General features: G+C 42.4%; 4 protein-coding genes across 4 annotated transcripts; all 4 read left to right on the top strand.

Moving 5' to 3' along the window:
* Positions 1-31082: 31082 nt before the first annotated feature.
* LOC120914422 (olfactory receptor 150-like) lies at positions 31083-32604 on the top strand. Its single transcript, XM_040325116.1, has one exon. The coding sequence runs from the start codon at positions 31309-31311 to the stop codon at positions 32284-32286; it is 978 nt and encodes a 325-aa protein (XP_040181050.1). The 5' UTR covers positions 31083-31308; the 3' UTR covers positions 32287-32604.
* Positions 32605-51428: 18824 nt separating this feature from the next.
* Positions 51429-51826, top strand: LOC120914421 (non-histone chromosomal protein HMG-17-like). Its single transcript, XM_040325115.1, has one exon. The coding sequence runs from the start codon at positions 51458-51460 to the stop codon at positions 51731-51733; it is 276 nt and encodes a 91-aa protein (XP_040181049.1). The 5' UTR covers positions 51429-51457; the 3' UTR covers positions 51734-51826.
* A 2915-nt stretch (positions 51827-54741) lies between these two features.
* LOC120914529 (olfactory receptor 150-like) lies at positions 54742-56031 on the top strand. Its single transcript, XM_040325206.1, has 2 exons — positions 54742-55197; positions 55537-56031. The coding sequence occupies exons 1-2, from the start codon at positions 54742-54744 to the stop codon at positions 56029-56031; spliced, it is 951 nt and encodes a 316-aa protein (XP_040181140.1).
* An 8105-nt stretch (positions 56032-64136) lies between these two features.
* On the top strand, positions 64137-65511 carry LOC120914419 (olfactory receptor 5V1-like). The gene has a single exon (XM_040325114.1). The coding sequence runs from the start codon at positions 64139-64141 to the stop codon at positions 65090-65092; it is 954 nt and encodes a 317-aa protein (XP_040181048.1). The 5' UTR covers positions 64137-64138; the 3' UTR covers positions 65093-65511.
* The last annotated feature ends 6578 nt before the right edge of the window (positions 65512-72089 follow it).

The raw sequence follows: 72089 nt of genomic DNA, 5'->3' as shown, positions 1-72089 counted from the left end.
CAATGGTTACCTCACAGTGTACTGAGGTATGCAAAGATCCTGCAGGCGGTAGGTCTTGTTCAAACATCTGTCTTATTAGAGCTTATCCAATGGGTCACAGAAACAAAGCTGTCAAGATGTATGCACTCTTAGATGACCAAAGCAACCACTCTATGACTAAATCCACATTCTTTGACACCTTCAGTGTTAAGGGTCCAAGCTCCTCTTAGGCCCCGTACACACGACCAGTTTCCTCGGCAGAATTCAGCTTCCGACCGAGTTTCTGGCTGAATTCTGCCGAGAAACCCGGCCGTGTGTACACTTTCGGCCGAGGAAGCCGACGAGGAGCTTGACGAGGAAATAGAGAACATGTTCTCTATTTCCTCGTTGTTCTATGGGAGCTCTCGGCCCGCCGAGCTCCTCGGCGGCTTCAGTGCTGAACTGGCCGAGGAACTCGATGTGTTTGGCACGTCGAGTTCCTCGGCCGTGTGTACGGGGCCTAACTCTCTAAAGACTTGTGTAGGTACTGTTAAACCGGCGGGGAGAGGAGCCACCGCCTTCTGTGTAGAGTCCATAGATGGTCGGACTCGTCTACCTTTACCCACCATAATAGAGTGCAACCAGATTCCAGATAACCGCTCAAAAATCCCTACACCTGTTGCAGCAAAACACCAGCCTCATCTAAAATGCATGGCCCATCTCCTACCAGAATACGACGAGCAGGCTCAGTTAATGCTGCTCCTGGGAAGAGACATTTTGCAGGTTCATAAAGTAAGGGCACAGATTAATGGTCCCCACAATGCTCCCTTTGCCCAAAGACTTGACCTGGGGTGGGTCATCGTAGGGGACGTCTGCCTAAAGTCTGTGCACAGACCTGCCACGGTCATTAGCATGTTCACTAACGTACTTGAGAAAGGACGCCCTTCCTCCTTGCAACCATGTCACAACAGCTTCATCACAAAGGAACTTCGAGGTAGTACTCACATACTTTGCTCCTCTGTAGACCCAGACACAGTTGACAATGCTTGTGACAGTGACCCAGACCACCTTGGGTGTACAGTCTTTCACAGAACAAAGGAAGACTAGCAGGTAGCAATGTCCTTTGAAGATAGACTTTTCTTGCAAATAATGGAAAGGGAGACAGCCAAGGAAGAGACAAACAATTGGGTCGCGCCTCTCCCATTTAGACCCCATAGACAGCGTCTACCTAACAACAAGTCCTTAAACGCTTTGCCTCCCTTAAACGTAATTTCCAGAGACAACCAGACATGAGAGATCACTTCTTTACCTTCATGGGTAAGATATTTGAGAATAATCACGCAGAGTTAGCTCCTGCCCTTAAAGACAACGAGGAGTGTTGGTACTTACCTATATTTGGAGTTTACCATCCCAAGAAACCAGGTCAGATTAGAGTGGTTTTTGACTATAGCTCTAGAAAAAAAGGTGTGTCATTAAATGACGTTCTCCTCTCAGGACCGGATCTGAACAACAGACTCATTGGGGTCCTCCTCCGTTTCCGCAAAGATGGCGGACATCCAGCTGATGTTCCACTGTTTTCTCGTTAAAAAAGAACACAGGAACTTTTTGAGATTTTTCTGGTTTAAAGATAACAACCCTTTCAACTAAATCGTAGAGTATCGCATAAAGGTCCACATATTTGGGAACAGCCCTTCCCCCGCAGTTGCCATTTACAGGCTTAGATGCTCCGCTCGCGAAGGTGAATCCATCTATGGGCCTGATGTGAAACACTTGGTAGAAAAGGACTTTTATGTAGATGATTGCTTAAAATCCCTACCCACCGCTGAAGCAGCTATCAGTCTCCTCAAGAGGGCGCAGGAGATGCTAGCCTGTTCTAACTTGAAGCTCCACAAGATCGCCTCTAACAGCGTAGAACTGATGAAGGCCTTCCCCTCCCAAGACCACTCTGGTGAGTTCAGAGACTTAGGCCGAGTACTCACGGCAGGACATGTCCGATGAAAACGGTCTGCAGACCGTTTCCATCGGACATGTCTGGCCGGGGACTGCCCGGGGACTTCTGTTCGATGGCTATACACACCATCGAACAGAAGCCCGCGCGTAAACATTACGCGGGGCGTGTCCGCGGTGTCGCCGCGTCGATGACGCGGTGTCGCCGCGACAATGACGCGGCGACGTGGGCGGGCCGCCTTAAAAATGCTTCCACGCATGCGTCAAAGTCATTCGACGCATGCGAGGGATGCGGGCGGCAGGACATGTACGGTAGGTCTGTACAGACGACCGTACATGTCCGGGCGGACAGGTTTCCAGCGGACTGTTTTAAAACAAGTCCGGGAAACAGTTGTCCGCTGGAAACCTGTCTGATCCGTCCCAAAATGGTCCGCTCGGGCCAACACACGGCCAAACATGTCTGCTGAAACTGGTCTGCGGACCAGTTTCAGCAGACATGTTTGGTCGTGAGTACGGGGCCTTAGACTTAGGTTCTGACTCTCTGCCAACGCAACGTAGCCTTGGACTACTTTGGGACTTAAGGTCAGACACCTTCACCTTCCAGGTTAGTCAAGAAGAAAAGCCCTTAACACGCAGAGGCGTTCTGTCAACCATAAACTGTCTGTATGACCCTCTTGGGTTTGTAGCTCCAGTCACCATTGAGGGTAAAGCACTTCTCAGAGACCTGACTCAAGAGACAGTGAACTGGGATGACCCACTTCCCCCCGAGAAAAGAGATCAGTGGACAAATTGTGGAAAAATTCCTTGACAACCTTGTCTAACTTAAAGGTCCCTCAACCATATGCTCCTGTACCGTCGACAGAAGTCCAAGACCAAAGACTTTGGCCCAGATTCACATTACGCAGCCATAGAGTAGCCAATGTAGCCAATGCAGCGCAGAGAGGCAAGCAATGCATTCAGAAAGCCAGTGCTCCCAACGATGCGTCAGCGTGGAGTGGAATTCGAAGGCGTACGCTGGCGTAGGTGAAAGTGGGCGTGACCCATGCAAATGAGGCGTTACCCCACGCTTCTACGTCTACATCAGTAATCGAGTGTTGAGGATTAGGAGATCCACACACCCAAAACAGTGGCACTTCGTTCCAACTAAACACAATCCCGCAGACCTAGCAACCAGAGCTGTCCCAGCCAACTGTCTTAAGGACACAACATGGTTTACAGGCCCTGCATTCCTGTACAATTCAGAACACAACACTTCTGAATCAGAGACCTTTAGCTTGATAGACGCAGTCAAAGATGCAGAAGTTTGTCAACAAGTGTCTGCATTAGTCACGGTGGCTTCACAAAACCGACTCAAATATCATCGGTTCTCTAGGTTTTCCACATGGAAATCACTCATTAGAGCTGTTACTTCCTTATCCCACATAGCCCGTTCCTTTGGGAAAAAGACTAATTGCAAAGGCTGTCACCGCTGTAAAAATACCTACTCAGTGACTGACCTAGAGCAATCAAAACATCTGATCATCTACACTGTGCAACAAGAGACCTTTGCTAGAGAAATTTACTGCATTCGCAACAAAAAACAATCCCTAAAGACAGCATCTTAAGGAAACTCGATCCATTCCTCGACAGCAGCGACCTGTTGAAAATAGGAGGTCGCCTTAAAGAAGCTACCTTGGAGCACCACGAGAAGCATCCTCTCATTCTCCCAGCTCAGCACCATTTTACTGCCCTGCTTGTACAGCACTATCACAGTCAAGTCAAACACCAAGGCCGGCTATTCACTGAAGGAGCTTTGAGGACTGCTGGACTGTGGATAATAGGAGCAAAAATATGTGTGAGCAAGTGTATCTTTAATTGTGTCACCTGCCACAAACTTCATAACCTCTTACAAACCCAAAAGATGGCTGACCTTCCATCTGACAGACTTAACTCAGACCTTCCCTTTACAAATGTGGGCCTTGACGTATTCGGTCCTTGGTCTGTTACTACTCACCAAACCAGGGAAGGTCACGCCAGCAGCAAACGCTGGGCAGTTATGTTTACTTGTATGACTGTTCGAGCTGTTCACATAGAGTTGATTGAATCAATGGACACTTCCATCTTTATCAACGCTCTCAGGCGCTTCATTGCCATTAGAAGTCCTGTTAAGCACATCCACTCTGATAGGGGCACCAACTTTGTTGGAGCAGTCAAGGAACTTTAAATCTTTTCCAATCTAGACAACAACAGCGTGGAAAGGTATCTCAACCAACAGGAATTTACCTGGACGTTTAACCCTCCTCACTCTTCTCATATGGGTGGTGTGTGGGAAAGAATGATAAGCGTAGCCCGCAAGATCCTCAATTCTATTTTCCTTCAAATGGGGAATGCCAGACTCACGCATGAATGCCTGTCTACCTTTATGGCTGAAGTCTCAGCCATCATAAATGCTAGACCTCTGATCCCAGTTACTAACGATCCAGAGGAACCCATGCTGCTGACGCCAGCAACTCTACTCACTAAAAAAACCCAACCCGGTCAGTGCTTCAAGTCGAGAGTTTACAGATAAAGACCTTTTCAGACGTCAATAGAGACAGGTGCAATGCCTAGCCAACACTTTCTGGGACAGATGGAGGAGATATTACATCCAAACCCTACAACCCAAAAATAAGTGGCAAGTTAACAAACCAGACCTGAAGTCAGGAGATGTGGTGCTCGTTAAAGACTGCCAAGCACACAGGAATGACTGGCCTTTGGGACTTATCACACGGACATTCCCAAGCAAAGATGGACATGTCAGAAAGGTTGAAGTTAAGACTTCCAAACAGGGCGAAGTAAAGTAATTTTTCAGACCCATATCGGACTTGATTTTACTTGTGTCTAATGACGCTGGTAGTGGCGTTGGTTAACGCCAGACGGGGAGTGTTATGTCTCCAGGATACCTTTCAGGTTCAAAAAAGACAATTCACTGTGATGTTTAATGTGTACAATGTGTTATTACATTAGTAAGCCAGAATTATGTTTATCTCAGGTTAGCTGTTACGCTTGCGCCATCTACTGGCCAAATATGGATGTAAATATTCCTATTTAGCTCTTAAAGGATGTGACATCAAAATCGTCATATCCTCTTTAGTCAGGAAGTGAAGGTCCTTTAGTATCTCCATTTTCAAGACTTAGTAAAACGACGTTACCAGACGGAAAAAGCCGACGCGGACCCAACGCCATACTTAACATGACATACAGTGGACTGGCGTAAGGTTACCCCTCATGGAGGGCCAGATTCTCAAAAGAGTTACACCGGTGTATCTACAGATACACCGGCGTAATTCGAAATTCCCGCCGGCGTATCATTGTTTTGTATTCGCAAAACAAGATACGCCGGAATTAGGCTAGGATCCGACTGGTGTAAGTCACTTACACCGTCGGATCCTAAATGCAATACACCGCAATTATTTAAATTGGATGTAAACCCCATTCATTAAATATGACCTGGGCTCATATATCTGTAGTGTTTACTTATCACTCTCCAAAGCCTTAAGTCTTGTGTCTTTCTGAAGCTTTCTTCTTTCTTCTGTTATTAGCCTGATAACTTCTGACAAGCTCTCTGACACAGGAGATAAAAGCAGTTTGAATTTTTTTTCGGGGAGGGAATGTCGAGACAGATAAGCAAAGAGCTGGTCTATTGTGGAGGGAGTGTGTGCCTTTCCTCCAATCAGCTCACACACAGTGTATGCCCAGACTCCCCTCCGACTGCTGAAACAGGAAGAACATTTTCTTTACAAAACTTATCTAGGCAGATTTGTTTCATCTCTGTAAATAATCTGAGGCTGTTCACTTCACTGGGCATATGTGAGAGTTTACATCCACTTTAAATGTAAAGATTTGCTTTGGAAGGTCAGTGTTGGTCCACTGTATTTTATCAAGTTCAAAGTCAGCGCAGCCCTCTACCAGGAAATTCTAGAGCACTTCATGCTTCCCTCTGCTGATCAGTTTTATGGAGATGCTGATTTCCAGCAGGACTTGGCACCTACCCACATTGCCAATACCTGGTTTAATGATCATGGTATCACTGTGCTTGATTGGCAAGCAAACTCGCCGGACCTAAACCCCATTGAGAATCTGTGGGGTATTGTCAAGAAGAAGATGAGAGACACCAGACCCAACAATGCAGACGAGCTAAAGGTGGATATCAAAGCAACCTGGGCTTCCATAACACCTCAGCAGTGCCACAGGCTGATCGCCTCCATGCCATGCCGCATTGATGCAATAATTCATGCAAAAGGAGCCCCGCCCAAGTATTAGTATAGTGCATACTATACTGTACATGAACATATTTTTCAGTAAGCCAACATTTCTGTATTAAAAATCTTTTTTTAATGTAATATTCAAATGTTTTATTATTTCTAATGCTTTAAATAGATCACTCTGTGTGTAACACATCTATATAAAATGTATGAGTTTCACTATTTGAATTAAATTACTGAAATAAATGAACTTTTTGATGATATTCAAATTTTTTGAGATGCACCTGTAGATCATGAGACACCAATAAATCATCAAATATACCTAGTTATTCCGACAGGAGTGTTTTGGTGTTGTAGTGTGGCCGATGCCTAATGCCCAAATAGCCACTTTAAGAAGTGCTGGTTGCCTATTTAGACACTATGGCCCGGATTCACAAAGCACTTGCACCGACGTATCTCGAGATACGCCGCGTAAGTGCAAATATGCGTCGTCGTATCTGTGCGCCGTGCCCACAAAACTAAGATACGCCTAAAAACAGGCTTCATTCCACCGATGTAACTTGCCTACGCATGCTACGACTGGTGCATGTACCCGACGCATGCTACGACTGGTGCACGTAAGTTGTACGTACGGCGTAAAGTTAAGCCCCATAAAGGAGGTGTAACCCAGCAGCATCCATGCAAAGGGCTACACCAGGGAACAAAAGCCGACGTATTTTACGTAGTTTACGTTGTACGTGAAAATGGCTGGGCGTAGGATACGTTCACGCCATAGGCAGTGATCCGATGTATCTTAGGGAGTCGTTCCGACATGATTCTGAGCATGCGCACTGGGATGCGTCCACAGGACCGCACATGCGCCGTTCGTTATACGCATCTGTCTGGCGCTCGGCCCATCATTTGCATGGGGTCACGCCTCATTACCATAGCTCACGCCCACTTCCACTTACGCCGACTTACGCCTTGGAAACCCAGTGCAGTTTTGGCAGCATTGGCTTTGTGAATTCAATGCTTGCCTCTCTGCGCTGCGTCGGCGTAGCGTAAAGGAGATATGCTACGGCGGCATAAATATGCACCGATGTCTGTGAATCCGGGCCAATGGGGTTGATTTACTAAAAGCAAATAGACTGTGCACTTTGCAATGTGCATTTGCACTCTGCAAGTGCAGTTGCTCCAGAACTTAGTAAATGAGCAGAAGCTCTGCTGACTTATATTATCCAATCATGTAAAAGCAAAAATTCATATTTTTTTTCTATTTCCATGCACGTGATTGGGTATTCTTTGCAAAGTGAAGCCTTACCTAATTTACTAAGGTCTGGAGCAACTACACTTACAGAGGGAAAATGCACTTTGCAAAGTGCACAGTCTATTTGCCTTTAGTAAATCAACCCCTATCTCTGCATCTAACTTTAGTAAGACTTAGGCCCCGTACACACGGGCGGATAATCCTCTGAAAACGGTCCGCCGGACCGTTTTCAGCGGACATGTCCGCCCGGAGATTTCTGTCTGATGGTTGTACACACCATCAGACAGAAATCCGCGCGTAAACAATACGCGGGGCGTGGCTGCGCCGCGTCGATGACACGGCGACGTGGGCGGCCCTGGAAGTTCGAAGCTTCCAGGCATGCGTCGAATCAGTACGACGCATGCGAGGGATGGCGGTCGGTCGGACGTGTCCGGTGAGTCTGTACAGACGACTGAACACGTCCGAGGGACAGGTTTCCAGCGGATAGATTTCTTAGCATGCTAAGAAATTTTTATCCGCTTGAAAAACGGTTGGCTGGACAAATGTCCGCCGAAAACTGTCCGCTAGGCCGCACACACGACCGGATTTGTCTGCTGGAACTGATCCGTGGATAAATCCCAGCGGACAGATCCGGTCGTGTGTACGGGGCCTTAAAGCCATATTAATCTAAAACAAAGAAAATGTAATGATTGCTTACCAATCTTTAGATGTGGTGACTGAAGTCACAATTTTTTTGGGGACTTTTTTACTTTATTTTATTTCACCAGGTGATTTAGGTAGTTACACACTTTAGGGTTGGTTTACTAAAACTGCAAAATCTGGTGCAGTTCTGCATAAAAACCAATCAGCTTCCAGGTTTTATTGTTAATGAATCAAGCTGAAGTTAGAAGCTGATTAGCTACTATGCACAGCTTTACCAGATTTTGTACTTTTCAGTTTTAGTAAATTGACCCCACTCTCTCTTAGGGTGTCTACATTCTGGATGGAGTAGTACTGTCTGGGTCACCAGATGAAATAACGGAAAAAAAGCCTTTAAGCCTAGGTTCACACTGCTGCGAATTCAAAATCGCGGTAAAATGCGATTTTACGGCGATTTTGCCGCGATTTCGGCCGCAATTTAATGTAAATCGCGGCCCGAAATCGCAAAAAGTAGTACAGGAACTACTTTTTGAAATCGCAGATGCGGCGTCGCACTGATTAGGACAGTGCCATTGCCGACAATTGCCGCTGATTTGAGATGCGATTTGACATGTCAAATCGCATCTCAAATCGTTCCAAATTGTACCCAGTGTGAACCAGGGCTTAAAGGAAAACAAACGCAGCCACTACATCTAATGCCCTGTACACACGATCAGTTTGTCTGATGAAAACAGACCGATGGTCCGTTTTCATCGGATGAACCGATCGTTTGTGGGCCCCATCAGTTTTTTTCCCATCGGTGAAAAAAAATAGAACCTGTTTTAAATTTTACTTATGGTTAAAAAAACGATAGAAAAAAACGATTGTCTGCATGGTCAAAAATCCATGCATGCTCAGAATCAAGTCGACGCATGCTCGGAAGCATTGAACTTCATTTTTCTCAGCACTTTGTTGTGTTTTACGTCACCGCGTTGGACACGATCGGATCTTTAACCGATGGTGTGTAGGCAAGACTGATGAAAGTCAGCTTCATCGGATATCTGATGAAAAAATCCATTGGTTCGTTTTCATCAGACGAACCGATCGTGTGTACAGGGCATCACAATTGGTAAGCTGAAATTTAAAATAAAGGAATTAATTTTTTTGCACATTTATACTTACCCAGGTGGATGCAGCATTGTTATAATATCTGGCTAAACTGAGAACAGAAAGATCGAACACCGCCGATCACTCGATTTTCAGAGCTCCGTGAGCAGAGAGCTATAGACTGTCAGTCACAGCTCTCTTCTCTGCTCCCTCTTTGTGGGTATCCTGAGACAGGTTTCAGTCCAGGCACCAGTTTTGTTGTGAAAAACACAATTCCCTTTATATTATCTATACTGTATATGTTACAGGTGTAGTGCTACCCCCACAGCAGCTGTTGGATTTTATTGAATCTTTCTGCCACTCTCAGCATTGAATGGGCCCTAATTTGGACCCAACAATTTTTCTGACACATCAGTAGTGATAGGATGGGCTTTATTTAAAACAAAACTCCTGGCCGATATAAAAGACACAAATGAATGCAGCTCAGTCATTATTACTGTACCAGTAAAATATTTTTAAAACACAAACAGTGTAAGTATCTATATTAGACCTATAGTTTGTACAGCAGGCCTGGTGTTTGAAAGAAAGAAGAAAAAGCAATTAGTTCATGTGCTGATATGGTGATTGGAAGAGAAAGCAAAGTGACTGAGAGATGAGCTCATCACTATGATGCTTTTTTTTTCACTGTCCATTCACAGACTGCCAGCCAGGGCTAAACAAGCATATAGGCACATTTTCTTCCAGATTCCTACCTTTTTTTTGTTGCTTTGGAAAATTTTCATCATGTCACCTTAAGGATAATCCTTCATGATAACCACCTGCGCAAACCTTGGTATTCTAATGAGTAAATCTGTGGCATTTCCATTTCCTTAGAAATAGGAAATCCTTAGGGAATACTTCACCAAATGCCCAAACTTTGTCATATCTTAGTCCAGACTTCTGGAAAAACAAGTGAGCCAATCAAACAAATAACAAGTGACTCATATTGGATATTTCATACACCAGTAGTGTACCTAACTGACTGAGAGGCAGTGAGAGCAGCTTACTTTCAGTGCAAGCCTGCCAGGGGACGCACGTGACTGGCTCGGGCTGAGCGCTGGCTGCCTGCAACTTGAAGTTGTCATCACTCCCCAGGAGGCCATGCAAGGACCTGCTGAGCTGCCATTGGCATCGCTGAGGTGGGAAACCTAGACACCCTCAGCTGACCCCCACATCCCATGTCCCCCCATCTAGCCTGCCTGAGTGCAGTAACCTCAGATTAGGAAATAGCCCTCAACACTGTCTGGCTGTCAGGTCCTGTGCTGACCATGGCCTGTTCCTGCTGGCTATGGCCTGTGGGGCCTGCTGGCCATGGAATTGTGGGTCCTGCTGGCCATGGCCTGTGGGTCCTGCTGGCCATGGCCTGTGGGTCCTGCTGGCCATGGCCTGTTGGTCCTGCTGGCCATGGCCTGTGGGTCTTGCTGGCCATGGCCTGTGGGTCCTGCTGGCCATGGCCTGTGGGTCTTACTGGCCATGGCCTGTGGGTCCTGCTGGCCATGGCCTGTGGGTCTTACTGCCCATGGCCTGTGGGTCTTGCTGGTTATGGCCTGTGGGTCTTGCTGGCCATGGCCTGTTGGTCCTGCTGGCCATGGCCTGTGGGTCTTACTGGCCAGGGCCTGTGGGTCTTGCTGGCCAGGGCCTGTGGATCCTGCTGGCCATTGCCTGTGAGGCCGTTGGGCATTTTTATTTTGGGGGGGATCTTGGGTGAGTTCCCTCACTTTTTTCCTAGGACTTGACCCCTGTAAAGTTGTAAGCCATAATACGTAACGTATTCCTCACTCTCCTGGCCACTGATGTTCTCCTCATATCTCCAATGTTCTGGGTTGTGGGTGGGCCCTTGGCATTCTCGCATGCAATGTAGGACTGCTGGTCATGCATTGTAACTGATGATGCCAGAGTCTGACTACCGATGGAAAGTGTTAAAGACACATGGCTTTTGGGGGCCTGTTGCACAGCGTGATGGAAGTCTGCCTCTAACCTTAGACTTAGGGTTCATTTACACCAGATGCAGTGAGACTACGTTGGGTGACTATTCCAGCACAGTCCCACTGCAAGACAATGCAAAATGCTTTGTCTTCTATATGCGGTTTCAGTGCAGTTCAATGCAGTGGAAGCCAATCCATTGCCTCACACCGTACAGCTGCCAATAGAACTTATTGAAATATCACTGTGTGACATTTCAATAAAGTTTGTTAAATAAAAGTGAACAGTGGAATGCTTTAAATCCAGGAAATCAGCACTGCAGTTATCCAGCCAGATCGCACTGCATACCAGCCACTGCATTCTAAAAATGTAACCCTAGAAGAGCAGGGAGGCCCCATTGCACGGGTAGTTGTTTTCCTTCTGATCCAAATAGGGCTTCAAAAGAGAGTTACTATACTAAGCATAGCTGCACAAGATTTTGTAGTGTTAGGCCTCGTACACACGACCGAGTTTCTCGGCAAAAACCAGCAAGAACCTTGCTGGGAGATATTTTTTTGACGAGGAAAACGGTCGTGTGTCCATTTTCGTCGAGGAAACTGTCGAGAACCTCGACGAGCCAAAAAGAGAGTAAGTTCTCTATTTTCTCGAGGGGAGTCTGATTTGGCTCGTTGAGGATCTCGACGAGCTGGTTTTCAACGAGAAACTCGGACGTCTGTATGCTAAGAAACCCGCGCTTGCTCAGATTAAACTATGAGACGGGAGTAAAAGTAGCATTTATAATGGAGATAACACATTTTTAAAGCTGTAACAGACTGAAAAGTGTAAATCGTCTCTTACCAAACTTTTATTTAACACGCAAACACATGAAATTAGCAAAAGCAGCCCCAAGAGTTTAGCCAGTGGAATCGAACTTCCCCTGCCATTGTATGTGTTGTATGTCACCGCGTTTGAGAACGAGGAGATTTTGGCTTGACTGTGTGTACGCAAAGCAAGCTTGTCGAGTTCCTCGACAAGCCTAACAAGGAACTAGAAGAGGAACTCGATGTGTTTCGCCCATCGAGTTTCTCAGTCGTGTGTACGAGGCCTTAGAAGCATATGCCTATGTCAAATTTGATTACTTTGTCCAGATTATATTATAAAATGGGAAGCTGTTGAAATCTACTAAATACAACCAGCACACCATTTGTAGCTACTTTGCCTGTAAAAAATGAATTTCTCATAATTTGTAAAATAATTTCTTATGGTATTTTGATCGCCTAAAATGCATCAATACTGATGTCTACACCCTATACTACATCACATTAGCTGACAGCATAGCTTATACAAAGTTTACCATTAAACTCCACATAATTGTAGTTAATCGCCTGACATGCTCATGTGGTTTGTGTATGTGCCAACACCCTCTACTACAATACAATGATTGACATCAAAGCTTGCCCCGAGAAAATCATCAAAGGAGCCAAGTTTTTTCCTGGCTTAAATTCCTCTATGACACGCCAAGGAACACCGACCAATAGCAATACAGGACAAAAAGTGTTCAGATTTCTCCATGCGAGTTCTGACAGTAAGGGGTTTAGGGGCATCATATAAAGCTAGTTGTTTCAGTCAGTAAGGAATGTTGTTTTCCTACAATTCTTCTATAGTTAGTTCACAATGAGACAATTTATATACAAACAATGGAAATTGACAATTCTCTAATTTGTCTATGGGAGTTTGCTGATCTACTGGTTTTGGAGCTTTTAAAAATCACTGACCTGGAACAATTATAAAGTTTGGGAGCTCTGACTTCACTGTGATGTTTTATGTAATCTGCAAGTTTACTCTGGGTCTGCAACTCTAACATGATTCAAACCATTGGATCAACACAACAGCCAGGCAACTAACATTTTCTGTAGAAGATTAGCAAAAGTAGCCTACATTTTTTGGCAGCACAGATATTCTTTCAGTCAGATAATTAGATATTTGCTGTAAAGCTAATTGTACACGTATACTGCTAGCAAATAGCTTATCTTTGCATTTAATTTTCTTATACATGGTATTATTTTTTCATGAATTATTACATAGAGGGTTATTTACTAAAGGCAAATCCACTTTGATTTACAAGTGCAAACTACAGGTGCACTTGAAATTGGACTGAAAGCGCACTTGGAAGGGCAATCGCTGTAGATCCGAGTAGGACATGCAAACAAAATAAAAGACAGCATTTTAGCTTGCACATGATTGGATAATAAAATCAGCAGAAATTCCCCTCGTTTCAGATCTACCGCTCAGATTTACAGCGACTGCACTTTCAAGTGCATTTTCAGTGCAATTTCAAGTGCATTTTGCTTGTAGTGCAAAGTGGATTTGCCTTTCGTAAATAACCCCCATTGTGTCTTATTATGCTTTTCTTTAAATATAATTAGCATACAATTGATACATAATTGTGTGTGATTAATTTGGAAAGGCCTGGTTTACACCTATACATTTTTTAGTGCGTTTTCAGTGTTGAAGAAACACACTACAGCCCACTAACATGGTTTCCTATGGATGTAGTTCACATCTGTGCATTTTATGGAAAGGTCAGAGACTTGTCTCTGGTTTTTGGTATAGACTTCAGACTTCAATGGATCAAAAATGTGTATAGAAAAATGCAAACTGCACCTGGAATATGCAAATTGCAACCTGAATAGGTGTGAATTACACCTTAGGATCGCAAGCTGTGTATGTATAGCACTAGACTTGCAGAATATACAAATCATTTAAAAGCTCATTATTCAACCTCAGATGTATGCTTACCTACATATCTCACAGATACATCTACACTCTTTCATTGAGCATCATGCACACATCATTTCAGAAACTCGGATTCCTCTTAATGTATTATACAATATCAACTGTTCTGAACTTGTGATCATTAATGCTGCCAGTCAGACAAATGCAATACAATATTGTGATTCTCCAACCAAAAATAAAGGGTTAAGCCTCGTAAGCCCCATACACATTATCAGTTTTCCTGCAGGTTTTTCTCTTCAGGTTTACCAAAACCATCTAAATATTTTGATAAGTCCAGTCTTCTTTTCAGGGCCTTCTCAAGCCAATCAATTCTCTTCAGTCTCTTCTGAACAGGAAGATGAGGACGACCTTTGTGCAGATTTGTAAGGTTGGTGAAATGCCGTTAAATAGAAGTGAAGCTTTGGAGGTATTTTAAGTACCTCCAGAAGATAGCTTGACAATGGCCTTATGTTGGAGGGATCAAGTGCTCGTTCTACAAGATTGGAGTATATTGTCACAGCAGGATGTAATAGTGGTCAGTTTGGCTTCCTGCCTCAAGATGAAAGTCTGCTGAGTTAAAGAAGACTGAAAAACTCAAGAGTCAGTTTCCATGCTCACTCTCACGCCAGAAAGCTTAGCTTCTGCATTTCTGTCTGGGAGTCCAGGAAAAATGGGGAAGCCAATGCATCAACCAAGACAAAGGCATAATGAGCTAGTATGCATAGCATACTAGCTAATTATGTATGACTTACCTCAGATCGAAGCCCCCGCTGGGAAACTACAGGTACAAAAAACAACAAAGAGAACTAGGGGAAGAGACTAAAAGTCACAGGTGGATAACCATAACTAGAATGGTAGATGAAATGAACTTACCCAAAGGGATAAACTTAGGTGATGGATCCACTAGGCAGAGAGGGGGAGATAAACCTCTCCCACTGTCCAGGTGAGTCCTGACAGAGGATTGCGGCCAAATCCGCGGTCTTAAGTACCCACCATTGTGCCATAATGCGGATGACACAGGCAGCCCAGTGCACGTGCGTGGACTCCAAAGCACTACAAGTGACGCTGGACACCCAGGACCCGGCGGTGTGTGGCCCTGCCAATGTCTGGTGACGTCAAGCGGCGCCTCGTCACCCCGTCATCACAGGTAACGCACAGCGCCATCTTGGATAAGGGAATGTGGCCAGCCAGATGGTAAGGGCAAGCAAAAGGACACCAAAAATTATGGGGGAAATGGAAGAACCCCCCAAGGCTGGTTTGAAATGATCAAAACAGCAAGGTGAACTAAAATTAATCAGGGAGAAAGCACTAGGCACTAAACTGACTTTATAAAGGGTGCAGAGGAGAGCAGAAACCCGTCTCAAGATCCCGCCACTCCTGCACCCTGGGCATCCGTGCAGCTCTAAAGTGGATCAGAAAACTTAAACGGTGGGTAAAGAATCAAAAGGGAACCTGCCCCGCAAATAATTAAAGGGCAATATAACATCGCCAAATCTGAATTTCATCGTAAAACAGCACTTAAAAACTCAATATTGAAATTGCAAAAATCAATTAGATATATAAATCTAAAACCCTTTAAGGTGATGAAAACAAATGCGACAAACTAATCCAAAAAATTATTTGTGGCGAGAGTGGATTTTCCAATGCGCTGTGATCAAACAATCTGTATTAAAGAAAAACATCAGAACACAATGTGTATACAAGTATCAAATAATAGATCGACAATCAATGTTAAACAAGAAAAAATTAAAAATAAAAATATAGACAAGGAAAAACAAGAGAAAAAAAAGAGAAAAGGATAAAGAAGGAAATATATATATATATATATATAAATAAACAAAAAGATTGGGTAAAAAATTTGGAAATAGAAAGGCGTTGGAGATAAGGATATTCCTATCATAAGAATGGCTTAAAACTAAAGGCATCGTTCAGGCCGGGATGTTTTAAAGCAGATAATTTGTGAATCCATCTTGCCTCTTTTTGGAGGAGTTTTATCAAAATCCCCTCCCCTGTCACCCAGAGGGACATATTCAAGAGCTGATTACGGTAGGTATTTAAATTCAATTTTCTGTTTTCCTGATGGCTCCATGTCAGCACAGCTGGAAACTAACTTGCCAAAACAGTGGAGGGAGAATGCTACACACTCCTCAATTTTGACTAAAACAGTAACAGAAGTGCCCACGTAGCTGCCTTGCAGATAGTTTCAGACACTTGGCCTGCTGCCACTCTCAAGGTCCAGACCCTTCTAGTGAAAAGTGTTGTGATTCCCCTGGCAAAGTCAAGCCTTTCAACTTACAGGCCAAGGAGATGAGCTTACCAACCAAGAGGCAATAATCTTGCTGAAGGCCATAAAATTATTATGTGTTCCACCTGAAAATGAGAAACAGATGCAGAGGCTGTAGGTGGGCTCAAATTGATATGAGTTAAGTCCTGTAGGCATGGGGGGGCTGAGCCTATACACCCTCCATCTACAGCCCTGATTTACCAGCTGGTTAATGAGTCCTGCAAGGGATCAGGACATAATGAAAATGTTTGTTCAGAACAGCAACAAAAAGGTAGGAATGTGCAACATAATTACAATAATCTTCTGCCAAGGAAATTGTAGACATCATAAACATGCTTCTCCCTTTTATTTTTTTGTGAAAAACTGAAGAGCACATAGAAACATAACAAGGATATCCCATATCTCAACAGGCCATCCAGTAGACATCCACAGGTGACTCCTCTACCTTCGCTGGAAATTCTGGTGTTTTGAGGGGGTTGGCACAATGGCACAATAGTAAAGCAAACATGAGAAGCCACCAACAGGTTGTTGCCATGTGTGAACAAAGTGTTACATTGTGAACCTGTTATGCAGAGTACTCCCTGTGGAGGAGCTCAGGCTATGCATAGTTGCTGCAAGTATCAAGGCACAACAATACCCAGCAATACAGCATTCATTTGGATACAAAGCATTTTACAAATTTAGCTCACCCAACCTCCGTCATCTGACCGTAAACACCGGCACAGCGCGGGTGCGTGTGCATAGGCGAGACTCTGCCAACACTGCTGGCCAATTTGTTTGGACCCAGCGGATCCCAGACATGGCTGTTAGCCATGATAAAAGCTGCCTTAAGGACCAGCAGCAGGGCTCCCTGGACTATGGGTCATTTAGACAAGACACCAGGGACTGCGTTCAGCTTAATCCACACGCATGGACAGACGGCCAGTCCTTTAGACCAGACAGGTAGAGGAGCACACCTATGTCCTGTGCATAGGAGGAAAAAAGAAGAACGCTGAGGCTGTAGGTGGGCTCAAATTTGTATGAGTTATGTCCTGTAGGCCTATACCCAGCTGTGCTGACATGGAGCTGTCAGGAAAAAGCAATGACAAAAGTACTGGACAGGGGCTTCTCTTAACATCCATTCTTCTGTTTTTGTAATTAGTTCATTGCTCTCCCTAGAAGCCTGCACAGAGCTCAAGGTCAAATAACAAGCATTCCCAGAAAACCTGTTAGATTTTCAGTTTAACCACTTAACAACTGCGTCATAGTCGAATGATGGCTACAGCGCGGCACGATAACTCTGGGAGGGTGTACTATGACGTCCTCCCAGAATCACGTTTCCACGCGCTCCCACATGCCTCTTGGGGCGCGCACACGGGAGTAGACGTGATCCAGAGGACCCGGCGCATCACGTTAATAGCTGCTGCTTGAAACAATACATCGGTAGGACTAAACGCCCGATGTGGTAAGGATCAGAGAGCATATTCACAAAATTCGTATGGGTTTACTAAGCATAGCATCCCTAGACATTTTTCTCAATTTCATTCACAGGATCCTTAAGTATAGAAATTTTGGGCAAGATATAAACCTCACTAGAGAGGGCACAATAGGGTTAACTCATTGAGTAGATGTAAATCGAAATGGTGTATATTTTTGGGGGATATTTATTAAATATACACTAACAAATGGGACACTTAGGAGTCGAAAGGACTGTCAATCTGATCAGAGAAAGATTATTTTGGCCACATCTGAGGGGGAGATGCTGAGCAATAAATTAATCACCAGTGCACTTGTCTGAAAGACAAACGCCCACATAAGCCTACTAGAGCTCTTTTGAACAATATTGCCACCACTTACCCTTTTGAATTGGTCTCCATCGACTTTCTCCATCTCGAGACTTTCAAAGGAGGTTATGAGTACATATTAGTGGTAATCGACCATTTCACCAGGTTTGCTCAGGCCTACGCAACCAAAAACAAGTCAGCAAAGACTGTTGCCAACAAGATATTCAGTGACTTTGAGAGACAGGGTATTCTCCATTCTTTCTACTGTTCGGAAGGTCTCCAAGATTACCCATAGATAGTATGTTTGACACTCCAGTAACAGAAAAATACAAGACTCACTCTGAGTATGTGAAAACGTGGACAGATAGGATGACTGAGGCATATCAGGTTGCTTCAAAGGTAGCTACTCAAGCTGCACAAAGAGGGAAAGAACACTATGACAAAAAGACTCATGGAGTTGATCTTTCACCTGGCAGCAGAGTTCTTGTAAGAAATCCTACTGAAAGAGGAGGACCAGGAAAACTGAGATTGTTCTGGGAAGATGCTGTACATGTTGTTCTTAGAAAAAGGTGAGGATAGTCCAGTGTATGAGGTCAAGCCAGAAACTGGAAAAGGCCGAACCAGGATTCTATACCTCAATTTGTTATTGCCATCTGATTACCTACCCATCAACCAAAGTCAGAAGATAACTGACAGACCCAGTGCCAGAAAACAAGACAAAGTTCCAAAGACTACTCAACCATCTACACAGATATCTGAGGGAGTATCAGAAGATGAATCTAAACAAGATCAATGCAGATATTTCATTCCTGTAGCTCAGAGAGACCACACAATGGAAGACACAAAGTTGAATCCAGAAGCAGCAGAGTTCTACACTTGTGAGATTGAAAATAGTGCGGAAAGTACAGAAGAAGCTACAGTGGAAGTTATAGAAGAAGCTACAAAAGAAGTTACAGAGGAAACTACAGAGGAAGATACAGAATACGCGCCTTTGGGTCAACCTGAACAAACGACATGTTCACCAGGGGATATAGAAGAAAATCCTTCACCAGGAAAGTCAACAGAGACAGTTGAAAGTGACGAAGGTGAGCATGAGGACGTTTCAGATGCCTTTCCTCTATGCAGGATCCAGCCTAGCATGAACAGGAGACAACCAAATGTTATGACTTATGACACTTTGGGTCAACCCAGTAGTGTTGTCAGAAATGCAGCTGTACAGGTCATAGACTGTATTCATACACCACCTGTTTGCCCTAGCTGGTATTTAAGCCCAGAATGTTTCGCTGAGGACTCTAAAAGCTGGTAAAATGTAGTCATGTCTATTATGCTACGGTCTAATAATGGTAACTATGTTAAAATTGTTTACTTTTTTCAAAGATGTTAGGTGTTATTTTCTGTAGTTAACAAAGGGAAATGTCTTACACTCTCACTGCAGAGATTCCAGGTCAATCAAAAATAGCTTCAAGTGATGGGACTAGGTAGTTAAAGTAAAGTCCGCCGACAACAAAAAGGTAGAGAGTATTAGGTGGTTATGCTATACTGTATTGGTAATGTACCATGGGTATTCCACCTTATTGGAAAAAGGACAGAAGTAATAAGGTTTCCCCATCAAACCTCATCTTCTCAATAACATACACAAACCTGTGTTGTAGAGGTTTACTAATTAGTTGGCTATAGGCAACAATATCTCACCAGGTAGAGTAGATGTCGCAGGCAGGACAGTTCCTCCAGTAATTGGATTACTACTTAACTATGGCTCCCTATGGTTATTGTGAGATGGGGAAAGGAATGTTTCTTATACTAAAATCTGCGTATGTCTGGGACGACATAAAATTTTGTGGAGGAGAGTGTAAGGGATGTCAAAATCAGGTACCCTATTTCTGCTAATGGACAAAGTAAAACTCATGGCATTTCTATTAAATCACCAGTAGATGGCAGCATAGAGTGAAAAGTCTGAATGACATAGAGCACATTCTAATGGGACCATTGCTAATAGCAGGGGAACCAAAAGACTGACCTTAGTTAATGGTGCTACCCAGTCTATCAGTCTGAAGGACATATGTTTGTGTCATTGCAGGTAAGAGGGAGCATATTTAAGGCTATAAACAGGGTGAAATATAGATGTGTATTATTATGTATTAACTAAGTATTAACACAATAGCAGTTGCTACCAAGTCTATCAGTCTCAAGGACATGTGTTTGTGTCATTGCAGAAACATTTCAATAAAAACACTTCTGGTTTCACCTGGACCGCTCCCTTCGCACATTGGAATTATCGACCATACTTTCAGCATATGTGCAACATGTGCATGTGTTATAAAGGTAATATTAGAGGGCAACAGAGCCACCTGGGAGGCAGACTGAAGTTCTGCTTGAATAATTAGTAGAGATGGTAGGCTATGCAGAGAACAGACATTGAGAAAAAAAAGATCCACAACAGGGTTCCGGAAACAGTGTTCATTCAGATCCATGCACCCACTCCTGCACAGATGTGATACAAGGCTGTGTCTGCACAGCCACTGCATTGGCATCCAGTTCCATAGGCTGCCTGCGTGCAGCTCCAATATTGATTCAGTCACAACCAGTGCCCATCTAAAAGGAGCCCTTATAGATGCTTGTTTCGATTTCACATATATGCCCTCTTTCATACCTTTTGCCAATCAGTTGTCCTTTCTGACCCTAAAGTGGTTGAAACCCTAAAAAAAATCCTGTTTTTTTAAAGAAGGATATACAGCATAGTGCTTGGGCAGTGTCATTTATCCCTCTCTATGCTGTAACATACCCGGTCGATCCTGCCTGCTTCTATGTCCCCCTTAGTATGCTGACCACGGTAATCATGGCTGCTGATCAATGATACTGTGGTCAGTTCATGTGCCTCCATCAGCCTGCAATCTCTCCCTCTCCCCCTCCCTGCCTGTCAGCTGTCTGTGTGTGAGCTATCTCCTCCCCACCTCTCCCCTCTCACTGTTATGGCTGTAAAATCACTAATCACAAATCCTGGAAGCACCTCTGTTACAGAAAGATATACTGTGCTGTAACTGTGTTTTAAAAATGATGCAGCAAAATATCTTATTTCAGATCACCACTGTGCACTCACGTGACCTCCAGCCACTCTCCTCCTCTCCTCCTGGATGACGTCAATAGGGAATCTCAGACCCTCCCACTGTAGTCTTTTAGATTGAGGAAGGAGAGCAAAGGGAGGTCACATGAGCACAGATAGACCCTCTGAAATTAGGTATTTCGCTGCATAATTTTAAAAAAAAACATAGATACTGCACAGTATATCTTTCTGTAACAGAGGGGATTCCAAGTAGTGTGATTAGTGACTTTACAACCAGTTTAATGAGCATCTCACTGTCCTAAAAATAATCAGTTGCCTGACACTCATTTACAGAATAGGCAGTGACACTTTTACTGAAACACTACAGAACAAGTCTACAGAAACACTACAGAACAATGTGACTAACTGCTACAGCTACTGATTCCATGACATGCATCAATGAAAACCTTCACAGACAGACATCCAGAGAACATGTTTTTCTACTTCTACACATTTTGTGGAGTAGGGAACTGGCCTTCCCTGTGGTTAAGAAATCTTATCTTTCTTATATGAAAGATGACATTTGAGTTACTGAATTTTTATTGTGATAATTTTAAACCCTATGATACCGATTAACAAAATTACTCACATCTAGGGATTTCCAACACATGGAACTCTAAGGATTGTTCACTGAGTATATATATATATCACTCCTTTTTTCGAAAATGCATTTCTTGAACAGGTGATAGAAGAAATATCCTGCTTGTATATTTGATTCTCGTATATCACATTTTTTGCTAATGGTGCATGTACTATATTTACTATTATGTTTTATACTGTGATTAGGATTAGACATTTAGGCTAGGATTTATTATGACTGTATTCTCTTAACCAACTAGTTACTAAAATGGACAGATTCAGGGCTAGAGTTAAAGCACATCTAATCCTAAAAACACATAATATTGCAGGTTTTCAGTGTTTAGATCAGTGGTTCTCAACTCAGGACCCATTAACAGGCCAGATTTTAGGTATTACCTTGGGGAGATGCAGACTAGAATACCGCAATCACTGGGCAGAAAATTATAACACCTGTGATGTATTTCAGTTATCTTGCAAACCTGGCCTTTTGGTGGGTTCCTGAGGTCAGGAGTTGAGAACCACTGGTTTAGATGAAGTGCCTGCAATCATTTTTTTCAGAGTTTTTTCCTTTTATTTTTATCTGGTAGTCCTTTGAATACCATGCATCCTATACTCTCTCCTCCACTCCGTGGGACAGACACAGAGTGTAACCCTTTACCGCTCCTTACAAAACAAGAACAAAAGTTTTGTGTTTAGATACACATGCTTGATGATTGATGTGTTTTATCTGTGAATGTTTTACTCTGTTGAAACATGGCAGTTCATATTGCATTAGTATGGAGGAGATGACTCTGTATGAACATGTTACTATATATATCAGTGTTTTGGTAATCAGAAGATGACCGCCTATTTCAAAGACATACCGCATTATTATGTTCTTCATGAATATGTCAAAAGGCATATTTGTGGACTTGACAGATGCTACAGCTTATAAACTTTTCCATGGTTTTAGGTAGATTAAACAACATAGATAATGGGGTTGTTATTAGTTCAGGGGGAGTAATGTAGAGCATTAGTGCCCATCTGTCCAGTAGAATATAAGACACGAGTTCTAGTCGGTTTCAAGAGGGTTGCTTAGGTCAAAGACTGTCAAGCCCCATACACACTATCAGTTTTCCTGCTGGTTTTCTCTTCAGGTTTACCAAAACCATGTAGTACAAGGACCTGCCTGATTGCATTCAAATTGAAACGCTTAAGGTTTGACCTCATATTAGATGGTTTTGGTAAACCTGAAGAGAAAACCATCAGGAAAACTGATAGTGTGTATGGGGCTTCAGTCATCAGGTGTGGTGTGTATCCTGAAAGATTAAATCAAATGTATTTTTTGTACAGATATAGGATATCCGCATGTGGCATTCTTGATAGGATTCTCCGGATAAGCATTTAATAATTTTACAGCAGTCACGTAGAAGGCTTTATGATGGAGCAAACAAATTTTAGTGTGACAACTTATTTTATTATAATTGGGTTCTCAGACTTTCCTGTGTTACAGACTGTAATATCATTTCTGGTTCTTTTTGTTTATCTTGTCACTGTCAGTGGTAACATGACAATTCTTCTACTGGCCTGCCAAGATCAACACCTTCACACTCCTATGTATTTTTTTATATGTAACTTGTCTATTTTAGACATCTGTTGCTCAACCAACAATCTACATAATATCCTCATCAGTTCAGTATCAAGAGACAACACCATTTCTATTGCTGGTTGTTTAATACAGATCTTTATATTTATATCCTTAACATGTGCCGAATTGCTTATTTTGGCGGCCATGAGTTATGATCGCTATGTAGCTATATGTAGCCCTCTATATTACAACATGATCATGAACTTTCCAGTTTGTACCTTACTAGCAATTTCATGTTGGGTTTTAGGAGCCCTAGAAAGTATTCCAATTTTTTTGGAATTGTTCAAGTTAACTTGCTTTAGATCAAACACCATCAACCACTTTTTCTGTGATATTATGCCAGTGATGAAGTTAACCTGCAGTGACACAACCTTCTTGGATTTTTATATTCTTACCCTAGGAGTTTTTGTTTCAGCTTTCTCTCCATTTATATTCACAGTCATTTCGTATGTCTTCATCATTGTCTCTGTTCTGAAGATCAATTCCACCACTGGAAGACATAAAGCCTTCTACACTTTTTCTTCACACCTCACAGTCTTCATCCTACTGTATACAACTCTTGCTATCCAGTACATGAGACCACATTCAGTAATAAATTTAGACTCCAATAAACTGGTATCCCTGTTAAACACAACCACTGTACCTCTACTGAACCCACTTATTTACAGCTTAAAAAATAAGGATGTTAAAGAGGCTTTTAGAAGGAGAGTTAAAAAAAACATTCTACAATGCAGAAGAAATTAAAAGAACAAGTTAAAAACTTTCTGTACCATCGAAAAACCCGTAAGAAGACACAAATACATTTTCAACATTTTTCACAATGGAGTAATAGTGAATACCCTATAGAGGTGCCAACCCTTCCTCATGCTTTGGCTGGAATTGTTTTTTTTTTTTACGGGGGTCAAACTATAAAAATATGGTCAAACTATCATATGTGATGTAGGATGCCCATAGCAGTAAGACTGATTATGACATTATGTAAATACCTGTTTGAGGTGATTAACCCCAGAGGAACCGCTTGGTATAATGGGTTCCCTTGCCAAGTGTAGCCTACTAAGGATGCCCAATCATGGGGTGCAACGCATCTAGGACAGAGTAGCCGAGCCCCTGAATTGTCACGCTGCTGCCATTTTGATGTAGGTAGTGTGGTGAGCAGGCTGATGACATTTTTTTTTATACAGCGCTTTGTCATTGCATACTTGTGAGTGTATTTTTATTGTAAGGAAGTTTGAATCATTTTAATAAAATGGAAAGCACTATGTCTTTGCCTTTCTGTTCCATGTGATATGTATTTGGAGATTTATGAGTGCACTTGGAATCGGAAGGTGTAATTATCCTGATTCTGAGGAGGTGTTTCCTGAGGAGTGATGCCACCGGGATAATATTGAAAAACATGTTTATATATATTTAAGGTGTGCAGGTTTTTCACCTAGTGGTGGAGGTGCACAAGACACATGAAGAAGGATAAAAAGATTTTAGGTTTTTAGAAAGTAAGTAAATTACTTTTAGACATTTAACATGCTTTAAAATGTTTTTTTTTTTTAGTCACCAGAGTCAGAGCTGACACCACAAGTTAATTTAAAATAATCTCTTATCTTCCACCAGCCCAATATTTGAAATCTTTAGCCATCCCACAGTACAGTATATATTTTTAGCAAGTTCAACAGATATAAATGATATATTTGCCTAAAAACAGCATTTTACACACCAATGTCTACATTTCTTCAGTAATATTTGTGGACTATTTCAAATAAATTTCTATGCAATGTATGTCCTTCTTACCATTGCCATCTCTGATGGGAAGTAAAGTCAGAACATCTGAGCTACATGCTTGTTCTGGGTCAGCGACTCTGTGGAGCTTTTTGGAGCAGAGGGGACTGTCGGGCAATTTTCCTTTCTGAGGCTGGATTCACACTTGTGCGTTGCGAATTTCAGCTCTCTTATCTCTGCAGAGAGATAAGAGAACTGTTCAGCAGATCATCTCCGTTTTAGCTGCGAATTTGGAGACCTGGGAGAGGGGAGGGTGGAAGTGTATTGAGGTGAATGAGAGAAATCCTGAAGAGAAATGAACACATCTGCGAATCACATGCGTGCCCATAGAAGATAATGGGCCTGAATTCGCACCTGAGCCGCACCGCATTGCCTAGAAAAGGCACACGTTTTTTCGGCAATGCGCAGTGCGAATGCATCGCACATATGTGAACCAGCCTCATTGAAATCAATGTATTTTATAATGTTATGCAAATTGGATGCGGTTTAAGACGCAACCAATTCGCATAGGTGTGAACCCGGCCTAATAGGAGACATCAGCAATGGCAAAGTACTTTTACAGTCCTCCCATCAGGGAAAAAATCCACCTTTTTTGCAAGTACCTTGCCATTCTGATCTTGCTACTTTTGTGATTATAATCAACCAAAAGTTTTAACAGAATATCAGGGATAATTAGTCCCAGAAATTAAACAGAAAGTTATAGGAAATCTCTAATTAGGACAATTACCACCATAGACAGGTGTCAATGGAACAAATGTCCACACTGGAAGATTTCACTTTTTGTTTTGGCGATTAACCTAAAAAGTTTGGATTTCTATTCACTTTCTTTTCTCAGTGACTATATTACTATAGTACAGTATAAATAGAGGCAAATATCCCCACTGGGACACAGCATTTAAGAGGAACTAACCTGTACCCACTCAATCCAAAAACTAAAATGTTTCATTTTGAGAACTTTGTTTTACTGCTGCCTTCTCTGTGACTTTTACTTGTCTATAAGCTGCAATGCTAATCCCACTAACCTTTCCATGGTTACTGAAGGACAGACACCCTACTTCATTACCAGACCTAGCAATGACGTAGAGGTCAGAAGGAAAAAACACCCTGCCAAATAGGAAAAACACTTCCTTTGCAGACTATTCACAGGGTAAAAAATGTAGTTTAGTCAGGAATCCATTCCGGCCCCTAAATGTACAACGAACAAACAACAGCACACCGTTCACCCATTCACGTCCTGTCAGCACATGTGCATTGAAGCAGAGACTGATTGGCTATTAGGGCTGACCCTTCCTCTTTCAGCTTTGATGATGCAGGGGATTACAGGAGGCTGATATCAAGAGAGTTGGGTAGTTCTTACACCTGTATATAAACAAAGTACATATTTTTATCTTTTATTAAACCATAAAGGGAATTCATTGTTTTTTAAATTTGACTGAAGTTTAACTTAAAGAGGTTGTAAAGGTTTACATTTTTTTAAAATAACAAACATACCATACTTACCTCCACTGTGCAGTTAGTTTTGCACAGAGTTGCCCGATCCGCGTCTTCTGGGGTCCCTCGGCAGCTGTCTCGGCTCCTCCCCGCATCAGCTAACGCCTCTGGGAAGCGCTTTCCCAAGGGGGTTACCTGCGATCATGCTCTCGAGTCCTGTATTCGGCATCAATAGCCACCAACTACAGGACTCGGCCCTGCCCCAACCCTCTCGTCATTGGAATTGATTGACGGCAGCATGAGACAATGGCTGCGCTGCTATCAATCTATCCAATGAAGAGCCGAGAAGAGCCGAGAAGCCAGCACGTTCACGGCACAGGACTTAGAGGAAGTCCGAACGGACGAAACGTCAGAGCGTTGCTATCCAGCACCATTACCAGAAGTGACGTTTGCGCTCCACACAAGTAGGAACCAGGAAGCAGCTGCAGGAAGGATTCCAAAGCGGTCTTCAGGGGTCCAGAAATCGTGAGAGTTCTAACAAAACGTTCACACTGCATTATTCATTTGCCTGACTAATCATTTTTATGGTACGCATGTATTTATAAGGGGGCTTTTTATATTTTTTGGGTGACATTAAAAAGATATCAAAACAATATTGCGCTATATGGATTTTTCCTTCCCTTATATACCTGCGGATAAATACCTGGAGAGTGAGAATCTATACGGTGTTCAAGGAGATAAATTGGTATGCTGTTTTATACCCACCATCTGAAAGTGACAAGTGAGGAGGTACACTGAGATGCTGTTTTAAAGTAACCATCTGGTGAGTTTTTTCCCCGAAGGGGACCCCATATCCCCCCACGTGGTGAAATCCTTTTGGTGATTGAAGCACATACTATCAATACTTCTGACCTGGTCATCCCACACAGCTTATATATCAAACCAGGGGTTTGCAGCGCTGCTGCAGAACTGTTAACAGGCTTCTGTATGTGCCTGGTTTATTTTTCTGCTTTTATCAAGTGACTATTTTATTTAAGCAGCTGCTTTCATTGTTTACATTGTGTTTTATTTGGACAGATTATTTATTTCTTGGATTTTGGATTTATCCCAAGCGCAGGGTTGTACTATAAGTAGGGGGGCCAGTGAATAGTACTTCTGTATTCTTGTATAATTCTCAATTTCCTCCACTTTCAGTTCTAATGCCTCAGTGTGGTGTCCCAACTCTCTTATTTCCTTTGTGAGGTTGCTTGTAATCTGCTCTGAGGTTTGTTTTAGTGCTTTGTAAAGCATTTTCTCAAATTGTTTTAAAAATGCTTGAGGGGACTAAAGGTTTCTGTGTAGAAGTTTGAGACATGGTTAACTCAGTATCAGAGTCAGTATCCTCCGGGGAGATAACAGGTTGTTACAGCTTTGCCTTTTTCTTCTTCTTCTCTGAGGAGAATGTTACTGAGGAGACTGGCACTTTTTTTATGGTACTTCTTGCCTGCTGACAGCTGCCACTAGGGTTCTGTTATTGCCTATTGCGGGCACCTCCAAACACCATTTTGCTTTTAAAATGTCCCCCTCACCTCTCAGGCTTGTGGTATCACGAATTGTGACTTTTTGGGTCCGACGGGCTGTCTCTATATCGCGGTTATCTCTCCTCACAGAGCGGAGCTCTAGCCTGACATGTCAGTCACTCTAGCCTCCGCGCATTCACCTCGAAATATTTTTCTAGAACAAAGAACATTCTCACTGTGAATGTCGTTTTTGTTAGGAAAAATTGTGCATATTGTAATGAAACCTGTTTAATATGTCTGGGATTCTATTGAAATAGCAGATCTGGATGAAATTGTAAACATTTTTGAATGAAATTATTTGACTAATGATGACAATTTTTCAATGAGTGTTCAAGCAAAACTTTAATGCCGTGTACACGCGGTCGGAATTTCCGACAACAAATGTTCGATGTGTAGGCTCCATCAGACATTTGCTGTCGGGAAATTCCGACAACAAAAATTTGAGAGCTGGTTCTCAAATTTTCCGACAATAAAATCAGTTTTTGTAAATTCCGATCGTGAGTGGACAATTCCGATGCACAAAATTCCACGCATGCTCTGAATCAAGTACGAGACCGAAGCGCTCGGTCTGGTAAAACTACGATTTGTAATGGAGATAGCACATTCGTTGCGATGTAATGGACTGAAAAAAACAAGGCTGTAAAGCGCGAATAGTCTCTCACCAAACTTTTACTAACACGACTGGTATTGAACTTCCCTTTAATAGTGCCGTGGTACGTCTTGTACGTCACCTCGTTTTTGCTGTTTGGAATTTCCGACAACATTTGTGCAACCGTATGCATGCAAGACAAGTTTGAGCCAACATCCTTCGGAAAAAAATCAGCGGTTTTGTTGTCGGAATTTCCGATTGTCTGTACGCGGCATAACTGTGTAGTGTTAGCGTTGTCCTAAATATAACTTAAAGCGTACCTTAGACCCTAAACCTGTTTTTCTGTTAAAACCCTGGGCAGGTTTTTATTCCTGTCTGTATTTCCAAAAGGTATTAATGACTGTTATCCATGATAAAGAAAGTTGTCACCAAAAGAGAAATAGAGGGAAATTGTATTAATGAAGACTCCAGTTCCAACGGACTGTATGGGGCTTGCAGTCGTTATACAGCAAGGCTGGAGTATGAGAGGACGAAGCAGTACAATGAGTCAATCACTTCTTGTGCTGAAAAGATGTATGCTGATAGGAAGAAAGAACAGAGTGACAGAGAAAAGCTCATCACTGTGCTGCTTCTCCTTTTACTGTCCAGTCACAGGTGAGTGTGGGTCTAGGACAACCTGGGCTCAGAGAAATTGTTTTAAATGATGCTACATATAGTAGGGGGAAAAAAGTACTACAGGGGAAATCTTATGGTTATTGTACCCAAAGCTGGTTTTGTGATTCCATCTTTTCAGATATACATTTTTATCTTTTTATTCTGGTGGGAGTTTTGTCTAAAACATTGTATTAAAACACTAATGAATATCCTTCTAAATAATTGTTAGAAATCTATAAATGGAAACTGTACATTCTAGTTAAGACGTTCTCAAGGGTTTTTAATTAGCTTGGATTTAGTCTATTCCCAGATTTATGACACAACTATTTATATGGGAATTTGTTGTCAGGCAAGCACATGCACAATGCTTCTGTTTAGGTAAGATCACCAAGTGCATTTACTAATACTAACCCAAGTGAATTACCCATATTATAGCTTTGTCTTTGGTGTAAAGCTCCAGCAAAGTGGAATTTTAGATTTGCATGTCCATCTCTTTTTAAAGAACGTTATAGCCAGTGAAATATAAGTATGGATAATTGTACAAATAAGTGTGAATGTTTGTGCGCTGCGCTCTATTTTTCTTTGAATTTAATTAAAAAAATAATCTCACCCTCTCTAGTGCTCATATTCCTTATACTCCTCATGCCACCTGCCTGCACTACAGATAGATATCACTGGAACTAAAATAAGGTATGTAACTAAAATAAAACGTTTTTCTTTTAATTGTTTATATCATGTTAATGAGGAGGATAAGGAGAAACAGGGGAAGGCAAATATAAGCTGCTTAACTTTCATGTTTTATTTGGCATAGCAGATCATTATTGTAACTGTTTTATCTATTGTAAATGTCATTTTTTTTGGAGAACTTTATATAATACAACAATAAAGAAAACCCAATGATAACACATTTCATTATTAAAGGGATTGTTGATGTCCCAGAATTAGGCTTCCAAAGTTTGGTAGTTCTGTTTTTTTATCTCACCATTCTAGAGGAAATATGACCATTTTCTGGAATCCTTTGAAATTCCTACTGTAAAATATTTTTATCAATCTTATTTACTGGCAATTTGACATCTTGCTTCCTTAGTTTCAAGTCATCTTTTGGTGTTTACATGTAATGTAGAGAGGTATTTGCACAGTTTTTTTTTTTTTTTCATGGAAAAACCACTATAGAGAAAGACAGGGTAAACGAAATGGAAAGCTGCAGTTTCTGACCTCTTTAAAAAAAAAGTTTCTAAGCTCTCCTTTTTTCACTAACCTGAGAGTGCAGGGAGAAAATATTTGTCGCTTCCGATATCTTAGGCCATAAAGATAATTAGCGCTGTAATTAGGACCTGCAGTCCTAGGGAGAGCAGGAGAAGGCAGTGGAAGGTCGCAGGAGGGGGATGAACTCACAAGGAAATGCATCTACCACAAGTTTAAACAACCACATATCACAATCACATCACAAACATTTTCCATAACTCATCTTGATTAATGTGGAAATTTTGTCTCAACAGGTTTCTCAGGCAAACAGACCCACTTCATCAGGAGGTACAGGGAGATAAGTATATCAATAGAACAGCAGGAAACAAGTCATTAAACGATTCATTGATTGTTCTTCAAAACAATCTCAATATTTCATTTACTTTTGACATTTGATTTTGTAATAAATGTAATTTCCTGAACGAAAACCATGTAAACTGTTAGAAATGAATTTGTTAAAAAAAAAAAATCCATCCTGCTCCTTCAGATTTTCTTGTCACTATGGTGAAAACGAACAATGATTTGACCCCCAATAATCATTACAAAATCAAACAAATGTTCTTGAAACAAGAAAATTTCAACACATTTCTACTAGTTATTAGACAACTTTAGAGCAACAGTACTGTGCAGTATAGTGAATCCTGTCTGGCTCTTCCTCTTTCAGTCTGAGTTACCCTTTTTGTAGAAAAGGCTAATATAGAGATAGATACAGATATTGACAGTAATTGTATTTAAATTATTTATTCAATTAAATGCATTTAATGATTTTAACAATTGTACATACAACTGAATTAGAGGGCATTTGTATATTTGTCTCAGTTGAGCATTAAAATGTCAACCTGATATGGCACAGCTGACTATTGCATTACTAAAATAGATACAATTTTTTCATATGTGGCACTTTGGAAAATTCTATACTATGGAAGAATCCAACAAAACAGGAATGACATATTTCATCATTGAAGGGATTTCTGATGTCCCAGAATTACAGCTTCCCATTTTTTTGTTGGTTCTGCTGATTTATCTCTTCATTCTAGGAGGTAATATGACCATTTTTTTATTGATCTGTATGGATCGTCATCTTCACACTCCAATGTACTTCTTCCTGGCCAACCTGTCGATTCTCGATGTTTCTTGTTCTACAATAACTCTTCACAAACCTCTTATTACATTCCTCACTGGCAATAAGTTGGTTTCCTTTGTTGGTTGTGTGATGCAGATGTTTTTCTTCTTATCTTTTACATGTAATGAGCTGCTAATTCTGACAGCAATGGGTTATGACCGCTATGTGGCTATCTGTCATCCTTTACATTACCAGGTAATTATGAGCCACAAAGTCTGCTGTGGTCTGGCTGGTGTCTGTTGGGTTTTGGGTTTCTTAGATATCATGCCTTGTGCTTGGAAAGTGTCATCCATTAGTTGTTACACATCATTGGAGGTCAACCATTTCTTCTGCGACTTTGTACCAATAATGAAGCTGTCCTGCAGTGACACTTTTGCTTTGCAACTTTATGTGATTATTGAAGGAGTGATTCTGGCATCTTTTGTTCCATTTGTTCTCACTTTTATATCATATGTTTTCATTATAAAAAGCATACTGAGAATACGTTCTAGTAATGGGAGGTGGAAAGCTTTCTACACATGTTCCTCACATCTCACAATCATTGTGCTTCTTTATGGCACCTTGTCTTACCAATACTTCAGACCAGTTGAATATATTACACTGGGTTCCTATAAACTTTCTTCCCTATTTAATACCACATGTGTCCCAATATTAAATCCCCTGATTTACAGCTTGAAGAATAAAGATGTTCATTCAGCTTTGAAGAGAAAGTTTAAGAAAATGTCCAGACTAATAAAAAGAAAATGAACAAAAGAAAAAATCTTGGTTCTTTACAAACTTTTTAAAGTTATATTTGAAGTATTGTGCATGTTACCCACTGTCTAATTTGTTTCATATTTCTACAGTCAAAAAATGTTTCCATGTCAGCACACACCTGGCTAGGCCCAGCACACCCCTGTCACTATTGGGATCTTAACAATAAAATTGGATTCCCCTCCAGCCCAGGCATTCCTTTCTTTTCATTCAAGCACATATGATCAGATGTGGTCTACTACTTTGCTGGTTTTATGACCTGGAAGTCCTTCCAAGCTTTGCTTCTTATTTGGCTGGGCAAAGTTTCCTGTATCTGCACTAATATGTTCTGTTATGGCACATGGCACAGTGGCTGGGAATAGGTAAACAGATATATTGGGGCTTGGAGCAACAATGCAAGAGGGAGAAATAAGTACATTTTTGCAAGAAATAATAGAGTATGATATTTCAAAGCCAGCAGACATAAACATTGTAGAGACTTGTTGTACCTTATGCAAGCACTTGCACGTGTTCACTATGTTAGACGAAGATCTGAAGCATCTGTTATTCTGAAAATAAATTTAATTTAATATATCGCAGTCAACAGCCAGAAATTTTTCACAGATATTATGCACACAATGTAAATATTCTATTGTACTGTTTTTTTTTTTCAGATACAAATTTATAAATTATACTGACCAGCTGCACAAAATCTAATTATTTTTCATAGGAGGTAATTGAAGAGGGAAAAAGCAGGCATACTCCATCTTTATTCAAAAAAATACAAATCATATTCCTTCTGTGCCAAAAGAAAAAAAACGTGTTCAATGAATTGCCAAAATGTAAAGTATATTTTTAGCTACAAAATGTTGTGTTAGAGAATGAGAGAAAGTGGTTTCAGCTAAAAATGTTAAGCCACACTTCTTTAAAAAGTGTGTATCGAAAAAAAATTGAAAGGAAAAACTCCACTCCTCTCCAAAAAACAAATAAAAAAAAGGGAACAGTGGCAACAGAAGTTGTTCAAAAAAAAATAATAGTTCCAAAAAGGTGAAAGACTTTGGCCAATGACAGTTGTTTGCCATGCATTTTGAGATGTTTATCAAACGTTTGAACTTAGGTTCAGCTTGAATTCTTAATGCATCCCTAATAATTATCAGGTTATTTCTGTCTGTCAAACAAATATAAAGAGATTTTCAAGCTCAATATTACCAACCAACCAGCGACCAACCAAATTGACCTGTCAAACAGTATGCGTTAAGCACAGGGGTTTAGTTGCACACATTTGCAAATACATGCGTAAGCTGCAGGTCCCGCCAAGGCACCCTGTTTCCTGCAGTCCCTAACTACTGAAAGTATCCATCTTGGAAGCACATGCATCTATAATGGATAGGTGGGGACAGGTGAGCCTGGAAGGAGCCACCCCTCATTAAAGGTACAGGGTCACACAGTAACAAATAAATGTCCCCTGTCCCCACCTATAACTGGCCTTCACAGCAAGGAGCACATGGAAGGGCAAACTCATAAAAGACAAAACCAGAACATGCCATAGCTCAACTCACAAACCACTCTGCTGACCAACCGAATTAACCTGTCCAACAGTCTACGTTAACAACAGGGGTTTAGTTAGCACGCATTTGCAGACGCATGCGTAAGCTGCAATGCTTCTTCACGGCACCCTGTGTATGCTTGTAGTCCTAAACGCTACTGAATTTATGAGCGTCTCCACAGTGGGAGCACATGCATTCAATGGATAGATGAGGGGCAGGTGGACCTGGAGGCAGCCCAATCCCCCTTAAAGGAACAGGAGCACACTGGACACCCAGCACAATGGCAGCAAAGGTGCCTAGTGTCCCCCCAGGCCATATTTACACCAGTAACCAACAATTGGCCACTGTCTCCACCTATAATTGGCCTTCACAGCATGGAGCACATGGAAGGGCAAACGCATAAAAGACAAAAACAGAACATGTCATAGCTCAACTCACCAACCAGTCTGCTGACCAACTGGATTAAAGTGTCCAACAGTCTGCGTTAAAAACAGGGGTTTAGTTAGCACGCATTTGCAAACAGGGTCACACTGAACACCCAGCACATAGCACTATGGCAGCAATAGCTCCTATTCAGTTTTCTCTTGATTTCATATTCCCTGTCATATTACTTTCTTCATGATGTTTTATCATTGTGTTTCCTTATATTACTTCTCATCTTGCATTTATGCATATTGTTATGCCTTCTTTTTTGGCAATTGCTTTTGAAATGTACAATCGTTTCTGTATGCTTTGAAAAATGTAATAAATAAACAATAAAAAAAGCATGATCAAACTGAAAATGTTGGATCAAAGGACAGGTCACAAGTCAACTCTAAATTATTTTATGTCTGGTTGCACCTCTCAACTTCTAATATGTGAGTAGCAATGTATTACAATCTGCAAGACATAACAGAGAAGTAGGGATCAGCTGAAAAAAACACAGCGGCCAATGGGTAACATTCCATAGACCAAGAAGTGTGGAATTTGATTAGTTCTGGAAGCTCTGGCCCAAAGGGAAGTTTCAGACAACAAGCTAATAGACAGATAAGTATGAATCTGTTTTGTTCACAGGGTACTTCAGTTGTAATTGTGTTATCCACCTATAAGGTCACTTAATTTAAACATTTTTTTTAATGTTAGCCATTGTCTAAATAACCTTTATAGACACGTTTTTAAAGCTTTTCTTACAGATGAGCAAAGCCTGAGCCAACCAAAGAACACACAGATAATGGGCTAGATTCACATAGATTAGCGGATCTTTAGATCGGTGCAATTTAGCGAGGCTAGTGCAGTATTCACAATGCACTTACCTCGAAACTTGCACCGGCGGATCGTAAGCCCCCCTGTCGGAATTCAAATTCCGCGGCTAGGGGGAGTGTACAATTTAAATCAGGCGCGTCCCCGCGCCGATTTAACTGCGCATGAGCCGCCGGCGAAATTTCCCAGTGCGCATGCTCCAAATGACGTCGCTAGGACGTCATTGTTTTCGGCGGCAACGTCAATTGCGGCCATCCGTATTCCAGACCGACTTACGCAAACGACGTAAAAATTTGAAACTCAGCGCGGGAACGACGGCCATACTTAACATTAGCTACCCCTCATATAGCAGGGGTAACTATCCGCCGGAAAAAGCCGAACGCAAACGACGTAAAAAAAAAGCGACGGGCAGGCGTTCGTTTCTGAATCGGCGGTTCTCCTCATTTGCATATCCGATGCGTAAAAGACCGAGGCGACACCTAGCGGCCGGCGGGAGATTGCAGCCTAAGATCCGACGGTGTAAGTCACTTACACCAGTCGGATCTAAGGGAGATCTATGCGGAACTGATTCTTATGAATCAGTCACATAGTTCCGACCGTCGGATCTCAGAGATACGACGGCGGATCAGGAGATCCGCCGTCGTATCTCTTGATGAATCTGGCCCAATGCCTTGTGAGTTGCATTATCAGTTCAATGCAGCCAGGAATACACCTGTCTCATAAACATTGAGGCAAACATTTTTTGATCTTTATTAAAGCTAAAAGAATGCTGAAAGAGTGGGAAATGACACTTGTAAAATGTATGAACCCTAAAAATACTTACTTAGCTGACAAAGTCACTAATATAAGGCTCCCTGAACCAACGTTATGACGAGAAGGTCTAAAGAGATCATTAATAGTTATTAAGATACATTTTTAAATAATCTTTCCCTTACATAAATATCTAGTAATTTAGAGACAAAAAAGATATTCACAATGGGCCAGATCCACAAAAACCTGACGTAACTTAAAAAATCCAATTTAAGTTACACTGCCTTAAAGTTTCTACCTAAGTGCCTGATCCACAAAGCACTTATCTAGAAATTTCAGGCTGTGTAACTAAAATTCCGCCGGCGCAAGGCGTTCCTATTCAAATGGGGCGAGTCCCATTTAAATGAGGCGCGCTCCCGCGCCGGCCGTACTGCGCATGCGCGAAGTTACGTTACGCCGAGTTTTGAGGATCGCGACGGCTTAAAAAAGTTGCGTCGGGGAAAAAAAAAATGACAGCGGCATGCATTCCTGAGGGAGAACTCCATGCCAATTTTCAAAGAAAAAACCGGCATGGGTTCCCCCCCAGGAGCATACCAGGCCCTTAGGTCTGGCATGGGTTGTAAGGAGACCCCCCCCACGCCGAAAAATTGACGTAGGGGGTCCCCCTACAATCCATACCAGACCCGTATCCAAAGCACGCTACCCGGCCGGCCAGGAAAGGAGTGGGGACGAGCGAGCGTCCCCCCCCTCCTGAGCCGTGCCAGGCCGCGTGCCCTCAACATGGGGGGGTTGGGTGCTCTGGGGCAGGGGGGCGCACTGCGGGCCCCCCCCACCCCAGAGCACCCTGTCCCCATGTTGATGAGGACAGGACCTCTTCCCGACAACCCTTGCCATTGGTTGTCGGGGTCTGCGGGCGGAGGCTTATCGGAATCTGGGAGTCCCCTTTAATAAGGGGGCCCCCAGATACCGGCCCCCCACCCTAAGTGAATGGATATGGGGTACATCGTACCCCTATCCATTCACCTGTAGGCAAAAAGTAAAAGTTAATAAACACACAACACAAGGCTTTTTAAAATATTTTATTATTCTGCTCCGGATGCCCCCCCTGTCTTCGTTATTAGCTCAATTACCAGGGGGGGCTTCTTCTTCCGCTCTCCGGGGGTCTTCCGCTCTCCGGGGGTCTTCTCCGCTCTCCGGGGGGGCTTCTCCGGACTCCGGGGGGCTTCTTCCATCTTCTCCCCTCTTCCGCTCTTGACTCGGCGAACCCCGGTTCTTGTGCAGCTCTCCGGTGCCTTCTTCTTCAGCGCTGGCTGCCTGCTATGTTTGTGTGTTAGCTCGATTTCAAACAGGCATGCTCCGGCAGGTACCCACGTGGTGGGTGCCTACCCACGTGCACCCACCACGTGGGTACCTACCGGAGCATGATGGGACGGTGATGCCTATATAAATGTGATGCAAGGCGCGCTTCCATCATTACAGCGACAACAGGCGACGAGGCAACATCGGAAGAAAGGAAGAGAAGACCCTGACGCCACAGAAGACCGCGCCGGCTGCCTGTTTGAAATCGAGCTAACACACAAACATAGCAGGCAGCCAGCGCTGAAGAAGAAGGCACCGGAGAGCTGCACAAGAACCGGGGTTCGCCGAGTCAACAGCGGAAGAGGGGAGAAGATGGAAGAAGACCCCCGGAGTCCGGAGAAGCCCCCCCCCGGAGAGCGGAGAAGACCCCCGGAGAGCGGAAGACCCCCGGAGAGTGGAAGACCCCCGGAGAGCGGAAGAAGAAGCCCCCCCTGGTAATTGAGCTAATAACGAAGACAGGGGGGGCCTCCGGAGCAGAAAAATAAAATATTTTAAAAAGCCTTGTGTTGTGTGTTTATTAACTTTTACTTTTTGCCTCCAGGTGAATGGATAGGGGTACGATGTACCCCATATCCATTCACTTAGGGTGGGGGGGCCGGTATCTGGGGGCCCCCTTATTAAAGGGGACTCCCAGATTCCGATAAGCCTCCGCCCACAGACCCCGACAACCAATGGCAAGGGTTGTCGGGAAGAGGTCCTGTCCTCATCAACATGGGGACAGGGTGCTCTGGGGTGGGGGGGCCCGCAGTGCGCCCCCCTGCCCCAGAGCACCCAACCCCCCCATGTTGAGGGCACGCGGCCTGGCACGGCTCAGGAGGGGGGGGGACGCTCGCTCGTCCCCACTCCTTTCCTGGCCGGCCGGGTAGCGTGCTTTGGATACGGGTCTGGTATGGATTGTAGGGGGACCCCTACGTCGATTTTTCGGCGTGGGGGGGGTCTCCTTACAACCCATACCAGACCTAAGGGCCTGGTATGCTCCTGGGGGGGAACCCATGCCGGTTTTGTTTTTACAAATTGCCGTGGAGTTCTCCCTCGGGAAAGCATACCAAATGCCGTCGCTGGAATGGGCTTTTACAAGGTGTGACTAGTTTACACTTTGTAGAACCAGCCCTAATTTTACACTTGCAAAATAACACTTACGGCACAAAAATGAAGCTAGAAAGCTTTGTGGATCGCCTTAAGTGCTAATTTGCATACTAGCAACGGCATTTCGACTCGAAATGCCCCCAGCGGCGGATGCGGTACTGCATCCTAAGATTCGGCAGTGTAATTCAATTACACATGCCGGATCTTCTGTCTAACTTTGGAAAAAGCCTTTTGAGGATCGTTTCCAAAGTTACACACAGACTGAACAGCAGTTAAGTCGGAGTATCTCTTTTGAGGATCTGGCCCAATATTACAATTCGGTAACTATTTAATAGATTAAGCCTCGGTTCACACTCAGGCGGCGTACACACGGTAGAACATGTCTGCTGAAACTGGTCCGCGGACCAGTTTCCGCGGACATGTCCGACTGTGTGTACGGCCTAGCGGACAGGTTTCCAGCGGACAAAAGTTTCTTAGCAAGCTAAGAATCTTGTCCGCTGGAAACATGTCCGTCGGACATGTCCGATGGTTAGTACACCTAATCGGACATGTCCGCTGGTTATGACGTGTAACCAGCGTCCCGAAATCCCGCGCATGCGTCAAATTGATTCTATGCATGCGTGGAAGCATTGCACTTCCGTGTTTGAGAACGTCGGTGTCTTCTACGTCACCGCGTTCTCTGTCCGCTGGGATTTTGGTCTGATGGTGTGTACACACATCAGACCAAAAGCTCCCAGGAGACATGTCCGATAAAAATGGTTCATCGGACATGTCTCCTCGTGTGTACGGGGCCTTATGCAGTGCTGGAAAAGCCGTGATCCATGCGCATTTCCCGCACGACATTCCAATCGCTTGTCCTGTCAGAGGTGAGGAGACCGATGTGTGTTCCCAGTACAGAGCAACACACATCGGTCTCCTCTCCTTGTGAGTCCCCTCCCCCTACAGTTAGAATCACACACTAGGGAACATATTTAACCCCTTCAGAGCCCCCTAGTGTTAACCCCTTCCCTGACGGTCACATTTATACAGTAATCAGTGCAGTTTTATAGCACTAATCGCTGTATGAATGTGAATGGTCCCATAAATGTGTCAGAAGTGTCCGATATGTCCGTCGCAATGTCGCGGTCACAATAAAAATCGCAGATCGCCGCCATTACTAGTAAAAAAAAAAAGGTAATAAAACTATCCCCTATTTTGTAGATGCTATAACTTTTGCTCAAACTAATCAATATCAGCATATTGCGATTTTTTTTTTACCAAAAATATGTAGAAGAATATGTATCGGCCTATTTTTATTATATATAGATTTTTGGGGATATTTATTATGGCAAAAAGTAAAAAATATTGCATTTTTTTCAAAATTGTCGCTCTATTTTTGTTTATAGCACACAAAATAAAAACTACAGAAGTGATCAAATACCACCAAAATAAAGTTATATTTGGAAGAAAAAAAGGACATTAATTTTGTTTGGGAGCCATGTCGCATGACCGTGCAATTGTCAGTTAAAGCGACGCAGTGCCGAATCGCAAAAAGTGCTCTGGTAAGGAAGGGGGTAAATTCTTCCGGGGTTGAAGTGGTTAATAACACCCCAAATGCAGGTGTGTGCATTGCCTGAAATGCATTTGCGTGCACCGGATCGTATGGTACAAAATGACCATGCAATCCATTTGCAGTGCGGCTCCAAAAAAGGTGCATGAACATCTTTGGTGCAATGCGGTGAGTTTTGACCCCATTCAAAAAGAATGAGCTCAAATCACATTGCACTAAATCACATGTATATTTCACAGGGATGCCATGCGGTTCCTTTGTAATTCACATGCAGTTCATAGTTAAGCTGGTAAGATAGCGCAGGGGGCTAATGCTCCTTTGCAGCAGTCTGTGATTGCCTGTGTCCCAAGGGTTCCACTCAGCCTTTCATCCTTCTGAGGTCGGTAAAATGAGTACCATTGTGTTGGGTAATAATGACAACCATTATCAGCGCTTAGACACATCGTAATTGGCGCTATATAAGTGTAAGCATTATATTATTATTATTATATTATTATTAAACCAGGGCTAAAACTTGTTGATTTTGTAAAGGTCATTCTATAACATAATATTAACAATCTAAATAGAAAATGTGTATCATAAATGACTAATAAAACAACTCAAACCACTTTGCTAGATTTAGAGTGTTAGATCTTAAACTAAAATTTAGACCCCCCAAAAAATCTGAATACATTAAAACTTTTACAGTATTGTCAATAAATGTGCTCAAAAACACACAATAGGGGTACTAATGTGCCAAAAAAGTTCCAGAAAACCTGTATATCTTTCCATTGGTCTCAGAAATGTATGTGTGTTTAACACCATCAAATTAAAAGATCAAAGTTTTTAAACAAATGGTAGGAGGAGGTGTGAAAAAAAATATTTCCACCACGCCCCCCTTGGTTTTGTACAGAATACATTGTATTCTGCGAACCATTCACATATCACATGGCATCATTTGAATGGCTAAAGGGGAGGAAAAAACGACACTAGCACTGCAGTTTGTGGGACTGAGGCCGCGTACACACGGTCGGACAAAACCGATGAGAATTTTAAAACATGCTTCAAAATCGAACCGATGGCCCACTGCCCGATCGGTCCAAACCGATGGTTAGTACAGAAAGCATTGGTTCAAAACCCGCGCTTGCTCAGAATCAAGTCTACGCATGCTTGGAAGCATTGAACTTCATTTTATTCAGCACGTCGTGTGTTTGACGTCACCGCGTTCTGACCCGATCGGTTTTTGGAACGATGGTGTGTACGCACATCAGACCATCGGGCCACTTCAGTGGTGAACCGATGGAAATGGCCCGTCGGACCATTCTCATTGGTTTGGAACGGCCGTGTGTACGCGGCCTCACAGCTCTCATATTTAGAGAGTGTTGGAAGAACAGTGACATAATTGTATTATCCAGCAGAAAAGAAAGTATTGAAGTTAGGATACAACTGAGGAATTTATTCACACCTCTGTGTGACCAGTATTCCAACGTATGGGTGATATTACAGCGACTTTCATTTGACATTTGACAAATGAACTTTTAATAAGCAATTCAAAAAAAAGATGCAAAATATATTTTATATTATATATTGAATATATATACATGATTTGAAACCAATTTTCACCTTTTTGTGCCAGTTAAGGAGCTTAGGGTACAGGTTAGATTTGTGCATTTTCAGTGTTGCCCTCAAAGCAAGACCTTCCATTTTTTGCACTCCTTTTTTTTTTTGTTTGCACATGTCCTCAATCGCAGTGCCATGTTTTCCATGCCTTTTTTGACAATAGTTTACTAATAGCCCTAAACATTAATTAATCAACAAGATTCATACTCTATAGATGTAACTTCACTGTAGATTCACTAAACTTTGAACAAGGTTAGCCAAACCCTTAATGAATCCAACTTGGGGGGATTTTTCCATTACTAGATTATGAGCAGAAATGTCATCTATCCAGATAAGCCCCAACACCAGAATTTATTAACAGTGTATTTCTGAAGTGGGGAGGCCTTGGTGTAGTGTGGATAGGTAAGCATACCCCGTTAAAGGAGAGGAAGGCCTGATTGGGCAAGTGATAGTGTGTCTTTAAAGCGGGGGTTCACCCTATCGACGGGAAAAAAACATTTTTTTTTTCTTTTACCTTAAAATCAGGCATTGTAGCGCGAGCTACAGTATGCCTGTCCCGTTTTTTTTAGCCCCATACTCACCTTGTAGTCGTCCATCGAAGATACCGGGGAATGGGCGTGCCTATGGAGACGGAGGATGATTGACGGCCGGCTCTGGCGCGTCACGCTTCTCCGGAAATAGCCGAAATAGGCTTGGTCTTCACGACGCGTGCGCATAGCCTGTGCGCAGGCGCCGTGAATAGCCGAGACTTACTCCGGCTGTCTTCGGAGAGAGTGACGTGCCAGGGCCGGCCGTCAATCATCCTCCCTCTCCATAGGCACGCCCATTCCCCGCGGGAGCCGAAATCTACGATGGACGACTACAAGGTGAGTACGGGATTAAAAAAATCGGGACAGGCATACTGTAGCTCGCGCTACAATGCCTGTCTCGATGGTAAAATGTGTCGGGGGGGGGGTGAACTACCGCTTTAAATAAGACTTCATTTATTCTCAAGCTTAAATTGGTAGCACTTCTTTTTTTCAACAGGGTAAAATTGTCATATTACAAAACAATTACTGGACCATGCTTTGTGATCATGTATTGTTTTTGGATTCATCTACAATCTCTGACCTGATCCTCTATCTTGAAGAGTCATTAAAATCTCTTGTTTTTTCTACAATAAGCCTCCAAAGAGCACAAGAACAACATATGTTAAATGTTGAATACAGAACTGCTTTATGGTCACCAATATTGTCTTACTGCATTCTGACTACTGTACAGTGAGGCTATGGAATAAGTCTACATATATTCCACATATATTCCAGAATATTTGCATGCATTAAAAAGGGGATAAACTCCAGAGATAAAACGATAATTCTTCCTCTCTACAAGACTCTGGTCCGGCCACACCTGGAGTATGCTGTCCAGTTATGGTCACCAGTCCTCAGGAAGGATGTTCTGGAAATGGAGAGAGTACAGACAAGGGCAACAAAGCGAATAAAGGGTCTGGAGGATGTTAGTTATGAGGAAAGGTTGCGAGCACTGAACTTATTCTCTCTGGAGAAGAGACGCTTAAGAGGGGATATGATTTCAATTTACAAATACCATTCTGGTGGTGACCCCACAATAGGGATGAAACTTTTTTGCGGAAGGGAGTTTAACAAGACACATGGCCACTCATTAAAATTAGAAGAAAAGAGGTTTAACCTTAAACTACGTAGAGGGTTCTTTACTGCAAGAGTGGCAAGGATGTGAAATTCCCTTCCACAGGCAGTGGTCTCAGCGGGGGAGTTTTTGATGGATTAAAATAAGAACCTAAACGACCACAACATACAGGGATATATAAGGTAATACTGACATAGAATCACACACATAGGTTGGATTTGATGGACTTGTGTCTTTTTTCAACCTCACCTACTATGTAACTATGTATGTAACTATATTGTATCTTCAAAATACTGAGATCATGATAGAGTATAAATGTAAACTGGATCATATGGTATTACATTCTTATCAATTCTAAAGCACTGTTTAACCTTGTAGTATGTAATGTCCATCACAGGGAGTGAGTCTAGTAAATCAACCTCAATGTGTCCAGTTAGGGAATGCACTGCCGATCATGCAATCCATTTGCAGTGCGGCTCCAAACAAGGTGCATGCACATCTTTGGTGCAATTTTTATCATCCTTGATATGTTATTTTTATCATCCTTGATATACTGTGTGTTTATATATATATAACCAGGTAAGTATTAATACTGTTGTAAGGGCACAGCATATTAACCATGCCTACAGCCATAGCAGTCATGAGTCAGACAGTTTTGTCCTGGCTCCTACAATCTGGTTCCAGACCCAACTTAGCTTGGTAGTTTATATATAACAACAAAAACCTGGGGAATGCCCAGGGAAAAACCAAGCCTACTTATATAGTTTATATATAAGCCTCTTAGTGTGAATAGTAAACACAAAGTTATAGTACTATCATCCTGGAGATCAATTTTGAATAGAGCAAGGGTTAATGGGACCCCAGAGGCCCCAAAGACCAAGAAAAAATAAGGGGCAGAGGAACTATATTGGTACTAGATGAGGAAAATTAGAAAGGAGTTGTAGTAAGGGTAAAAGATATAAATCAGTTTATTTAACATAGTATCAAAAAAAAACAGGAGACACACATAAATATAAAATACATCAAAAACAGCGGTATAAAATGGTAGACATATTGTACGACCAACTGTCCCAATCACTGAGAAGCGTGTCCTCAGAGCCAGGTGTGATACAGGCTTGCTGTTTTACCCAACACAAGCTGCCTACCTATAAACCAATTCCTCCGTTGCTGGCATACTTCCCCTGATGAAGTCACGAGGTACGTGACGTAACGCCGTAGGGAGTTGAGACCGAGTGACACCCGCACAAGCCGGAGGCCATCGGACGTTAGGCGGTATTACGATCGCCCCGTCCCCGTGTTTTGCAAACGATTGTTTGTACGCTTTTAATTTCTTTTTTATTTTCTGTGCAATTTTTTTGGGTGCAATAAACTTTCTCTGGATTTAAAATCTACTACACCATTGGAGGCATTTGTTTTCTACTCTCCTCTCTGCATTCCCGATTTTGAATACTGAGCCATCGGATCCATCGGAAGTATACAGCAGTCTGAGCACACAGCAGTCTGAGCAGCCCGAGTAATTACCCCTGGGATAGGCGAGACTCGAGTTCTGGAGAGACAGCACTATATGCCTATATATAGCACCTTTAAGGTAAGGGTACTACGGTACCTGTGTGGATATTAACCATTCTCTAAGTGAAGAAATCAACAGTTCAGAACATCATTTCATCATCTTCTTATAGACTGTTATATCATCACTTTACTTTGATTTTTTATCATTTATTTTTTGCACATCACTGTGCTTTCAGATGCATCTAGGTGCATAGAGGTTTACACCTTTGCACTATTTATAGTTGGGACTCACTCTGCATCACTTGAGTAAAGTCACTTATTTCGTTTGTGCACAATACGTTCAATATTTATACCTTTGTTGTGATCCACATCACACATTTGAAGCGCTTATCATTTTTTTACCCTGTTTATACTTGAACCTTAATAAACACTTTTTGTACGGCTCTTGAGTATTTGCCGCGAACCTTCACATAGGTCCTAGGGCCCCTTTTACCTGAATATTTCTACACAGCCAATACAGATCTCCCTCTGCAGTCGGGCCCTCCCTCCATCCTGGTTGCCGTGCGAGAATTTTGCTCCACGGCTGGCCCTTGGCTCCCTAGCGAGTGGTTGTTCTTTGTACAGAAATTCTCCTGACGAAGCATCTATCGATGCGAAAATAGTAGAGATTTTGACTTGTATGACCCCCTTCGTTTCACCGCCACCCTTCGTCTAGGGTCTATTCCATCTCGGTGATTGGGGCGGTTGGTCGTACAATATGTCTACCATTTTATACCACTGTTTTTGATGTATTTTATATTTATGTGTGTCTCCTGTTTTTTTTGATACTATGTTAAATAAACTGATTTATATCTTTTACCCTTACTACAACTCCTTTCTAATTGTTCTCATCTAGTACCGATATAGTCCCTCTGCCCCTTATTTTTTCTTGGTCTTTTAGGCCTCTGGGGTCCCATTAACCCTTGCTCTATTCAAAACTTAGCTTGGTAGTTGTCCTGGTGTCAGATGTTCAAAAGCTACAATATGCCCCACTTCCCTGGAAATCCCTGAAGAGAGTGTTGTAACATGCTGTTAAATATTGCTTACTACAGGGATCCCCAAAAAGTCTGCCACACTGTTTTGGGGCAGGACTGTGGTCAGTTAAAATTAAAAATGCCCAAGTGTTGATGGTAACTGGGAGCAAAAGATGTCCCTACGTCATTGGTCAGTGGGAGCAATAAATGCCCCCTTTTGTCAGTGGTCAGTGAGAGTAAAAAATCCCCCTGTATTAGTGGTGAGTGACAGTAATAAAGTGCCCAGTAGTTTGTGGGAGTAACGCGTCAGCCGTAGCTGATGCATTACTAATGAGCTGCATACTAGCTCATTATGTAATAATCACGTGAGAGCGAAGTCCCCACTGCGGTGCCTGTACACAGCACCAGCCAGCGACATTGGTCCCGGAGTTACTTCCGGGTACCACGGGCCCCGACGCTGTGATTGGCTGGAGCCGCGATTACGTCACTCCATTGCTTCAGTGCGCATGTGCCAATAACGTTGGCACATGCAGGGGACATCTGCTAAACCGTGCAGGTTTAGGAGATACCCAGGGTCGCTACAGGTAAGCCTTATTATAGGCTTACCTGTAGCAAAAAGTGGATTGTAAGGGTTTACAACCACTTTAAGACCTACCTGTAGTTTAGGCTGCTAAAGAGTAATGATTTGGATAAGCTGTGCAAATATATAGTGATAATGACCCATTGTTACTTTTTATGTTTGTTAACTGTTTGTTAACTGTTCCATAGTGACGACCTTTGCTGTCATTATTTTCACGACTTGCAAAATAAATGATCCGCACAACAATAAATGCCTGCTAAGAATACAAGCTGAAATAAAGGATAAAACTGACGTCTTTCACTGCTTTTGAACCATTGGATGGTGTGACTCTATGGACTGTTTGTCTTATCATACTTGTTTCTTTATGCAGTGGGGGGAACAAAGAAAGTTAGTTAATACCACAACTTATTGCCTTACCAAGGGTATGGCCATTATAAAGGCAAATGGATTACTATGCTGTGTATATATGGAATTAATCATTTCTTTAAGCTGTATTTATCAATCATCATTAGTCAAGCCATTACATAGCACTACACAATAGTATTTTAAATACACAAGACATTTTAGATGTAGCACCCTGGTGTTAAGGCAGGTTTGCTTGCAAATTTCGTTTACCAGGTTATAATTGTCCTGGCTAATTGATAGAAGTTGATTCTTCTCTATTTCTGGAATTGCTGCACGTTTTCTCTTCTGTCACAAGGTGGCAATGTGGCTGGTGACATTAGACCGACAAGGGCATAGCAAGTTCAGATTATGAATGAATGGGGTGTCTCAGCCAATTGGCAGGGGTTTCTTAAGTTCCTTGGCCTGTTGGGAAAGCCTATTTGTTTGGGTGGAGTCAAGTGATCGGGGTACTGTGCCACCTGGACGGCTGTCTAGGTGGACGTGTGTTATGTCGCCCTGGATTGCTAGGAGCAGGACAAGGTTTGGACTGCAGGATTGGAGTCCAACCGTGTTGTGAAGGTTCAATTGGACGGGGAACCAATTGTGGTCAGGGGTAAAGGGGAAGCAGTTGCCACTAAGGGACCATCCACCTTATTACCGGAGACTACTGTAAGCTCGAGCAAGTAAGAGAGAGCAGTCTTCTCACCAGCTAGGGATGGTGAAAAAATGGGAAAGCTTCAGCAAGTGCCAATCCAAAGACCCAGTGGGTTAGCAGGGGTGACGCTTGAGGAGTATACATCGGGTTAGCTGTGGAAAAGCTCAGGAGATCTGGTGACGACTGGGCTCTGGAAGTCTAGTGAGAGTCTGGGAGCTCAGTGAGTGAAGACCTACAGTGGAATACTGTGAGATAAGAACTGGTAAGAACTATTCTGTGTTATGTACGACTACTTATAGTGACTGTTACAAATTCAGTTGCCATAGGAGACAGCGGTCCTACCTATACAGACGTGGTATTCCGGATGGAGGCCTTTCCCTGTATAGCTGTCTACCTATAGTGTCTCGGAGTCTGTCAATTACCATTGCATCTACCTAAGTGTGTCCTGGCCCTAACTCGCTCTCCCACATTCAAAAAATGACTGGTGCCCATCATTTCATCTTGCATTACACCCACCATGCCTGTTAACCCACTCTACAAGCATGTCATGAATTCCGTTCAAGCTGTCTTCCATACACACTGTCACACCAAATTCCGACCGTCAAGAGCGTCGACTTGATTCTGAGCATGCGTGTTTTTTTTCTCCGTCGGAGTTCCCTACAGACGAACAGAATTTCCAATAGAATTTTTTTCCGTCAGAAAAAAGAGAACGTGTTCTCTTTCTAAATTCCGACGGAATATCCGATAAAGGATATAGTGTCATACACAGCCCCTAGTCCCTTGTTATGATGGGGAGCTGGTGGGACAGACGCCCAATCATCTGACCACTGTGACAGCCAATCACAGTGATCAGGAAGTCTGTCCCGCCCTCCAGGTGTATAAACCCACTGAAAGGGAAAGGGTTTAGCTAGCCACACACCAGTAGAATTTTGTTCAGAATTTCTATTTTTGGAACACTTGTTTAAATCTCAATATTGGTGTCAAATCAACTTTTGTTTTTAACTGCTTTGATAGAAAAATTCAAAGAAGCAGGGTGAAATATATTTCAAGAACAAAGAACATTCTCACTGTGAATGTGGTTTTTGTTCTGGAAAAATTGTGCATATTGTAATGAAACCTGTTTTTTTTTTGTTTTATTTCTTTAAACGTACCTTTACTTACCTCCTCTGTGCAGTTGGTTTTGCACAAAGTGCAAGAGATCCTCCTCTTCTGGGGTCCCTCAGTGGTGGTCCTGGCTCCTCCTCCTCTCGAGTGCCCCATTGGTGCAGGCATGCTCCTGTGTCCTGCTACTGCGTCCATTGACACAGACAGCAGGACTCTGCCCCACCCTCGGGTCCTGAATCATGGGATTTGATTGACAGTAGCAGGAGCCAATGGCTGCGCTGCTATCAATCTATCCAATCAGGACCCGAGAGACCGGCTGGAGCTGGTGTGCTCATCCCCATTGCTGGAAAGACCACGATCATGTAAGTAAAAGGGGGGCACTGGAGGGTTGCTGCATCACAGGAGGTTTTACAACCCATTTAATATGTCTGGGATTCCATTTAAATAGCAGATCTGCATGAAATTGTAAGAAATTTTGAATTACCACCCTGATTAACACCACACCAGACCCAGACCTGTTGTGAATGAAATTAGTTGACTCCATGATGACAAGATGGATTGTTCTGATGAACAATTTTTCAACGAACATTCAAAAAAACCTCTAACTGTGTAGTTAGTGTTACCCTAAATATAATTTAACCACTTGCCGCCCACCCACCGTCAAATGACGGAGGAGCAGTATGGCTCTCGTTCTAGAAGGATGTCATATGACGGCGCCCCAGAATGGCTGCTCTTGCACGACCACAGGGGCATGCAGCACGATGATTGTGGCCGGGCCATGTTTCTAGGACAAGGCGTCACCCCGATCTCTGTTAAGAGCCAATGACGGGGCTCTTTAACCATGTGATCAGCTGTGTCCAATCACAGCCGAAACAACAGAGAGAAAAGCTCATCATTGTGCTGCTTCTACTTTCACTGTCCAGTCACAGGCAGGAGTTGCCATCAGACATCTAATTGGGGAAAAAAGTACTGGAGGGGAAATCTTATGGTTATTGCAGCCAAAGCTGGTTTTGTGATTCTATCTATTGATATATTCAATTTTATCTTGTTATTTTCGTGGGAGTTTTGTTGAAAACATTTTATTAAAACACTAATGAATATTCTTCTAAATAATAGAAATCTATAATTGGAAACTGTACATTCTAGTTAAGACATTCTCAAGGGTTTTAATTAGCTTGGATTAAGTCTATTCCCAGATTTATATTTAACTATTTATATGGGAATTTGTTGTCAGGCAAGCACATGCACAATGTTTCTGTTTAGGTAAGATCACAAGTGCATTTACTAATACTAACCCAAGTGAATAACCCATATTATAACTTTGTCTGTGCTGTAAGAGCCCATTCACACCAGAAACTGCACATAACTGCTTGTTTTGACTGCATGTTTACATGCATTTGAAGTGTGTTTGAATCAAGCTTTGCATGCGTTTTGTGCTGTGTTTGCAGTGCTTTTTTCAATACATTTTTGGGCTTGTCTTTCTTGGCTTAAAGATGCATGGTCTAGTGCATTTCTAGCGTGTTACCTCCGTTTGCGATGGGGAAAATGCAGCATGCTGTACTTTAAAAAAAAAAATCTAAACTGCACTGCAACTATGCCCAAAGTATAACCTTGATTTTGGGCTGTCTATGCAGTTGGAGTGCAGTTCAAAATGCATTTAACTGCAGCCAACTGCGTTCAGTGTGAAAGGGCCCTAAAGCTCCAGCAAAGTGGAATTGGAGATTTGCATGTCCATCACTATTTGAAGAACATTATAACGAGTGAAATGGAAGTATGGAACTTGATGAAAATAACAATTACACAAATAATAGTGAGGGCCGGTTCACACTGGTGCGAGCAGGAACCCTGTGAATCCACTGCGGGTTCCCACATCGCACCAGATTTGCACGACAGTTCACACTTCCATATGCGAAGTAGAGAAGTGCATCGGGTATTTTCGTTATCGTTTTAACAAACTAAAACAAACACGCAAAATCCAAAATCCAAAAGAATCGACATAAAAAAATGCTTTATTTTCTTTTTCATTGCTAACACAGTTCGATATAGATAGGAGATTCGACATGACAGTGACAATAGCAATCTGTGTCTATCGAATCTGCGGTCGAATGTGCCTAACCTTAACTATTAGTCCAAGATTATTCTACATAGAGATGAAAGATTTAACATTATAGAGAGAAAAGATTTGACATTATAGAGAGAAAAGATTTGACATAGAGAGAAAAGATTCAACATTATACAGACAGTGTTGGGTGTAGACCATTCGACATGAACGATAAAGATTCGACGAAGCAGCGAAAAACATACAAACGTTGAATCTGTCATTGAAGGCTTATGGTGGCTGCCGAAAGTTCTAAGCAGCTAAACTGTACGATGCCACAATCGTACATTTAGGGTAGAATGCTCGGCCCATAGGCTATAGAAGAATTAGAATGTTGGTTGACTAGTCATAATAATTTATAAATATAATTATTATCATACAACATTAGAATTCTTCTATAGCTTGTAGGCAGGACATTCGACCGGAAATGTACAATTGCGGTGTTGTACAGTTTAGCTGCGCCATCGAATCTTCTTAGAACATTTGACAGACACCATAAGCCTTCAATGACAGATTTGACCTTAATTAATTCGGCTTTTCGGACAAATGCATTTTTTATTAACAAACAAAATAAATAAAAATGAATTTTCAGGAGTAACTAAATAAATGTATTTTTGGAAAATAAAAAAATATTTCAGTGTGCACATGTCTAATACGAACTGCTGGGGAGTGTCATACAATGTTAACGACACCCCCATTTCAGCTCGCATATCGCACTGCCAGCTGACAGTTCAGACATGAATTGGATTGCATAGGTGTGAATACCCATGTAATCCAATTCTGGTGCAGACCAAAAAAAGGGTCCTGTGTGTGTTTGGTCCAAATGCAGTGCAATATCAGCCATACTATCTGTATGGCTGAAATTGCAATGCACGGACATTGCATGTGATTTGCACTGCAGTGTGTCATGAAAATAAAAAGCTTTAATTAAAAATTGTTATTAGCATGTTAAAGAGGAACTACAGTAACATAATTTGTAATAAAAACATCTTTGCCGGTTTCATTCGCTCGAAATAACGGCTAGAAGTCTTTGAAGTGCTTGCTCTCACTCGTTGCTGTCCAAAATCACAATGCCCAAACGAAAGGCTGACGGAGACTCAAAGGTTGAGAAGTCCAAATCAAAGGAAGAACCACAAAGGAGATCTGCCCGGCTATCTTCTAAACCAGCCCCACCTAAACAAGAGCCAAAAGCAAAGAAGGCAGCTCCTCCAAAGAAAGCTGACAAAGCTCTCAAAGGCAAGAAAGGAAAGGAAGACTCTGGAAAAGATTCCACCAATGCTGCAGAGAACGGAGAAGCAAAGTCTGACCAGGCACAGAAAGCAGAGGCGTCTGCTGATGCCAAGTGAACTGTGTGAATTTTGATAAGTGTGTACTTCTGGTGACTGTACAGTTTGAAATACAATTTTTTATCAAGTTTTATAACGATGCAGAACTTTGTTTTACTTTTTATTTTAACCACTTAACATCCGCCCGCCATCAAATGATGGCGGGCGGAATGCTCTATTGTTCCGACAGTTGCGTCACTGGGAACACATTGGCCACCGGGCACCCGCGATTGCCCAGTAACTGAGCAGGGACGTGGAGCTCTGTGTGTAAACACAGAGCTCCACGTCCTGTCAGGGAGAGAGGAGACCGGTCTGTGTCCCTTGTACATAGGGACACAGATCGGTCACCTCCCCCAGTCACCCCCCTCCCCCCAAAGTTAGAACACACCCAGGACACACATTTAACCTCTTCCCCACCCCCTAGTGGTTAACCCCTTCCCTGCCAGTCACATTTATACAGTAATCAATGCATATTTATAGCACTGTTCACTGTATAAATGTGAATGGTCCCAAAAATGTGTCAAAAGTGTCCGATGTGTCGCAGTCCCGAAAAAAAAACGCAGATCGCCGCCATTCCTAGTAAAAAAAAATAAAAAAAAAATCATTATGTCCCCTATTTTGTAGGCAATATAACTTTTGCGCAAACCAGGTTATTGCGATTTTTTTTTTTTACCAAAAATATGTAGAAGAATACGTATCGGCCTAAACTGAGAAAATATTTTTTTTTTAAAAAAAAATGGGATATTTATTATAGCAAAAAGTAAAAAATAGTGGGGTTTTTTTCAGAATTTACGCTCTTTTTTTGTTTATAGCCCAAAAAATAAAAACCGCACAGATGATCAAATACCAACAACAGAAAGCTCTATTTGTGGGGGAAAAAAGGACGTCAATTTTGTTTGGGAGCCACGTCGCATGACCGCGCAATTGTCAGTTAAAGCAACGCAGTGCCGGAAGCAAAAATCTCGTCTGGGCAGGAAGGGGGTGTATGTGCACAGTAGGCAAGTGGTTAAGCTGTGTTTGGCAAATGCTTTGTGGGTTCTAATGGGCAGGGTGTGACGTGACGGTGTGATCTTCACTCATTTAACAGCTACATTGAACCCCTGTGTTTTTACTCCCTCCATTAAATTAGCATAATTTACTTCATGGTTTTCTCTATTCTGTGGGGAAATAGGCAGCTATTCAAGCCTTTATCGTGCCCCGGGTCCTTGGTTTGAAGAAGATGGTAAAGCCAAAGTACACAGGTGCCTGTCCAAGGTAATCTCCATCCTCCTAAATGTTAAGAATCTATCCTGTTACTGATAAATGTTAATGGTTTTTATAGTAATGTATTCTCGGGGCTGGGAAGTAAAGTATATCATGCTTTAGTGTCCTGCCTGATTTACAATGCCTATAATGACATTTTAAATACATTTCGGAGTTTGCTCATTAGAAAAAAAAACATCTTTGCCATTCTGAAGCTTCTCTCCAACCACTTTGCATATTATTTTATATATACTGTGATTCTGTACTTGCCAAATATGCTTCTGAAATCTCCCTCCACTGAGTCTGGCTGCAATCATTTTAATTCTGGGCAGCTGAAGCTGCTGCCTGTTCACTTCCTAGATTTACACAGACACACAGAGGAACAGCTCCAGCTCTGCAGCTCTCATTGGCCCTCGTATGACTCATCCCCCACTTCTTTCCTGGCAAACTCTCACAAGAGTGAGAGAGAGAGAGTGAGCGATAGAGAGCCGTGCATGATGCCATAAGCCTAGGCTTTTTACCAGACAAGAAACAGGAAGTGGGCTGTATAAGGTATTTACTGGCAGAGAAAAAAAAATACTATCCAAAGTTAAAACAACAAGAGCAGAAGATTTAATAGATGAAAAGATGAGGGGTAAAGGAGAAACGAGGGAAGGAAAATATAAGCTGATTAACTTTCAAATTTTATTTGGCACAGCAGATCATTACAGTAAAGCTTTGTACACACGATCGGATAGCTGATAGAATCTAATCCGATGGATTTTTTCTTCGGATATCTGATGAAGCTGACTTTCATCAGTCTTGCCTACACACCATCAGTCAAAAATGCGACCGTGCCAAAACGCTGTGACGTAAAACACTACGACGTGCTGAGAAAAATGAAGTTCAATGCTTCAGAGCATGTGTCGACTTGATTCTGAGCATGCGTGGATTTTTGACCGATGGACTTCCACACAGACGATCATTTTTGTCTATTGTTTTTTTTATCCATAGGAAAATTTAAAACACGTTCTATTTTTTTTTCACCAATGAAAAACAAACCCGATGGGGCCCACACACGATCGGTTTGTCCGATGAAAACAGTCCATCGGTCCGTCGAGTATGCAAATTAGCTAGTTACGGCGATCCACGAACGTACGTCCGGCGCATTGTTTTTACGTCGTTTGCGTTCGGCTTTTTCCGGCGTATAGTTAAAGCTGCTATTCTGAGGCGTACTCAATGTTAAGTATGGCCGTCGTTCCCGCGTACAATTTTGAATTTTTTACGTCGTTTGCGTAAGTCGTTCGCGAATAGGAATTTGCGTATAATGACGTCACCGTCGTAAGCATTGGCTGGTTCCGGTTTAATTTCGAGCATACGCACTGGGATACCCCCACGGACGGCGCATGCGCAGTTAAAAAAAAACGTTGTTTACGTCGGGTCACGACGTATTTACATAAAACACGCCCCCATTACATCCATTTGAATTCCGCGCCCTTACGCCGCCAGAGATACACTACGCCGCCGTAACTTACGCCGCAAATTCTTTGAGGATTTAAAATAAAATAAATAAGTTACGGCGGCATAGTGTATCTTAGATACGCTGCGCCCGGCGCAGAGGTACGTGAATTTGCCCCAATGTATTTAATGATTTTAACAATTATACCTTGTACAACTGAATTAGAGGGCATTTGTATATTTATCTCAGTTGAGCGTTAAATTGTCAACCTCATATGGCACAGCTGACTATTGCATTAATAAAATAGATGCAATTTTTTCATATGTAGCACTCTGGAGAATTCTATACTATGGAAGAATCCAACAAAACAGGAATGACATATTTCATCATTAAAGGGATTTCTGATGTCCCAGAATTACAGCTTCCCATTTTTTTGTTGGTTCTGCTGATTTATCTCTTTATTCTAGGAGGTAATATGACCATTTTTTTATTGATCTGTATGGATCGTCATCTTCACACTCCAATGTACTTCTTCCTGGCCAACCTGTCCATTCTCGATGTTTCTTGTTCTACAATAACTCTTCACAAACCTCTTATTACATTCCTCACTGGCAATACATTGGTTTCCTTTGTTGGTTGTGTGATGCAGATGTTTTTCTTCTTATCTTTTACATGTAATGAGCTGCTAATTCTGACAGCAATGGGTTATGACCGCTATGTGGCTATCTGTCACCCTTTACATTACCAGGTAATTATGAACCACAAAGTCTGCTGTGGTCTGGCTGGTGTCTGTTGGGTTTTGGGTGTCTTATGCCTCGTTTCCACTGCACGGATCGGTTCGGGTCAGAAAGAATGGAGCGGTTAGAATGGGACCGGTCTATTCTGCAGAGCATTTCCACTGCAAATCGGACCATCCGGGACCATGCAAGGTTTAGAAAAAAAGCCTAGCACGTCCACCAATCAGTGAGATGTATTTGTAGGTCCGCCCTAATGGAACCGTTCCATTCTCTATGGCCCCACATCTGAAGCAGGACCCAGAATGGTCCGGTACGGTTCGCTTTTATGGCACGCTTTCATAATGGAAACACCCAAAAAAGCGTACCGTACCGAACCGTACCGAACCGATCCGCTCAGTGGAAACGAGGCATTAGATATCATGCCTTGTGCTTGGAAAGTGTCATCCATTAGTTGTTACACATCATTGGAGGTCAACCATTTCTTCTGTGACCTTGTACCAATAATGAAGCTGTCCTGCAGTGACACCTCTGCTTTGCAACTTTATGTGATTATTGAAGGAGTGATTCTGGAATCTTTTGTTCCATTTGTTCTCACTTTTATATCATATGTTTTCATTATAAGGAGCATACTGAAAATACGTTCTAGCAAGGGGAGGTGGAAAGCTTTCTACACATGTTCCTCACATCTCACAATCATTGTCCTTCTTTATGGCACCTTGTCTTACCAATACTTCAGACCAGTTGAATATATTACACTGGGTTCCAATAAACTTTCTTCCCTGTTTAATACCACATGTGTCCCAATTTTAAATCCCCTGATTTACAGCTTGAAGAATAAAGATGTCCATTCAGCTTTAAAGAGAAAGTTGAAGAAAATGTCCAGACTAATAGAAAGGAAATAAACAAAAAAATTGATACGTGTCCCATGGGGCAGGACCCAGGTCACTTTTTATGACAATAACTTGAGTATTAGCCTTTAAAATTAGCAGTTTTGATTTTTCATGTTCGTGTCCCATAGACTTTAACGGTGTTCACGTGTTTGAATTTTTTTTGCTTGTTCGCATGTTCTGCTGCGAACCAAACCGGGGGTGTTCAGCTCATCCCTATTCAACACCAACGCTTGTTCATTCTAATTCTCCCTTGAAAGCTGTTATTTATTTAAAATTTATTTAAAAAATCCTTAATAAAGGTTAAAGGGGTTGTAAAGGCAGAAGGTTTTTTAATCATAATGCATTCTATGCATTAAGATGAAAAGCCTTCTATGTGCAGCAGCCTCCTCAGCACCCCTTAACACTTACCTGAGGTCCCTCTCTGTCCAGCGATGTCCATAAGTGTCTCAGCAATCCAGATTCTCCTTCCTGATTGGCTGAGACACAGCAGTGGCGTCATTGGCTCCCGCTGCTGTCAACCAGCCAATCAGCGGAGAGAACGTGCATAGCCGGGTCGGGGCTCCGTGTCTGAATGGACACAGGGAGTTGTTCTTCAGCTCGGGTGCCCCCATAACAAGCTGCTTGCTGTGGGGGTACTGAACAGGAGGGAGGGAAAAGGAGCAGAGAAGAGGTACCCTAGAAGAGGAGGATCCTGGCTGGCCTGTGCCATTCCACTGCAAATGGCAGGTTAGTATTACATGTTTGTTATTTTTGTAGGAAAAAAACGAGCCTTTACAATCCCTTTCAGTTCTATACCAGTGGCGTTTGGTGCATAGGGAAAGGCACCCTCATTAGCTTTTTAAAAATTTTGATTGCCACAAAGGTAATTGTTATTGCACTTATAAAAGGCATTTTTTGTAAGAAATCAAAGTAAATAGATTTGCCTTTAGTAGATCAACCCCTGCATGTCTTTGTCTGTGCTTCCTTCAATAAGGTTCCCAAAAATCAGAATTTACAATTAGCCTTACCACCTTGACACTGCTGGGGTCTCTCCTGTTATCTGGCGATGCCACTCTTTTAGGTTATTATCATTGCCTAGAAAAGCTTTTTTTTTTTTTTTTAGAGTGTCATGACACTTACATCTGGTATAATGCAAAACAGAAAGATGGATAGTATGTGAGTCAGTGGCGGCCCATCCATTAAGCGCACCTGAGCACCGCCCCTACTCCCTTCACCACCCCCTATATGCAATGGATAGATTCATGCATAGCATAAATCTATCTATTGCCATCGCTGACCCCAATATTCATGCGTCCGGCCCCTTTCAGGTCACCGTTTGCATGAATTAAAGTGGACAGTTTTTTTTAAGATTAGATTAGATTAGAGCTAGAGACTCTAATAGGCTTCAAAATAGAGTGGGATTGGGTCGCAGAGAGTGCACTCTGATCCCACCCAGTTGTGTTACAACAGCGAATGAATATTCAAAGCTGCAACACTGATCCTCCTCCCAACCAATCAAGTAGCAGGTCTGATCCCGTCACCCGATTAGCTGAAAGGACATGTGCTCCTATTGGACGCCTAGGAGGAGGGGAGGAGACAGCGGAAGCGAGGAGGAGAAGAGCCAATGCATGGATGCCCGGTCCTCGCCGCTGCTCCTTGAATGCCGGATCCCCGCCGCTGCGCCTTGGATTCCCAATCTCCGCCGTTCCTCGGATGTCTAGATAGTGCTGGTGGACCGACCTGAAGACAGCGGTGGGGGAGTTTGAGTTGCCGCAGGGGGACAGTTTGGTTGTTTGCCGCCCCCCCCCAACAAAAACCTACCAGCCACCGCTGATGTGGGTACCCCTTTTCAAGACATTGCAAATTCGATTTCTGTTGCTACAATCTTCACTTCCATCAGCTAAACTCAGTGACTGACAATGTTTACTATTACGCTACGAATGTACTTGCATGCTAGTTCAGTAGTTTAAGAAACTTAAAGTGCATGTAAAGGCAACATTTAATTGTTATTGTTGAATAAAGTAGGGAAGGTTTAGACCTCTTGCCAACTGTGTCCTTGCTGGAGATAGTCGTCTTTATTATTTGTCCTAGTGACCATTCTCAGGAGACAATAATTCAGGGGAAATTCATAAATTTGGGGTTTTCATCCGAGGTAGATCTCAGGGAAAAGTCTCCTGTGGGCACATCTGTTTCTTAAAACAAATCTCCAAGATGGAAATTCCATTCACTTTGGAACAATTTCCTCGAATGCCCTGTAGTATTTCAATTAAAAGCAGTGAAGGGAAATCTCCCTCCCAGGATACAGGCAATAAAAATACTCGCAGTAATGCCCAGCTCTCTCATCTTGTCTTTGCGGTGGATGGGATCTGTTTTTCTCTTGTTTTTTTTTATGATAAAAAAAACTTTTCTGATAAGACATCTGTAGAAAAGACCATATGGATATTCCTTGATGGTTTTAAAATGCAATAACACTGAATGTTTTTTTTTTTATATATATATTAAGTATTATGTAATAAAATTTGGATATTTTATTGTCTTTGTTGTTTTTTTGGCACCTTAAAAATCCTCCTTTTAGTATTGTTCCATTTAATATCAGAACAGACACTAACAAACCATTACTGCTTTCCCTGATTACAGGCAGGCCAAAAACTCAATTTACTTAACATTTGTAGCCTATTGAGAGGTGCTACACATTCAGTGAATGAAAAAATGGTTAATCTGCATTGAAGATATAAACATTGTAATACTAAAATTAGATGGTGGTTAATATAGTTACTTGCTGGCTATCTATACTAGAAAATTTTAAGTTTTAGTAAACATATTTATTAAACAACTCTCAGGGGCAGGGGCCTTTTATGAATTCAGCGAGCCTGTGTGCAAGGTCATATGTGGTGTGCTCAGTATGCTACAGTGAAGAGTGTGCATGGTTTTCATTGTGCCAGGGGTGTTGTTAGGATTGTAAAAGATCTGGGGCACCTCTGGGCACACCAAGGAGAAGAGTAATGTGTTGTGGCGAACAATGGGTGTGGCCAAATTTTGTGGGAGGTTGAAGCAAGGGATCTTTTTGGGAAGTTGAATCCCCCTGTGGCCCCCTGCAGCACCCAAACCCGGAGATCTCTCTGGGTGCATAAAGCACAGGTTCACTTTAAAACCCTGTACACATGATCGGAATTTCCGATGGAAAAAGTCAGACAGACTTTTTCCATCGGAAATTCCGACCGTGTGTATGCCCCATTGGAGAAATTCCATTGGAAATTCTGATGAATTCCATCAAAGTTTAAATATAGAACATGTTCTATTTTACTCTGATGGAATTCGAAATTCCGATGTGAATTCCGATGTGCTTTTGCCCGGGCAAAAAGCCTGATCATGTGTACAGGGCATAAGTGGATTTCATCTTCCTTTTTTTTTTAACTGTGGATTAGAGATCAGGCGTGTTTGAAAATCCCACGTGCCCGATCCCGCCAGGAAGCCGACACTTAACACGCCTAATCACAGGCAGACATTTCGGTTTGCAGCTGCACAGATCGGGAAAACACCTGTGATTAGCCGTGTTCAGTGTCGGCTTCCTGGTGGGATCAGGCACGTGGAATTTCAAACACACCGGAGCCCATCTCTACTGTGCATCATGGAAAATACAGATTGGGACATGGGAGTGAGCCTCCTGTGTTAGTAGTAGCAGGAGTCAGAGCCCATATTTGGTGATTTGAGGTAGAGCTTGAAATTTGGGTGTGGACATCTCTATTGTTTTGATGGAAGTTACCCAGCGGTGTTAACTTATTAATTAAAGATCTGTTTTTATCAAACTGAGATAATTATATATATTCTATATAAAGATAAGTTGGCAATATCATGTTGAGTAAATCATTTTTTTTAAAGCCCTAGAGATTGACATTCCCCAGATAGAATTTCTTTAATTATATGCTACCTAAACTATTCTCAAGGGCTTTGGATTTATTCTATTCCCAGATTCATGAAACATCTATTTATACAGTCACTTGTCAGACAAGCACATGCACAATGCCTCTGTTGAGGTAACATTGCCAGCGGTATTCTGTAAGGAGTGCATCACCCATATTCCAACTTACTCTCCTGTGCAAGGCTTCAGAAATTGGAATTCATTAGAGATAAGAGTCTTCATACAGAATCTAAAGAACATCTAAAATGTAACTAGATGACATTTAAGCTGCCAAAGCACTGGTTATCATGAACATTTGGCATGTTTTTCATGCATTCACTTCAACATTGGCTGCAGATCATTGCACTGGACTGGCTTGTGTGACAGCACAGCTGCTTGTGGTAGTTCTTCGGGTGACAACACAGGAACACAACAGAAAGACTCCCCCTAAAGTGTCTGAATAGCTGAAGGACCGTCATGGCTTGGTCATCCAATATTATTTTAATAACACTGAAGATTTGCAAGACAACATTTGAAAGTGTATGTGGCATGTTTGTGATTGGGTTCACATCTACCTTAAAAGAGACGTTCAGCCAAAGCCTGTTTGGCTGTACTTCTCCTGTAGATCTTAGGAGTGCAGTTTGTTCTGCACTAGTGTGGATCATGGCTGAAGCCCGATGTCAGCTGACATCACAGAGCCGGTCGATACTCGGGAAAGAACGCAACCATATGGTCGAAATTCGCCCATATGCCTGGACCAGAACTTGGCTCAAGCTCTTAGCGAGCCTCTGAGAGCCTGAGCTGATCTCTCCCGACCCTCCACAGCCCAGCCCTTCAGGGAGAGCAGGGGGGGCAGAGAGCCGATGACTGACAATCACCAGCTCACGGAGGACTGAGAACCGAGCAATTGGTGATGTTTGATCGCTCGGTTCTCAGTATAGGGGAAACATGCAGAATCCACCTAGGAAAGCATGGTTTAAAAACAAAAAAAAACATACTTCTCTTTTAAGATTAGTGGATTAGAAACATGGCATTGCTTCTAATAAATCTAATCACCAAGTAACCATATCCATTCTAGTTTCAGTAGTCATACAACCAGGGCTTTTTTTCTCAGAGAATAGGTACAGGAACTCTTCCCTTCCGAGTCAACCCTTGATTCCACCCCTGCCCACCTCTGAGCACCGTTCCCTGGTTCCACCCCTTTCCAACCTCCCAGTACCACCCCTTTTAGAGAATGCAGAACCAAGTATCATTTTGCGGTGCTAAGTATTTTGTATGGAATTTGTTAATGATAACAAGAAAAGCAGTAAAATAGATTTAACAGCAATGGACACCCCAGCGACAATAGGTCCACCCCAACAACAATGGACTCCCAACAGCCAGTATCAATAGACCCTGCAGCAGCCAGCAACAATAGACCCCTCCTTCAACAGTAGATCCCTTCCAGCAACGATTGACCCCCTGCAACATAAGACCCACCCTTAGCAACAATAGATTGCCCACCAGCAACAGAAGACCTCCCAAGCAACAATAGACCCCCTTCCCCCAGCGAAAATAGATCTCCAGCTGCAAAAGATTCCAAAGCAGCCAGCATTAATAGACCCTCCAGCACACCCCTGCACCCCTTCCCATTACATACATTCAGTTCTGGAGGTGCATACAACTCATGCTACATCCTTCAGACAGGTTGGTCGAGGACTCTTTTACACAGGCAGCCAAAGAACAGTAAAAACTCTGTCCTCTGGATCCTGTGATGTCTCCCCACTGTGTCTGCGAGCTGTCTCCTCCTCCGCTCGATTCACAGTGCCAGAGTGCCGAGCTCCATTTTCTGCGAGTGTTGCGACGCATGGGGAAGGAGTTCAGCACCAAATGAAAAAAAAAAAAAAAAAGTATACATACAGTACACTCTATAAAATTATTTCACATCCCTTTTGTCCCTAGTGTTTTTTCCAGTGCCCTGCATGCACTTTTATATTATAAGTACTGTTCTTTTCTGCCTGGAAACTGGAGATTGTTCATAGCAACCAAAAAGTGTCCCTTTACGTCAAAAGCGGTTTTAGACAGCTAGAAAACAGCGATAATAAATTCGAACACTTGCAGAATTGAGCGATAGTGATTTGTGGGAAAATTTGTCATCAAACACTGTTTTTGATTTGATTACATTTTTGAATAATTTTTATTATTATTATTATATTATTATTATTTGTTATAATTATTTATAATTATTTATTATATTATAAATTATAATTTTGTGTTTCAAACTTTATCATACCCAGGATGTCTACTAGACTCTTGTTTGGACAGATTTAAGTGTGTTATTCCTAAGAATATAAAAACGCCAAATTTCCATGCAAAACTATTTTTGAGCACCCCTGATCTATATATCTGTTTTGAGTCCTGAAGTAAGATGATCAAATCAGGTGACAACATTTTCAGAAGAAGACCAGCAGATTTTCAGGTTTTCTTAAATATGTAAATGTATACCCAGTCACTAAAATCTCATGCAAGCTTGTTGTATTGTAATTTCAACAGTTATTTTTAATATTTCTAAATCTGCAACTTTCATTAAACATAATACCCCACCGCTCCAACCATAAAGAGTCTCCTTCAGGCACTTCCTGTTATAGGGTGACAGCCAGGGCTTTTTTTCAGCAGGAATGCGGGGGAACGCAGTTCCGGCGCCTCCAGCAAAGAGTAATGGGGTGTGCTGGAGGGTCTATTGATGCTTGCTGGGAGATCTATTGTCACTAGTGGGGATCTATTTTTGCTAAGCACTGGAGCACATGCACTTGCAGAGTAAAACTGCACCTGTGCAAGTACACAGTCTGGTTACCTTCAGTAAATTAACCCCTTTTAGTCTTAACCAGGGTTGTATGTGATAGGGTAACCATGCAGGAGCACAATAAAGAGACAATAATAAAATGATGATAGCGCTAATATCAACTAATGTGAGTACAGCTAACAACCTGTGCTGATAACAGTGATAAACACAATAACTGGTGATGAGATAAAAATATAACTGGTGATGATTCAATTGAACCACCCTTGACTGAATATAAATCACACAAAAAAATTCAGTGAGTCCACAAAAGGTTAAGTGAAAAAGCAAATCACATAGGAAGTCCTACAAGCAGCCAATGTATCCCTTTCACTGCTTGAGCTCTAATAGGCTTCAAAAATAGTGGTCTCGGAGCGCAGAGCCCACCCAGTTGTGTGATAATAGCGAATGAACATTCGCTATTGCCACACTGATCCTCCTTCTGGATGGGGATCTTGAGACCCGTCACCCGATAGGCTGAAAGGACAGGTGTTCCTATTGGACGCCTAGAAGGAGGAGGAAGGAGACGCACGGCGGAAGCCGCTGTGATGCACATAAGAGCCACTGCCCACCACTGCCTGCCACCTGTCGGAGCCCGCAGCCCGCCCATCGCCCATAGGAGCCTGCAACCTGCCCGCCCACAACCTAGATGGGGTAAGTGCCGGGCTTGATGACCGACCTGAGGGTGGGGGTGCGGGTGACCCGACCACCGACTGACCTACCTAGGCATGGGGTGGTTGTTTGCTGCCCCCCAACCAAAAAACACCAGCCGCCACTTGTACAACAGACTCATCTGGGAGATGAAATGTTGGAGTAGCATTCTCTTTAAGTTATAACTGATCATTTGGAACATTCCATGTGCACATGTAGAAAATGTAAATGATATATTAAGCTTTAGCTTCAGCACAATGCCTGACTAAAACTGTTCCTGGTGTTCTTGAGACCTGGTGTTTCCTCTGAATCCTGTTCCTTCATTTAGTACATTCCTGCATCTGGTGTTTGGTACCCTTATTCTGGTATCCTCACCACTGATTCTGGCTACCCTGCTGATTCCCTGGTTGAGACTCTGCTTTTTGTCTGTCTGCAGCCAGCCCAGCCCTGACCTTTGTTTTGTTGTTGACTGCACATTTGACTGATAACTTGACTGATAACTTAGTGCCTCATCTTCTGTTTCTACAGGGTTTGCTCCCTTGGGGAGTCCTGTGAAGGATGCCCTGGTGAAGCCTAGACTTCTGTTGGCTGTCACATCTGTAGTTGAGCCTGCACCACCCATGGGAGACACAAGGGGTCCACCTCCAAGCACAATACGTGACAGTGTTTTTATGTTTGCCTGGGGTTCAGCTACACATTGGCAGCCTAATATGACACAGTAGACTACCATCATAAATCATTTTGATTTGTATAATTTTGGAAAATTCTATACTATGGAAGAATCCAACAAAACAGTGATGACATATTTTATCATTAAAGGGATTTCTGATGTCCCAGCATTACAGCTTCCAATTTTTTTGTTGGTCCTGCTGATTTATCTCATCATTGTAGGAGGTAATATGACCATATTTCTACTGATCTCCACAGATCGCCACCTTCACACTCCAATGTATTTCTTCCTGGCCAATCTGTCTATCCTTGATGTCTGCTGCTCAACAATAACTCTCCACAAACCTCTTATTACATTTATCACTGGAGATAAATCGGTTTCGTTTGTTGGTTGTGTGATGCAGATGTTCTTCTTTTTATCATTCACATGTAATGAAGTGCTAATTCTGACAGCAATGGGTTATGACCGCTATGTGGCTGTCTGCAACCCTTTACGTTACCAGGTAATTATAAGCCGCAAAGTCTGCTGTGGTCTGGCTGGTGTCTGTTGGGTTTTGGGTTTCTTAGATATCATGCCTTGTGCTTTGAAAATATCATCCATTTCCTGTTACACATCATTGGAGGTCAACCATTTCTTCTGTGACCTTGTACCATTAATGAAACTATCCTGCAGTGACACCTCTGCTTTGCAACTTTATGTGCTAATTGAAGGAGTGTTCCTGTCAGCATTTGTTCCATTTAGTCTCACTTTTATATCATATGTTTTTATTATAAGAAGCATACTGAGAATACGTTCCAGCAAGGGGAGGTGGAAAGCCTTCTACACATGTTCCTCACATCTCACAGTCATCATTCTTCTTTATGGCACCTTGTCTTACCAATACTTCAGACCAGTTGAATATATTACACTGGGTTCCAATAAACTTTCTTCTCTCTTTAACACCACTGGTGTTCCGATATTAAACCCCCTGATTTACAGTTTGAAGAATAAAGATGTTAAGTCAGCCTTTAAGAGAAAGTTTCGGAAAATTTCAAATGTGAAAAATAACACAGAGTAACAATAGTAATAATATTTTATTGACTTATTAAAAAGGACAGCGAAAACAGCCCCGAAGACAAGTCAATATACCATATCCCATGCAGTATACACAAATGTAGCCAGGTGCTTGGCTAAGAGTGGAAAGTGAGAGTAAAACTGGCTGCAGCTACTCCCTGCGATTCCTGCCCTGTGATGTTGAACTGGTTAATGGACTAAGTCGGGCAGCACTGTACTGTGGGAACTGTAGTCTACTGTAATCGAGAGTTTTTGAACTGCATTTCCCAGAGAGAGATTGCCAAGACGAGGTGGAAAATAAACATTTCTACTGCTGTACAGGACACAGCTTCCTCTTGCATCATTACAGACATTAATTACAGACACACATGAACTTTAATGGCATCCCAGTCTTTACGGCAGGTGTCCCAATACTTATGACAATATAATGTATACATATCAATTCCATAAATAAAGGAAAGTGATGAGCGCAAATAAATATAATATGCTAAACTAATTAGAGTGATCAATGCCGTATAAATAAATATATTAATAAATATATTAATAATAAAAATATTAATAAATAGAAAAGGTGATGACGGTGCTAAATAAATAATCAAGAATAAAATGCCAGCGAATCAAAATAATGACAGCGAATCAAAGAATAAAAATACAAAACAAAATAAATGCTGGAGCAATGAGCAAAATTAAGTGTGCTGAATAGGCAATCCTGCCTAATATGTGCTGGTGTGCACAGTGCTAATAAAGTGCTAATGCAACAATGAAGTTCAAGTTACTAATGAATGAGAGATGATGCTTATGGGATCCAATGATATATAAGCAAGAAACAATTCATAGAGGTAAAGTTCATAAACCGGTGTACTTCATATATTCATATGTACTTCATATGCTCAAAATGATTCCTATAATGGATGATCTTCTTCCTTCCTGATACTGGGCTCACAGAGCGCTTACCTTAGCCCAACAGGGCAGTAGCTCAGAGCGGTTTAAAGTTGTCCTCTCCCAAACGGCGTGTCAGCTTGTATGGGCGTCTGTTGTGAACCAGGCTGGTCTTTACAAAAATGGATGCCTCCAAACGAGTCCCAAGCGTCCACAGGTCCAATCCAGGGAAGAATGTAAAGGTTCCAAATCGTGAAGTACGTTTTGCCAAAAATATTTATTTTAAAAGGCTTACATAAAGCAGAAAAGGTTTAAAAATAAAATTGAAATCCTAAGATCTGGTGTAGCTGTAGCACGGACGGATGTCACTTCCGGTCACGTGGGTACCTAATTCCTTACATGTATCGTCACGTCACGTGACTTCATCAGAGGAGTATAATTGGTGGGGAGCTACACTTCTATATATATTGAGAAAACAGGAAGTCAATCAGCAGCCATTTTGGAAAATATATGTCGCTAGTGCCGCGGCGGCCATCTTGTTGGTGGGAAACAATTCAATGTGCCTAGTGACTTGTCACTCTCCCTAAGGGCGGCCATAATGTTGGAAGGAATGTTATCCTAGCGGCTGAATTTGGAAAGACAGCCTAAATAGTGAAATAATATTAGGAAAACATTCCTTCCAACATTATGGCCACCCTTAGGGAGAGTGACAAGTCACCAGGCACATTGAATTGTTTCCCACCAACAAGATGGCCGCCGCGGCACTAGCGACATATATTTTCCAAAAAGGCCGCTGATTGACTTTCTGTTTTCTCAATATATATAGATGTGTAGCTCCCCACCAATTATACTCCTCTGATGAAGTCACGTGACGTGACGATACATGTAAGGAATTAGGTACCCATGTGACCGGAAGTGACGTCTGTCTGTGCTACAGCTACACCAGATCTTAGGATTGCAATTTTTAAACCTTTTCTGCTTTATGTAAGCCTTTTAAAATAAATATTTTTGGCAAAACGTACTTCACGATTTGGAACCTTTACTTTCTTCCCTGGATTGGACCTGTGGACGCTTGGGACTCGTTTGGAGGCATCCATTTTTGTGAAGACCAGCCTGGTTCACAACAGACGCCCATACAAGCTGACACGCGGTTTGGGAGAGGACAACTTTACACCGCTCTGAGCTACTGCCCTGTTGGGCTAAGGTAAGCGCTCTGACCATGGTATGACCATGTTGCTGGTTGAATAGATTGTTGTATGTGTATAAATGTAAACAAAACCATAAATACATTACTGTCTGTCTAACCCTGATTTTATACCTCGACCTTGAAGGTCTAATGCCCCGTACACACGATTGGAAATTCTGAAAGAAAAAGTCAGATGTGAGCATTTGAATGGAAATTCCGACCGTGTGTATTCTCCATCGGACTTTTGCCGTCGGAATTTCCGCCAACAAAATATTGAGAGCTGGTTCTCAAATTTTCCTACGGAAAAAAATCCTATTGGAAAATCCGATCGTCTGTAGCAATTTCAACGCACAAAATGCCGACGCATGCTCGGAAACAATTTGACGCATGCTCGGAAGCATTAAACTTAATTTTCTCGGCTCGCTGTAGTGTTGTACGTCACCGCGTTCTCGACAGATGAAAGTTCAGAGAACTTTTGTGTTACTGTGTGTATGCAAGCCAAGCTTGAGCGGAATTCAGTCGGAAAAAACATCCAATCCGATTGTGTGTACGGGGCATAAGTCTAAGAGCTAGATGTAAGCAAATTGGGTAACTTGATAAATATATCACTGCCATTTAAGAAACTAATTATACAGAGTCATTTGTATTCTGTTACATTAAGTTAAAGTTATTCAGTTGCTACTGCATAAGCCATAACTGCAGACTACGAACCTCTGGCATTGGGATGGGTCAATGGTTGACACACACTTGACAGGCAGCTTCTCCTCTCTCACTCTCTCACTAACTACTTACCTGCTACTACTGAGCATCATCACGTAAAAATGTAGCAAGGTCAGGAGTGAGGAGGACCAGGATTCATCTGTCCTCCCTTAAATTTATAGCCGGCCTGCTCCCGGCTGAAAACAGGACCCTGCACTGCAAGCAAGGCTCTGATCCCTGTGACAGAGGGCGCCACTGTGGTCAGGCTGAAAATGGAGGTATGGAGGGATGGGGAAGCAAAATTAAAATCCAATCCGGGGACAAAAAGTTGACAGAGTAGCTGCAGTTGTCCTCAAAGGTTCTTTTCCAAGTCGAATGGGCATAAGGAGGTATGGGCAGTGTGTTTGTTATAACAGTGGAGGGATTGGAGTGACTAGAGGAGGAGACATATCGCTGTTCCTAACTAATAGGAACTCACCATCTGTCTCTCCTCTCCTGACAGAACCGTATTTGTGTGTTTACACACACAGATCCCGGTTCTGTCTATCATGCCCACGATCGCAGGTGGCCGGCGGTCATCGCGACTGCCGGCCACGCGCATCGGGTCCCCCACCGTGCAGCGGGCGTGCGCTGACATACCAGTACGTCGTTTTGCGCAGGGCTGCCAACCTGCTGACGTATATGTACGTGAGCCGGTCGGGAAGTGGTTAACGCAAAATTCTTAGTGAATCGCACTGTCAAAATTGAATTTACCGCTTGCGATATTTTATGCAACTGTGACCACATTATCGCATGCGGTAAATGTTAGTGAATTGACCCCAAAGTTGTCACACCTTTATGAAGAATGAATACTCAACTCTCTGAGTGAGTTTTCTCTTCCAGAGAAGTCTAATCCAATGCTACATTGGGAGGTCGACCTGGGCTGCACATTTTCTCCACAGGAGTGGAATACCATGATACATAACCTATTAAAATGTACTCGTTCTACATCAGCAAGAGAATCTGCTCTAAAAATTCATACCAGATGGTATCTGACCCCTTCCAAAATAAACTCATTTTATCCCACGGTAGCCCCCACTTGCTTTAGGGGTTGCCCTGATCAGGGCACTATTTTACATACCTTCTGGAACTGCAAATTTCTAGACCCCATATGGTCACTTGCAACAGCCAAGATGGTGTGTTTATTATTCGCACCTATACCTAACATACCTATTAAACATGTTAGACTGATTCACACACTTTTTAATTCAATTCACTGGATGATTGCTTTTAATTGGCTCTCTTCAAATGTCCCATGGTCCCAAGTTTTAAATAGAATGGAACAAATCAAACTCTCAGAGCTAATCCACCATACTCTCTTTGACACAATACATGTTTTCAAAAAGAAATGGTCCCCTTGGGATATAGCACTTCCGTGAAAATTTTCTAACTTATCAGATGTCCATAATGTAGCTGGTCTGTAATGTTTTACCATTTTCATCTTTACATGTTTCATGTTCTATATATCACATGTCAAGTACAAGCATGTTTAGTTTAATTGTACCTTTTGCTTCTGTAATGACTCTGTATTAATCTTTGACCTTTTGATATAATAAAATCGTTTGTAAACAAAAAGAATGAATACTCAAAATATGATTGGTTAAACCCACAAGAACTTTTACCATTCATTTTCCATTATACTAACTTTTCAAAATATTAAATATTATCATTTACAGAGTATATGAAATGATGATATACCCATATATGGCTCTGGTTTTCCTATAGTCTCCTCTCCACAGTCCATACATGTCTGACTTCTCCCATGACCCCCATCCTGGCGGCACTCCCAATCTTGACTCCTCTCCAGACTGCAGACGTGATATAAGACAAGAGATGGTCAGAGGCTGCGGATGGTACAGGAGGTCAGAGGCTGCGGAGGGGACAGGAGGTCAGAGGCTGGGGGGAGACAGGCGGTCAGAGGCTGGGGGGAGACAGGAGGTCAGAGGCTGGGGGGGCACAAGAGGTCAGAGGCTGCGGGGGGTGTTGACAGGAGGTCAGAGGCTGCAGTGGGATGGACAGGAGATCAGAGCCTGCGGAGGGGGGGACAGGAGTTCAGAGGCTGCGGGGGGACGTAGGAAGAGGCACACGCTTGCCAGATGAGACCTCACTGAGCTACTGCTTTATTTTTTAAAATGGCGCTGCTCAGCGCCATCATGTCACTGCACATGCACCCACCTTTCTGGAAATTGCCGAGCGTGTATGGGCTTTCCTGAGCACAGCTAGCTTCGGAGCTGAGCTGGCGCATGTGTAGTTGCATGTCGGCCTGGCCCTGCAGCCATATTTTTTTCAGGCGCCCCTGCCCTCACAGCGGCCCCAGGGGCAGCCAGGCAGCCGGCCCACCGGGAAATATCACGGTATCCCGATAAGCCAGTCTGGCCCTGTCTGTACTTTGTGAACTGGTTATTGGCCCATAGCTGTCACATGGTACCTGGGCCAAACACATCACCCTGTACCATGTGACAGCTGTGGGACAATCAAAGCACACAATAATAATCATAGCTCTTATGAATGTAACCCATTCGTGACAGTTAAAAATATTGCTGTTACAGTGATCAAGGTGTACAAAAATGTATTAAAATAATTAACATGTTATACTCGCCTGCTTAGTGCTATGGTATTTCACAGTGAAGCCCCTTCCTCTTGGATCACTGATGGTCATTTTGGCTCCTCCTCATCTGTGTCTGCCCCCATTGCAAGCACTTGCTATGCGCAGGCTCAAGCCCTGAGCTGGGCTACGTGTGTTTATTGACACACAGAGACGCTCAGACCCCACCCCCTGCTTTACAAAATTACTGACAGCAGCAGGAGCCATGGCTCCCAGTGCCCTCTGCTAAGCTGATGAGAGGTGGAAGAGGAAAGAAGACTGGCAGACAGGCACAGCACTAGATTGATACAAGTCTGGTCTCAGGTAAGTATTTGAGGGGGGGGGGGCACAGCAAGTGGTATAACTAATTTTACTCTTATCTAGGGAATGTGTTAAGGGAAAAATGTTGTACCTTTTAAAAACACCTTAAGAAAACTGTTTTCATTGCTGAGCAACTCTTGTTCATACAATTTTTTGTTAAATTTTGAAAACCTGAAGGTTTAGTTTTGAACAGTTGACGGTTGACTTGCATTTGTGTGTCATTGTGTCATTTGTCTCTTTCAGTAGTGATTTCTAGTAGCATATGGAATGCATGTGCTCCAACAATAGGGTCAAAAGGAGAGCGTGCTCGTAGGAGACTCAAATAAAGGAAAAAAATGTGTGAAATAATTTAGATGGGTACAATTTTTTGGGGAGAGGGGGAGTGCTTCACGAACAACAACCTCTAATTATGTTTAATCTAAGTTTATTTAAGTACAGTATAGGGCTCAGCATGGGAGACACAATGAATATATTAAAGATATAAATCGTTGTTTGTACATGTTAAAAGGTGAGTTCATAAAAACAATGGCATATAAGCCTATAAATGATCCATAGGGTAATGTTGCAATAAACAAAAATAAGACTATTCACAAGATAAAAAGGTACTGTGGTATAAAAGTGCAAATTGGGTAACTTGGTAAATAGATCACTGCCATTTAAGAAACTAATTATACAGAGTCATTTGTATTCTGTTACATTAAGTTAAAGTTATTCAGTTGTTACTGTATAAGCCATAACTGCAGACTACGAACCTCTGGCATTGGGATGGGTTGATGGTTGACACACACTTGACAGGCAGCTTCTCCTCTCTCACTCTCTCACTAACTACTTACCTGCTACTACTGAGCATCATCACGTAAAAATGTAGCAAGGTCAGAAGTCAGGAGGACCAGTATTCATCTGTCCTCCCTTAAATTTATAGCCGGCCTGCTCCCGGCTGAAAACAGGATCCTGCACTGCAAGCAAGGCTCTGATCCCTGTGACAGAGGGCGCCACTGTGGTCAGGCTGAAAAGGGAGGTATGGAGGGATGGGGAAGCAAAATTAAAATCCAATCCGGGGACAAAAAGTTGACAGAGTAGCTGCAGTTGTCCTCAAAGGTTCTTTTCCAAGTCGAATGGGCATAAGGAGGTATGGGCAGTGTGTTTGTTATAACAGTGGAGGGATTGGAGTGACTAGAGGAGGAGACATATCGCTGTTCCTAACTAATAGGAACTCACCATCTTTCTCTCCTCTCCTGACAGAACCGTATTTGTGTGTTTACACACACAGATCCCGGTTCTGTCTATCATGCC

Source organism: Rana temporaria, chromosome 9 (assembly GCF_905171775.1).
Source record: "Rana temporaria chromosome 9, aRanTem1.1, whole genome shotgun sequence".
Lineage (NCBI taxonomy): Eukaryota > Metazoa > Chordata > Amphibia > Anura > Ranidae > Rana > Rana temporaria.
Note: the sequence above shows the minus strand (reverse complement) of the source record. Positions and strands in the feature narration are given on the sequence as shown.

What these genes read in the sequence shown, in the direction of transcription:
- LOC120914422 (XM_040325116.1), top strand. Translation starts at nt 31,309, where the DNA reads ATGTGGCACTTTGGAAAATTCTATACTATGGAAGAATCCAACAAAACA.
- LOC120914421 (XM_040325115.1), top strand. Translation starts at nt 51,458, where the DNA reads ATGCCCAAACGAAAGGCTGACGGAGACTCAAAGGTTGAGAAGTCCAAA.
- LOC120914529 (XM_040325206.1), top strand. Translation starts at nt 54,742, where the DNA reads ATGGAAGAATCCAACAAAACAGGAATGACATATTTCATCATTAAAGGG. An exon ending in GTGTCTGTTGGGTTTTGGGT is followed by an intron (nt 55,198 to 55,536) that starts GTCTTATGCCTC and finishes AGTGGAAACGAG; the next exon opens with GCATTAGATATCATGCCTTG.
- LOC120914419 (XM_040325114.1), top strand. Translation starts at nt 64,139, where the DNA reads ATGGAAGAATCCAACAAAACAGTGATGACATATTTTATCATTAAAGGG.